General features: G+C 35.5%; 1 protein-coding gene across 5 annotated transcripts; it reads left to right on the top strand.

The window, feature by feature from the left end:
* The first annotated feature begins 21,823 nt into the window (after positions 1 to 21,823).
* LOC100731149 (zinc finger protein OZF-like) lies at positions 21,824 to 59,206 on the top strand. Of its 5 annotated transcripts, XM_063233842.1 has the most exons (6): positions 21,828 to 21,980; positions 26,223 to 26,285; positions 26,374 to 29,829; positions 39,526 to 39,655; positions 39,851 to 39,911; positions 46,776 to 49,848. In XM_063233842.1, the coding sequence occupies exons 3-6, from the start codon at positions 29,815 to 29,817 to the stop codon at positions 48,304 to 48,306; spliced, it is 1,737 nt and encodes a 578-aa protein (XP_063089912.1). In that variant the 5' UTR covers positions 21,828 to 21,980; positions 26,223 to 26,285; positions 26,374 to 29,814; the 3' UTR covers positions 48,307 to 49,848. The 5 variants fall into 5 exon arrangements, with proteins under 5 accessions (XP_012998746.1, XP_063089912.1, XP_063089914.1 ...); XM_063233843.1 differs by lacking the exons at positions 21,828 to 21,980; positions 26,223 to 26,285; positions 26,374 to 29,829 and adding exons at positions 29,838 to 35,117; positions 58,239 to 59,206 and having other exon boundaries at positions 46,776 to 48,049; XM_013143292.3 differs by lacking the exons at positions 26,223 to 26,285; positions 26,374 to 29,829 and having other exon boundaries at positions 21,824 to 21,980.
* Positions 59,207 to 72,089: the final 12,883 nt, after the last annotated feature.

The raw sequence follows: 72,089 nt of genomic DNA, 5'->3' as shown, positions 1-72,089 counted from the left end.
TAACTGCATGTATATTTAAGTGCATAAGATAGATAACCATATTACTGTGTTTTTGTTGACTCATTGAACAGAACTGTTTGCAGTCTCACTGTTTAAATGTCCACTTTGTATGCTTTAATTTTGTAACTTGAACAACTATTTCTAAGATGACAATATGTAATCTATTAAATAGTGATTTCATACTGTTTATTTTTTTAAATTCTGAATTAATTTGTACCCTTTTTCTGTTTTTTTCTTAAATAAAATTAAAAAAATAAAATAAAATATCCACAATTAGTAGAAAATAACATTTCCATTTCATGTTGTAAGATGTTTGATATTTTGACAATAATTAAACTTACTGCCTCTGCTTCACTGTAATGTTATTAATCTTTTCTTCTCGATGTTCAACTGAGGGTTGGAGACAAAAAATTAGAGAGATACATGGGCTAATAAGAGCCATCCAAGATCAATGAGAACCCAGGACATAAGAAAACCTCTCCTGCATCATCTTATACTCAGTGATTCCCTCATCTTCTGATCAAGATAATAAATCCATAAAGAAATGGGACCATCAGTGTATAGTGTGCCTAAGCATAGAGAATTATCACCCAAGCTTTCACAGAAAGCAACTTGGTTAAGCAATGGCTGTGATTCACCCGGCCAGATAACACTAACAGAAGAGCTAAGAGATGTTATGCATGGTTCTAGGGTACCCCTGAGGAGACACAGCTGAACCTTACAGAGAACAAAAAATGATTACATTTACTACAGGTTTCACCTTAACTTGATCTTGAGCATCCTTCAGAAAAGTAAAAATATAAGAGGTATAAACGATGCCATAGTAATGTGTTACCTGTGTTAGAATGTGTTAGAAGAAGCTAAATTCCAAAAATTGCTGGCTACAATGGTAATTGTCTGCTGATTTGATTATTGAACTAAAGGGCTTCAATTGGGGAATGCAGGGACTTAAAATCCTTGGAGTGCATTAAAATGAAAAAGATTCAATAATGAAAAGGCATCCCTCAGAGTTCTCCAGATGCAGCTTCAATTGACCACTCTTCCTGTGCTACAACAAAACTAAAAAGAAGTTTATATAGAGAGAGGTTGAAGCTGGAAATTGATGACAATTTCAAGGAAAGGCAGAGCTGGTGCCTTCCCAGGATCAAAGAGCACCCAGGGAAAGCCACATGAAGAAGCAACTTCAGCCCAGAAAACCACCAAAGCCCTAAAAAACCCAAGAAATTGGTTGGAAAGCACAAGAGGTCCATGTGACATTTCATTGGTAAATGTGTGAATAAATGATCCTAGAATGAGGTGGGGGCTGTTCCTTTCTTCCCATCAGGAGAGTAAGGCTTCACTTGACCCAGATTTTGGCTCTACTTTATTTTCTCATCTTCTTGCACTCCTTCACCCCAAGAACCTCAAGAGCCACAATGTTCATGGAAACTTTCCCTATAAGCATCAGGCTAGTAAGTTTCTCCTACATTCAAAAAAGCCACATAGCTAACAAACTGCTTCAATATCAACAGCCATTTGTTGTGTTCATGTCATTATTTAATGATACACAAATTGTACACAAAATCTGATATGTAGAGTTTATCAGAGTGAATTACGAATTGTTTTAGAGTTTAGTACACATGTTTTTCCACTGTAAAACTGACACACGAGGCAGGCCCAGTGATGCATATTTATAATCTCAGTGCGCTAAGAGGCTTATAAAGGAGGATCACAAGTCCAGGTCCAGAATGGGTATTTTAGTGAGACCTTATGTCTCACTTTGTGATACAGACCTTATTGAGAAGCTTCTTTGCAGATCTGAAAGTTCTCAAAGTGAAGACAGTGAGACAATGGAGAAAAAAGTACAAGAGTTGGAATACAGAATATTGAGGCTATGTGGGGCCCTCTCTCCTGATAGGAAAGAAAGAAGAAGAATGAAGTAAAGGGAGGGCAGTGCTCCAATGGCTGCAGTGTGTTCTTTATACGACTGGAAGGTTGAACATCACATGAAAGCCCTCAGTCTAAGAGCTTATCATGTGATTTGTCTCTGGCACCCAATGTTTTTGAGACTGAAGCAGCTTATTCAAGTGACTTGCCTCAGGTGCTCTGTATTCTTGAATCTGGAGTGTACACATGTGTGATTGATCTGCAGCTTCAGCCACTCCCCGCAGCCATCTCTCAGAATAAAAAAGTAAAAAAGGCATTGGGATGTTCCTCAGTGCAAATGCTAAGTTCAATCTCAAAAACAAACCCTAGACAAGATGTATGCGAAAACCGTGCTATTTTAACAATCGATTTCCTCTTATTTGTGAGGAAAGTGACCTGCTAGCAGATCTTAATTTTATGTTTCACCTCTTCAAGGGTAGAATAGTGTCAAGAATGACTCAGGGAGGGTAAAATGGAGAAATTCACTGCAGAACTTTTCTACCTTTTCTTTTTCTACTTCTTCATTCTATTCCTCCTCTTCCTTCTCTCTCTCTCTCTCTCTCTCTCGCTCTCGCTCTCGCTCTCTTTCTGTCTCAAAGGAGATGAAAACAGTAGTTTAGCAGTTATTCCACAGGATGTGAGATATTATTTTGTGCTACTAGAAAAAAGGTGAACCCTGAGGCTGATAAAGGACACAAACAAGGAGGCAGTGCAAGGTCTTTGCAGGCTGAGTGTTAGAAGAGCAGAGCTTCAACAGAAATATCCTGGCCAGGTGCTAGTGCAACCAACACAGCCTCCATTTCCCCTTTCACTTCCTCCACCATGCTCAGGAGCGGAAAAGCTTCTCAAGCATAGGCCTGAATAGTCTAAGCCAATCAGCAAAGCTCCTGATCCTCAGACATGATGATTTGAATGTGGCCAGTAACACTAGGAGATATTTAGTGACACTTCCTGAAAAAGTAGTTCCTGTTTTTCTAAAAAGCTGCAAAAGTCTCTTCCTTCTTTCAATAGAGAGGAATGAGAATGGATCTATCTCCACATGTAGGTGGAATCCATGCTACAACAAGGAGAATGGTCCCTACAATGGAGACAACACTTGGATGGAGAGTATTGGGAGGAAATGATCCTGGGCCTTTGATAATATTATTGAGCTACTGTATCATCCAGTCATATGGGCTGCCCGTTACCTGGATTACAGGATAAAAGCCACAATAGAGGATCTCACATTATTATATATCTCTAATCCAAGCATGCAGGTGGCTCATGAGGGAAGAGTATGATTCACAGTCAACCTGGGGTGCATAGTGAGCTTTTAAAAAAATTTTATTTAAAGAAAGACTGAACAAAACAGAAACTAGGTAAAAATGACACATACATTCAGAGAAAAAATAAACAGTAAGAAATCACTAGTTGATGTTTACATATTGTCATTTTACAATTTGTTGTTCAAGATACAAAAATGGAACATGTAATACTATTGCTGGACTTCACGTTATGACACTCTAGGATCAGCACTGGGTATTTTAGTGTCTCTTTTCCTTCAAAGTATCTATTCATTTCATCATGTGTCATAAGATCAGTTCTCATAAACTGTTTACAGATTCTATACATGCGTGAGTCTTAACATGTATTTCTATCCAGTCTATATTAGAAGGAGAAACAAAGCAGAGCAAGACAAAACAAAACGTATTCCTATAAACACATGAAACAAAAAAAAAACATGTAAGATTATTGTACAAAGAGTTCTAGCATGGTTCCTGTGTTGTCTCTTGTTATCTCCAGTAGAATTGGCTATATCATCAGACATAGTATAATTGAATATATCAGTACATAAGAGTATTAATAAAAATAAAATTTTCTATATAGTATAAAACTTCAAAAGCAGCAGTTATCAAACCAGAATGTGTATCATAGAGTCTTGTCATCTTCAGTGTAGTTGCCTATACTCTCAGAGTTGATACTATCAATCATATCAGTTTTGAATAAAATCTTCTCTGCCTCATTTCTGTTATGCTCTTTTTTTGCCATCAGTTGTCTGCTTATATTCTTCATTCTGTTTTCTGCTCCATTCACTGAGGCCTCTCTGCCACTGTTCCTGGAATCTTAGTACTTTTCTCTCTCTCTAGAATGGCCTGGAGTATCTCCATAGAGTTGGATTGATGGTTGCGAATTTCCCAAGTTCCTCTTTGTCTTGGAAGCATTTTGTTTCTCCATTAATTTCTAGAGACAGTTCATCAGTGTATATCAATCTGGGATGAAGGTTATTTTCTTTCAGGGCTTGGAATATTTCACTCCAGGCTCTTCTTGACATGATGGTTTGTGTCGAGAATTCTGCCATAATTCTGATGGGCCTTCTTTTATATAGGTGATCTGTTTCTTGTCTCTAACAGCTTTTTTTTTATTTGAAGAGAGAAGAAAGAAAAAAAGAAAGGACATAAAAAATGCAGTGAAAGGGTACAAATAATACAGTATTTCTAGAAAAAATATATACAGTACGAAATCACCAGTTAACAGGCTACACATTATCTTTCCAGAAACAGTTGTCCATATCACTAAATTAAAGTATATAAAGTGAACATTCATACAGTGGAATTGGAGACAGTTTCGTTCAATGATCCAACAAAAGCTAAGTTATATGGTTTTCTGTCCTACACTCTCGAACATACCTGAGGGTATATCTCTTAGTCCACCTTACTTTCCTCTCTTTTTACAGTAACAATTAGACTTTTAGGGTTTTATTACTCTCACAGTTATTACTTATTTGAAGAGAATAAAAACAAATGTGACTACGCAAAACAGAGTCAGTTAGAACAGAAGTGTGGGCCTAGCACGTGATGCAAAAATAGAATAGCAGGTGATCAAAAGTGGTTACCATTGTGTCTCTTGCTATTTTCAAATTGTGTTGTCTATATCATCAGGTATAATAGAATTGATCAAAACAATATGGAACAAAACCAATAAAATCTACACTGAGGACCTTACAGGACTTCAAAAAAAAAAAAAAAAAGGATGATAGTCAATCCATATTGGGCATCATAGTGTGTCTTATTGCCTTCAAAGTGATTGTCTATACCCTCAAACTTGATACTATCAAACAAAATAGAATATATAATACTCAGACAGAACAAGATGGGGAGAGCAATACTGGGGTTCAAGTCACGTTAATAGGACAACAAAAAAGTTACTATAATGTGTCCCATTATTCTTTAATTTAGTTTTCCCTTAATTAAAAAAATGAGAAAATAGATTAATTTAAAAATAGGGGGAAGATTGAGATAAGAGAAGATACTGTAATAGAACAATGCAGGGCAGAACTGAGCAATTCAAGCATCATTGTGTTTCACCACAAGATAATCTAACGTAATAGTAGTCACCACAGTGCCTCTTTCCCTAAATTATTTGAGTGTAACTTCACATGCTATAATATCAAGCATATCTAGAAATTGTGAAGCCTTTCAAGAGAATGCAATAATTACAGGCTATTTAGAACCTGCTAATAGAAAACAAACAATGGTTTCTATATTATCTCTTTGCCTATAAAGAGTTTTGTTTATACTATAGCTTATAGTAAAATATAGTAAGATACAACATGTTAAAACCAGTGGAAACAGATGTACCACAGCTTGATGGGACTTTAAAACAAGATGATATTAAATCAGCACTAGCTTTTATGTTGTGTTGCTTTCTTCAAAATAGCTATTGATAGATACTATGATAGATACTAAAATCGAACAACCCAGGTTAAAACCATTGTGGTTAATGAGTGAAAACTTTATATGGCTTCAAACCAATATGATTGGGAATCATGATTACCAGATACTTCTATGTATTCTTATCATTTTTTACAATAGGGAAACTATTCAGTATTTATACATGTGAGTTTGATTTATTTCACTTATGAGTATGGTCTCAAGCTGCGTCCATGTATTTATAAATGTCTCAATGCGGTCATTTTTTATAGCTGAGTAGTACTCCATTGTATAAAAATACCACAACTTTTTTGTCCATTCTTCAGTCAATGGACACTTAGGTTATTTCCAAGATCTGGCTATTACAAATTGTGCTGCTATAAACATGTGTGCACATATATCACTGTGGTATGATGCTTTCAGTTCTTCTGGGAATATGCCTAGAGGTGGAATAGCTGGGTCATATGGGGCTTCCAGTCCTAGTTTTCTGAGAAATCTCCAGACTGACCTCCACAATGGTTGCACTAGTCTACACTCCCACCAACAATGCAGGAGAGTTCCTTTTTCCCCACAGCCTCTCCAGCATTTGTTGTTGGTTTTCTTGATCTTGGCCATTCTTTCAGGAGTGAGATGAAATCTCAGTGTGGTTTTGATTTGCATTTCTCTAATGACAAATGATGATGAACATTTTTTCATATATTTACTTGCCATTTGTATTTCTTCATCTGAGAATTGTTTATTCATCTCAGATGCCCATTTTTGGATTGGGTCTTTGAATTTTGGGGGTCTGATTTTTTTTAATTCTTTGTATGTTTTAGATAGAAGTCCTTTGTCTGAGGGGAAGTTCATTAAGATTTTTTCCCAGTTTGTGGGTTTTCTTCTCACCATGCTGGAGACTCCTTTTGACGTGCAGAAACTTTTTAATAAGAGGTGATTCCAGTTATTGATTCTGGGAAGTATTTCCCGAGTGGTTTGAGTCCTGGTCATGAATTCTCTATCTACTCCTATATATTCAAGGTTTTTACCCAATTTGTCTTCCAATAGATTTAGTGTTTCTGTTTTAATATTTAGATCTTTGATCCATTTAGATTTTATTTCAGTACATGGTGATAGGCATGCGTCTAGTTTTAGTTTTCGACATATGGAGAGCCAGTTTTTCCAGTACCATTTATTAAAGAGACTGTTGTTCTCCCAGTGAACATGGGCCCCTTTATCAAAGACAATTGAGTGTGTTTGCAGTTGTGGCTGTATCTTCTAATCTATTCCACTGTGCTAATCAACTCCAAGTGACCTTCAGCTCTGTTTTGGTTCCAGTACCATGTTGATTTTACTACGGTTGCTTTGTAGTATAATTTCAAGTCAGGGTTTGTTATAGCTCCTGCCTTGCCTTTGCTGCTTAGAACTGTCCTTGCTATTCTAGGTCTCTTCTCACTCCAGATGAATTTTAGGAGTGATTTCTCGAGTTCTATGAGGTATGTTGATGGTATTTTCATCGGGATTGCATTGAATCTGTATAACAGTTTTGGGAGAATGGCCATTTTCACAATATTTATTCTTCCTATCCATGAGCAAGGGATGTTTTTCCATTTTCTGAGATCATCTTCAGTTTCATTTTTCAGTGTAATATAATTTTCCCTGTACAGATCTTTCACTTCTTTCATGACAGTAATTCTTAGATATTTCATTTTTTGGTTTGCTAGTGTGAAGTGCGTGGTTTCTCTTATTTCTCTTTCTGTGACTTTGTTGTTAGTGTACAGGAATGCTATTGATTTTTGAGTGTTGATTTTATAGCCAGCTACATTACTAAATTTATTTATTATATCTAGCAGTCTTTCAATGGAGTTTTGGGGATCTTCTATATAGAGTATCATGTCATCTGCAAATAATGATAGCTTAAATTCTTCTTTTCCTATCTTTACGCCTTTTATTTTTCTCTCTTGTCTAATTGCTCTAGCTAGTATTTCCAGTACTATATTAAATAGGAGCAGTGATAAGGGACATCCTTGTCTTGTTCCTGATTTTAAAGTAAAGGCCTTCAATTTTTGGCCATTTAGAATGATATTGGCTGTTGGTTTGTCATAGATGGCCTTTATTATATTGAGGTAAAGACCATCTATTCCAATTTTCTGCAGGGTTCTTATCATGAATGAATATTGGACCTTATCAAAAGCTTTTTCTGCATCTATAGAAATGATCATTCTAACAGCTTTTAATATTCTGTTCTTATATTGAATTTCTGGGATCTTGTTTATTATATGCCTGGGTGTAGCTCTGTTTTGGTGTAGGTGGCTAGAGTTCTGTATGCCTCATATATCAGAATATCATTTCCTTTTCCTATATTTGGGACATTTTCCTTAACTATTTCTTTGAATAACCTTTGTAGTTCCTTTGCTTGTACCCCAGCTTCTTCATTCCCATTCTTTATTCTCAAGTTATAGATCCTTTTGTCATCTTATAGCCTTTATATTGTTACTGCTTGTTTCCTTTTATTTTTAAAAAGTTTTCCCTCTCTTACTCCCACATTGTCAAATTGTCCTCCAATTTGGATAATCTATCCTTAGTTTGTTTCAAGCTGATTTACCATCTTTCCATAGAGTTTTTAACTTCCTGGTAATCTCTTTGAATCTGCTTCATGTATTCTATATTTTTTTATATTCTTCTTCAAATGGTTCTCTTTTTGAGTTCCTCCCTGCTTCCATCTGTTTGCTTGAGTGTTGCTTAGTATCTCTTTTATTAATCTTCTTATATCTTGCTAAGTATTTCACTTTTGAACTCGTCTATGAGGTTCTGAATATATCTCTTTATATCCACTGGTGCTATGTGTAATATTGCTTGTTTGCTGTTCTCATTGTCCTTTGTATTTTCCTCTCCTGGGTTAATGTTCTTAGTTTTGGGACCTGGGGACTTTTTGTTGTTGCTTCCTCTTCCCATCTTTGTTGTTTCTTCCAGGATGCCCCAGTTTCTTTCTTTGTTGGTTACAGTTCTTCTGAAATGCATGGACTAGATGACCCTTCCCACTGCCATGTGCTAGTGAGTTACAGACAGTACAACGTATGCTGCCCCCTGCCTTTGGATCAGTCAAGCTGCTGTGGCCTGCACTATATTACTTTCACTGCCTCCCCTCCAGATTAGTCAAACTTCTGAGGTTCACTGGGATAGTGTGTTTAGTGATCACTGTAAGGACTTGATTTTGGATAACCTATTGGGTGTCAGCCAGGTCACATGACCCATGCCTGGCTCACTGCCCCAATCCTATTTGGGAAGGGAACAATTGACTGAAATCAGTGCTGTCCCTTGTTCTTGCCAGTCCTTCTCAGTCCCAGAATGTCATCTGCCAGAGCCCCCTTTCTATGGAATGGCTCCACTACCGTCACTCACCACAGGTCAGTGTAGGCATCCTGCCAACTCAGCTCTCCATTTGACTCACTGATCCCCAAACTCAGTGTAACTGCACCTCCAGTGAGTTGAAGCGGCAGGACCTTGGACAACTCAGCAAGCCATGGTGGGATCTTGTAAAGTTGCAGCGGGACCTCAGAAGGTCACCAAGTCACCTGCTTAATTTCTTCTTGGGATGAGAGAATTTATTTCCCTTTGTTTGGGGCTTCCCACTCTGTATTATGTTGAATTCTAAGTTGACTATCTCAGGGAGCCTCTGTAGCCAGATGTTATCTATCTGCCATCTTTGCTCCTTCTCAGCAATACTATTTTGGACACCAAATTCTCCTGCACTGCCTCAGAACTCTTGCAAGAACATGTGTTTCTCAGTGTAGACCACCCCCCCCCCCGGGAGCAGCCTCTGTTCAAAGAGACAGCACCACACAAAGTCGAGAGGGCCTCTTCACAACATTCTATACTTGACTATTAATCTTTTTTTTTTTTTTGTACCAAGGATTTAACTTATGACCTGGCCCTTGCCAGGCAGGCATTTATGCCACTGAGCTAAATCCCTGGCTCTTGGCTATTAATATTAATCTTGGATTTCCAAATTTAAAATTTAATGTTACTTGAACCCATATGTGGAAATTTATCCATTTGTTATTACTTACATTGAAAACTGAACTCTGTCCATCTCTTTTCTTTTCAGTGTTTGGAGTATATGTCCAATCATTAGTCTACACTTGGTTATCAAATAGAATAAGATAAATATTAGAAAGTGCTAATCAACTCCAATATCTACCCACTCACATAGTGTTCTGCCTTTCAAACATTAATAAAGGAAGATAATATTAAAGATATCAACTGTTTCATTTCTCTTGAGTAAGAAAAAATTTATGACAGAAGATGAACAAGCATTTCTCATGAATTTAGTGCTTTTAAGGAAAGAATCTACCAACTGCAATTGGCAAGCCTGCAGTAGCCTCATCAATATATCTGTGTCACCCAAAGTTGCATGTCACCAATCCTTGGTCTACAAGTGAAAGCATCTGGTTACATTTTTAAACAGCTTGATGAATAAATCAAATAAACTAGCTTCCCAGGAGGCCCAGGTGTTGGTTGTGGTGGTGGTACAGTTAGAAACAGGAAAGTTGAGAGATCCATTCCCTTTCCTTCATTCAATTATAAACTCAACCCAACTCCCTATTTTTAAATTTAGGAAGTCATGATCCATGATACAGCAAATCATCAACACTAGTAAGAGATGCAATGGGAGAATTCTGTAGTTAAAGGTGTCTGGCCAACACAGGAGGCACCTGGGCCTGATGCCTTAAGTACTGGCAGGCCAAAGCATTGAAGGTTCCTATTTCACTTCCTTTTTCTTTTTCCTGTTTCCATTCTGCCTATTCCTGCTGCTATCATCAGGTGATCTCATAAAATACACAGCAACTTAATACTTTCTATGAGGCATATGCAGGGTAATTTTTTTCTTTTTGTGCACAAGAACCTGGAAAAACTTAGGCCTATTCAAGTGAAACAGTAGTCCTAGGAGTGGGTTAGAGGCAGAAGCAGAGATTTCCCGTCATTCATTAGTCATGTCAGAATCCTGGCTTACCAGGCATTGCTGAGGAAAGAGAATTACATGGAAAACTATTCATGTTTTTCCTTCAAGGCTGACATTTCTTTCCATGGAAATAGGAGCTTTTCCAATGTACCGAGTGAAGGCTGTTATTTAATTTTCTGGAGAGCATAAACTTCCCGCCACCTTTTATTTCAAAGTTGGAGTTCAGGTGCTAAGCTTTTATCATCTCAGCTACATTTAAATCTGTGTGTGTTTCTATGTCTCTGTCTGTGTCTCTCCATGTTTGTGAGCATAGTTGCTCGTTTTTGTAAATGGAGCTGTTCAACAGATAACTTATTATATGTTACATAGGCCTGCTAATTCTATTGTATTTTTGCATAAGAAAGTAACTTCTAACTTTGTAAATGCCAAAATATACAGAACTGAAATACAACTAAGAGATCATATTTTAATTCTTAAAATATAATATTTTTAATTTAAAGGTGTAAAATACTACAAAATAAGACAGAACAAAATCAATCAAGAAATACAGTGAAATTGGTACAGAACTTCAAAGCAGGATACTGGGATAACAGTAATAGGTACCCTAATATATTTTGTTATCCTTACAATAGTTATCCATTCAATCAAGTATAGCCTAGTCAAACCAAAAACAGAACACTACAAAACCTATCAAACCAGAATATTGAATAGAGTAAAATAATTAATCAGAATAAAGCAAAACAGTGAAAATAATATTTACCTTCAAAGAGAAGGTAGAAGGAAATCCTCCATATTTGCTATATTGCATACGGTCATCCTCCGAAGAGATGCTCAGACCTCAGGCCCCAGGTCAGCACAATGAACTGAACAATACAAGCATTTAGTTGCTTTATGTGCCTTAGTCACTATCAACTCTTGCTTTCATCGACACCATCCAGGAGAAAAACAATGATACAAAATTTCAAAATGAGATAGTAGGAGAGTAACAATGGTTAATATATTGCAAATTGTTATTTTCAAATTAGTTACTCAGATTGCAAGATACAGACTCAAACACTGAAACAAACAATATAAACACAAAACTTTCTTTTCGATTAACTAATAGAAATGAAGAGTATAACTACCTTAACTCTCATATATGTATATATATGTGTGTATATATATGTGTGTGATATATATATTTGCCTTTTCCTTTATGCCCATTTCCCCTTATATATTGTACATTTTAGATCTTATTTACTCTTCCAGGTTCTTATACTACAGAGGCAATACAGTGTATGCACATGCAAATCTGATTTACTTCTCCAACGAGTACGGTTTCAAGTTGCATCCATTCACCTATAAAAGTATCAAATTTATCCTTCTTAATAGCCGAGTACTACTCCATTGTATAAAAATACATATTTTTCATCTATTCTGCAGTTGATGGGCCTTTGAGTTGCTTCCAACATTTAGCTATTTCAAGTTGTGCTGCTATAAAAATGGGTGCACATATATTACTGTGGTACGATGATTGTAATTCTTCTAGGAAAATACCCGGAAGAGGAATAGCTGGGTCAAATGGAATCACTTATCATAGTCTTTTAGGATTCTCCACACTGATTTCCACAGTGGTTGCATCAGTCTGCACTCCACCAACAATGTATAAATGTTCCTATTTCCCACAACCCCTTCAGCATTTGTAATTGGTTGATTTCTGGATGATAACCATTCTTTCTGGAGATGAGATGGAATCTCATCGACTCTTTTCTTTTACTAAGGCCTCCACTTCCTGGCAACAAGGAAGCAGAATACAGGGGAAGAACACCAGCAAGAGAGTGAATTCTGAACTTCATAATACACCCTGACTCAAAACAAAAATGTTTCTTTCCTTTTCAAAATGTGTAACTCTCCAAAGGTTGAGTGCCCTCAGAATAAATCACACTTTCCAATTTAAATTACACATTTCAATTTTTATTGCAGGACATATGGCTATATTGAATATGAATTTAAGTGATATTTATGCTGTCTATATTCCGTGATCTTACAAAACTTAGGAACAATACAGAAAAACATAGATATTTATATTATTGGGCAGCAGTCTAGGAAGCATAGCCCAAGAACTTCTAAGACTCTTGAAATCTCTCAAGTGAAAATTCTGTAATTCTTTGTAGGCTAAAAGAAAGGTTCACGGTTCAGCTACATTCTGGCTAGCACACGGTCTGAGATGAAAAAAATAAAATTTAAAAGGCAAGTCATGCTTAAAATGTGAGAATTTTAAAGTTTCATTTTATAAGTGAGAAAAAATACAATAAAAGCAAAGATACAGAATTTCAAAAATAAGATAAGAAATTGACAGTTAATATAATGCATATTCTTATCATTAAAGTAGTTATTCAGATTACAAGACATTCACATGCATAATGATCAAACAATATAAGCACAAACCACTCTTCAGTGAACTATGAGAAACAGGTAATATAGTCATCTTCTCTATTTTTCGTATGCATAATTTTTTTCCTCTCAAAGATGAACTCTTTTAAAGTAATTTTGTTTGGGATTATCCAGTTGGCTTGAATACTAAGTGGTCTGACTGGATCTGTGGAGAGGGAAAAATGTTAGCATAGAGTTAATCATTAAAGACAAAGACCTAACTATGGGTAACACAGAATATTCTATGCTCAGTTCTTTATTATTATTACACAGCAACATAAGGAGTTTGGGACTTCCAGATGAAGTATTCAATACTTTGTTAGTTAGTTAACAAGATAATTAGTTTTTGAGACAGGGTCTTGCTAAGTATCTCAGGCTGGGCTCAAACTTGAAGTGATCCTCTTGCCTCAGCCTCCCAAGTAAAGGGATTATAGGCATGCACTGCCAGCCATAGCTAAGGCTCTCTCGTCTTGCTTTACATGGTGTCGTGCACCTTTTTCTATTGACCTATTCTTGGATGGTTTTCACATTCAATGGTAACAGTAAGTTAAGTATTGTTCTGAATCCTGTGATTCACTCCAGAAAATAAGAGAAAACAAAGAATAGAATGGGAAATTGTGAGATTGTGAATTTGTAGTCATGTAGGGAAAAATAGGTTTCTCTAAAATCCAAATTTGACTGGAGTAAGAAATAAAAATGGTCTAACACAATATGCTGGTTATGCCTATAAGTCCAGACATCAACATGAAATAGAGTAGCAATTCAGTGAAATTGTAGGAGATAATGCTGATGTTACATGAAGTGAATAATTTGTTGTAGATATAGAACAATACTACCTATATGCTGTAAGAAAATGTGTAAAACTTCCTCTTTACTTGTGTGCAATATTTTACAGTGTCTGTACAATATCCAACATCAGTCAAAAATCTGGCAACTCACCACAGTTCAGGACAACCACATCAACATTCAGCACCTTTTCTATGTCTACCACAAACCACTGTTTTTCTTTACATTCTATTTTTCTCAGCAGACAGAACAAACTCTACAGTGACAGGCATTTGGTCATGAACTCATGCTTAAATCAAACATATTGCTACAGATAATGAGGATTTCATTTTTCTAATACCCATTTAAACTGACAGAGGCATGTGGTATTGCATGTCTATCACTCTTGTAGGTGTAGACTCAAAAGGGCCCACTGATTTCTTACAAAGATATGGCAATATTCCTGGCAAAACTACAGAATATTTCTGGAAATTTTAGCAGAGTGTAATATCATATAATTTCGAGTTCCCATTGCCATAATAGTAACTCTTCAAAAGCAGAATTTTTCCACATACTCTTGACTTTGCACCTTTATTCATGTATGACCCAGAAATTACTCAGTGCAAGTGGATGTGACATTTTGTGCATACCATATTTTGTTAGTGCATCAGGATTCTGATTTCCTGTGCAGGCAGAAATCATGAACAGATGGTTACATCAAGTGTAATAAATTAAGGGATATAAATCTCCCAGTTGGACTCATAGCAACTGCATAGATTCTGTGCCTTTCATTTTCTCTCCAGTTGTGTAATATTGAGACAGTATTTTTTCTATCTCTTAGTTCTTTGGCAAAACCTTTAAATGGAACTGAATGTTCAGGAAGACTAATGAATCTAACATTCAGTCAATGACTTGCATGTAGAAGCACTCAGTTTCTTACTATTACAGGACATGGAATACAGGTTTGGAAATTTAATGTGGATTGGGGCTGGGGATTTAGCTCAGTGGCATAAGCGCCTGCCTTGCAAGCAGGCAGTCGTGAGTTCGATCCCTGGTACCAATAAAAAAGAAAAAGACAAAAATAAATAAATAAATAAATTTAATGTGGATAAAAAGGGACAATTCTAGCCTTAAAAACCATCGCAATAAAGCAGATTTTGAATATGTATGAAAAAGAGGTGGCATGGTTCGCATCCAAACTTATAACATATTTTGAGTTTACTAGAGCAATAAAACAATGAGGACAGAACTGTACTAAAGAGTGAGGTGGTAGGAAAAGGTAGAAAATGAAGTCAGGGGTATTTTTTATTTGAGAATATGACACTTATTGGAAGAGAGTTCAATGGAATGTGATTGTTAGTGTCAGATATTGGAAGCAAGGGAAGAGCATTTTCTAGAAGTAGAGCTAGCAATACTTTTAGGAAAGATAGTGCATGAAGTTGTCATTTTTAGGTTGAATCATACAATTGTACCATAGTAATACTAGTTACATCCTCTGCCGACATCTTAAACTCTCTCTTCAACATTCTTCTTCCATTCCACATGATACTTCTTGGCTCTGGGTAAACAAAAAAATACTCTCTGGGTAAACAAAAAAATCGCAAGAGCCTCATACTATCAAACTCTTTCAGAAACTTGGAAATAATGACTATTTGTGTAATTACCTTTATTATGCAGACCTCAATATTAAGATGTTAAGTTTGTATTTTCTTCTTGGAAATTTTTGTCTCATTTTCTTCATAAGGACCCGCAGACAAGGTGCAAGGGAAACAGTCATCTCTCCATAATGTTTTCTCTTGATGAGTTTGATTTTAAGATCTTATCTATTTTACTTAGTCTACTGAACAGCCATCTCTTCATTTCATTGATTGATTGATTGATTTTTAGTTTCAGTTTTAGATTTAGCAGATTTCTACTCTCATCTTTATAATTTCTCACTTTAACTTTGGTTTGATGATGGTTTGCTATTATATCTCTAGTATCTTAAGATTTCTCATAAGGTCATTTATTTGGGCCTGCTCTGTTTTAAACATATGTGCATTGATTGTGATGAATTTTCCTCTTAGGACTGCTTTCATAGCATTCCAAAGGCTTCATTCAGTTGTACTCTCATTGTCACTAACTTCCAGAATTTAAAATTTCTTCTGTGATCCACTGGCTGTTTAGGAGCATGTTGCTAGTTTTTTAAAAGGTTTTACCTTTTCTGAACATTTGTTGTTGATCTCTAATTGCACAGTAGTCTAATAGTATGCATGGGATGATTTCAATGATCTTATATTTACTGAGCAGACCTTGTGGACTAGTATGTGTTCTATTTTGCTAAAAGCACCATGTGATGCAGAAAAGAACATACAATCCATTTTAGAGAGGTGGCATATTTTGTGTATACTTATTAAATCCTTATGTTTAAGAGTGTGCTTCTGCTATGAAATTTCTTTATTGGTTTTTTGCTTAGTTGATCTGTCTCTTCATAAAAATACAGTGTTAAAATCCCCTACTATGGCTGTGTTAGTGTTTACTTGATATGAAATTTAAGTTTTTTGTTTTATGAAGTAAGTGGTCCAGTACTCAAATCATATGTGTTTATTAACGCTGTCTCTACTTATAGAATGTTCCTCTAACTGGTAGGTAGAGATGTTGTTTCTTTCAATCACTTTTAATTTTCAGTTCACCATGTGTGATATTAGAATTGCTCTTTGATTCCCAATGAGCTTCTTTGACAGAAAATTTGAGTATTCATACCTCAGTAATAACTCTGAATCCTCACCTGTGATGATGAAGTTAATGCCGCCTTAGGAAGGCTTTCTGCCCAGTTACAGACATTCTTGCAGTCTAATCCAGTCTGATTTGTTGGATTAAGAATTCTTGTTGTTCCTTTCCCTGAGTAATATCTTGTGTTCAGCAGACAAATTAACTGGCACTCAATTGTGAATCAGGATTATTCCTGTACAATAAATTCAACTATATCACTAAGAATCTAATATGTTATAGTGGAATCTGTCGGGGTTGGGTGAGGAATATCATATATTAAGACCCTGTTTTAGATCTCCTTTTAGCTTGCAGAGGAAATGCACTATGCTAGTGTGAGCATTATACTAAGTCTTGACTTACTATTAATGTGCAATGGCTGTGTCTCTACTGGTTAAAAACATCATTCAACAGTAACTTTATAGAATCAATTATTTATAGCCTAGAGGATTAGGGAATTATATAGTGCCAAAAGGGAAATTAACAAAATTTTAAAAGTCTTTTATGTCCTGTGTTGTCTAATATGGAAAGGAAGAAATCAGAGGGGAAGCAAAGGGTCATATTGTTATTAAGGGTATGCTGTTATATATTTAAAAAGTGATAGCAAGGAGAATTATGTACAAAATTTGTGATAATAAGAGAGGGTGAGAGATGTTTCATAATATATAGTAGACAAAAAGTTAAGGAAAACAATTGAAAGGTAGAAAAGTAAATTGAAAATGAATAAAACAGGGAAAAACATGTCAGGTGATGTGATAAAGGTAAAATTAGTACTGAATATGCCAGGCATGGTAGTACACAAATTTATTATCTCAGCACTCAGTAGTGTGAAGGAGGAGGATCTCGGTTAGTTTAAGGCCAGCCTAGTCTATAAAATAAGTTCAAGACCAGTCTGAACTATAGAGCAAGATCCTGTCTCAAAAATAATAATAATAATAATAATAATAATAATAATAATAATGTGTGTAATCCCAGCACTCAGGAAGCTGTGGCAGGAAGATTGCCTAAACTTCATAGTGATTCCAAGGTCAGCAGGAACTACAAATTAACAATATCAAAAAATACTACTGAAATCCTGTTGCTTATACTAGAATACAGGTGGTTATAAAAACAGGAAAATAGAAGAAAAAGGAAATGAAAATGTACCAAAGTAAGCCAAACTAATCAACATTCTAATCAAAACAAAAGCCCAGCAATTTTTCTTAACTCTAAATTCCAACATACATGTATCAGTTCTCCAAAATGTCCTGCAATATGTGCAAATAATAAGAAATGGTGAAAGCACTTGCCTCTCCAAAAATGCCACTAATGACTAGTTAATGGCCCAGTAGATCTTGAAATGTGTCCAAAATGATCTCAGATAGTGAAGATCTTTACCACATGCAACGACACTGTAGAATAACGTAAGAGAAGGCCCAAATTGTAGAGGTAGTAGATGCCTGAATTATACTTTTGAGCAGGAACCCAGGTAAAGTTCATCAAATTCCTAAACAACTTCCTTTCTTTTACTAACAAAAGAGTTCACAGGTACTAAATGTTATGAACATAAAAAGAAGGAATACTCCTGGGGGGAAAAAGTAGCCCCTTCCAGCTGCTGGAATCTCCCTGGTCCTACCTATTTCTGACTATGAGCTCCTGTGAAACTTTGCCACTGCTTATGCTTGTTTTGTTCTATTCTTTGGCTGGGAGAAAAAGAACATAGAAATATTTCTAACAGGAGACTCCAGGATACCAGACTCTGGCAACATTCAGAGAAGGCAGTCACATGACATTGACTATAGCATGCTGTTATTATATATCTCTTCAGCATTAAGCAATGCTGTTAATCTCTACCTAAGCAAAATGTATGAAATAAATTTTAGCACAATTTTGTATGGGTGAGAGAAAGTAATAAGTACGTATTTTACATAGTCATTAATATCCTTTGTTTTGCTGGAAGCAAACATTTGGGACGTTAAAACATAGCCTTTTCAAATAAGGATATATTCGTTTCTTTTTCATGAAAAGAGAAAAAGAGCAGTACTGATGTTGTCTGAGCAGAGATTCCTGGATGTACAATTTGCATATAGACAAATAGTATCTGAATTGACCAAGAGGAAACCCTTATAAATTTATATCACCTTGATTCTGGGAAAACATCTGGCTATCTTTACCACAGGGTAAAACACTGGCTTCATACTTTTAGTATTCAGCTCCTATCTCTATCCACAATGTTCTGATGTCAAGGGGCTAATGGCATCACCCAGTGCTGTCTCCACCAACCTTAGGAAAGCCTCTACCTTTGCATGAGCTAGGTTCCCTCTGCTCAGAGAGGGTTTTCAAAGAACCTTTGTTATGTGATCACAAAGGATTGCAATCTCTGAATTCCCCATGAATCCTCTCCCGATTCCCAACACGCTTTCAGATTGGCTTTCTGGGGAAAGCCATGGCAATGTCCTGTGGAGAAGTGCACACCAGAGGAAAAACACAAAGCATTCTAAGGAAGGCCCTTTACTCTGGCCTCAGGATGTGCATACCTGAGGACATCAAACAAAGGAATCCCTTTGACATTCTGACACTAACCATATTATAATGCAGCTCCTACAGAGTGGGCAAAACAGAGTTGAGTCACAAAGACAGAGTTCAAAAACTTTGGAAAGAATTGCCCATTCTGATTTGAGTGCAGAAGCAGAGAAATGAAAAATTGTTTTAGGTTGTGAAGTAGCTTGAAATATTCGACTATTCTGTGTATCTTGCTATTCAACCTACTCAGGTACCCAATGTAGCTGTTATGTCAATAGCTTTTAGTATGTGCGTGGGTCTGGAGATCTTTTTCTCTAAAGACAAGAGAGGGAGTGGGTTTTGCTGTCATCTTGTGTTATATTACATTGAATGTTATATAAAATATACAATGAAGAAGATATTATTCATTACAATTAAGTAACTATGGCACATTGATAGGACTGATTAGCTTTTTTGCTTTTGATTATCAGCTCAGTCTCAAGCCACTTGTTTTCCTTTCCATGAGGAAAAGATGAGTCTCATCCTTTTATCTCACTTGTTAATTATAAAAAATTATTTTTGCAGATTGCATCTTTTAATCATTATTTAGTTTTCCTGAAATTCAGATTATTCTTCATCTGAAAACTATGAATACTTTCCCAGTCACCAATAATCATAATATGATGCAAAGCAGAGAAGTCTCATCAAAGCCCTTTCAACAGTCTTTGAATTTCTTATAATTCCTAAACTATGATCTAGTTATGTAATATTCTATGTGTGTTTTCATAGTTCTTGTGGTGTGACAGGTTGTGCAGAATAGTGACAATAAGCTTGTTCTTCGGGTTCATACAAAATATCACCATGTTCACCACAAACAATTTTAAACAAACAAATGTATTTTTAAATTATCATTGAATTTCTATAAGATTAAATTTTAGAGTAGCTACACTATTTTTAAAGGATTAATACTTACACATGACAAGCAATTGTCTATAGAAATAATTAGATGGGTTTATATGCTATGAGAAAATTAAGAGTTTGTTCTAAAAAGATAAAGATGATGTGAATTGCTAGGTCTTTAGCATCTTGTGATAATGTTCAACTGGAATGGTGAGAGAACAAACAATACACAGAAAAAGTGGACAATTCCATTCAGTTAGCTCTTATCTCGATATTTCTCATATAGAAATGTTTCATGGCATCTATCTTTTTCAATAAACTGTAATCCATATATTTTGTATCCACATATGGTATCCTAGAATTATCTTTCTCTGCTTTAATAAGCTCAGAACGAAAACAAAGACTCTCTCAGGTTAAATTCAAAGAATGATTTCAAGGATATTTATGTCACAATTCATCAGTATTGGTTACAGTAGAGGAATAACCTGTATTGGGGGCACAATATTCAGTATAGCAATTTGAAGTGGTAATGCTAAGCCTAAAGAGGAAGGGTCATGTCCTTCCCCTTGGACCTTCCTGGGTTGCATATCTATTTGGTGTGTTGCGTCTAGCTCTGCAGAACAAATCTAGAAGGAGTGGCAACAGCCACAAGCTGCAGAGCAGTGGAAAGCGGGTGATTTCTGTGTGAATTTCATTGAGGCATTAACCTTCAAAGATTCATACTGAATAGCATCGTACTTTCCCTGGAAAGTGGCTTCAAGATGCAGTTTCTGGAGTCACATAGAAATATGTTAAAATGAAGAAAATCTGTGAAATTCGATCATAGAGAAAACAAAGTTATGTAATCTTCTGGAGAAAAGGTTGATGCATTTGGCAGTTTATTTTGTTCAGAATTCTACTATTAATGTCATTAATTTTGGGTATAAATACAAAATATCTGACATACAGAACTTTAAAATAAAATATTTATTTTACCTTATTGTTTCAAAGGTTGATGTGAGTTGTTATATGACTCCAACAGAGGAAATGCACAGTGAAAGGAAATGAAGAAAGAAAAATAACTGCTATATGAAAACAAAGAAGCACACAACAAGTTTACAGAAAGGAAGGTAGAGGGAAACGATAAGGCCCACAATGTCACAACCAGACACATCAGTAGTGTGTTCTACTAGGATTCTATGCACATCTCATACCAAACAAGATATTAAGACTATCACAGGGTTACAGAAAATATATTTCTTCTAGCAATATTAATATGTTGAATGCTGGAGTGTTTTGTCTTTTGAAGAGAGAATTACAGTGGGACCCTACAATCTTAAGTCCTTAAGTTTCCCTGCCTCAGTACCAGGAACTGTGTTTATCCAGTAATTGTACACCTTATTGACATGTGTTTTCTCAGCTTAAAATGAGTTATACTATGAGAAATTCTTGTGCATGAAAGCAATTTCCTTATTTATAATTTTTTGCCCCTTAAAACAGCAGGGCCTTTCTCTCTTCCTATGTGTCCTGGCCTTTCTTGGATTCATGACTTTCTCTTATAGTGATTTCACCATAGCAGATTAACTCTTCTAACACATGCACGACATCATTCTAACAAGCACACACAAGAAAAGCCCACTGAATCCAGTGGAGTAACCAGGTATAGTGGTGCATCTTTGTAAACCCAGCCCTGTAAAGGCAGGTGTAGAAAGATCACAGTATGTTAAAGACCAGACTGAGCTGCACAGTAAGTTGAAGAACAAACTAAATTATATAGCAAGACTGTGACTTAGAAACATCTCTGAAAAGCCAGGCGTAAATTCTAAGGTTAGCATCTTGGCAGAGAAACTGGGTAAGAACTGTAAGGGTTACAGCCCTCTGTTTGAGCTCCACTCATCCTGGTAAAGATTCCCTTCTGCTGTCAGTCTCCGATTAAAGGGCGGGCAATGGAGCAGGAGCCAATCAGCGTTGAGGGGCGGGCTGTATAAACTGTCCAATCAGGTGGCCCACGAGAGGAGGGACTCTGTTTTTTGGCTTCAAAGATCAGACAGTGAGCTCGGTCCTGCGAGCCTCTCTAGCTGGTTAGCCTTCCTTGCTTTAAGATTTCAGCTGGCTGCAGACTGCGCGGGAATCACCCGGGGAGACCCTCCAGCCACGCAATGGTGACGTTGTGGGACGGGTGCCCCTATGTGGACTAGCCTGGGGCGGTCTGGGTGGAAGCGGTCAGAACAGCAATGGCGACCCAGGCTAGCTCTCTGCTGCAGGGTCGCAATTCCTCGCGGTCTTGGCGCCGCGTATGATCCGTCCCTCTCGTCCAGCCTTGTGCAGGGCAATTTCGTGTACCCAGCACCCCGTCTCTCCACAGCCACCCACCAGCCTAGAGTGCGGATTCATGCAGCTCAGCCCCCAGCCGCGTCTCCTCTTGTGTGAGAATAGGAATTGTGAGGGGTTCAACTCGAGCGCTGTGGTCTGCGGAATCCCTGATATTCATTCCTCCAGCAGCTCTGAGAACCTCAGATTTAGTTTTCTGTGATACGCTGTCCCAAAGTCACAGTGTAGTTTCTTAGGCTTGCACTCTTTTGTGATAGATAATTGCTGCACTGCCAATGTGTCTCCACCTAGACAAACTCAGGATCAGTTATAATTTAATGCCGTGAGAATTGAGAGAAAAGTTTTCCTGGTGTGATGGTGTCCACCTGAACTCCAAGCGCCTGAGGGACTGAGACATGACTATGGCTGCAAGTTCCAAGCCAGTCTGAGCTATACATAATAAATTCAAGGCCAGCATGAACTACAAAAGGAAAAGATAGGTTTAACGTCGCTGGCGATGTGAATTATTGGTGGAGTGCTTGCCAAGCATGAGGTTACATACACGGCAAAGCAAAAAAAAAAAAAAAAAAAAAAAGGTGGCATCTTTACTGACAAAAAGACCACTTAAGTGAGGTCTTCCCATAGACTTTAGAATGCTGAGAGACATGGAGGAAATGTGAGTGTATTAGGAAGAACAGGAGGAGGATTTCCAGTTAGGGAAGACTTTGAATAAAAAGAGGTTGCCTGTTATAGGGACAGTGACAGTTACTGAACTTTGAATTGCTCGTGGGCTTATATAATTTGTTGGGAATAGAAAGGCAGAGGGATGATATCTCGTAATTGCTTTGACTCCTTGGACTATAGATACTGTTTTAAGAATTTAATTGCTAATTGAGTTGGACTTTATATATTAGAGTTTTGTAGGAGAAAGGCTGAAATGTGAGATGAGTGGTTAGTGATAAAAAGTTTTCTGTGCAGAGAGAAGCAAATGGGAGGAGAAGGGGATGGTGATGGTGGTAAACTACACCTACAACAGAGGTGGTCTTCCCCTGAAGTTAGATTGTTAGTGTGACAATGAAAGAGTTGTGTGGTGGCTCAATCTGAGTGTGAGTCAAATATCACAAGCAATAAAGAAGAAGACAGTAAAATTTAGATAAATATGTCTTTTGGTACTAATGATTAGGTAACATAATCAATGTTTTATTTATTATTTTTTGGAAACAGGGTACTAGTATGCAGTTCAGGCTGTCCTTGAGCGTATGATGTAACCCAGATTTCCATCCAGCTAGTGGCAATCCTCATGACTCAGCCTGCTGAGTGCTGAAACTAGAGGTGTGTACCAGCACACCCATCCCTACCTGTCTGTGCAAAATAATGGAAATTAGGAAACTTCACGTTAGTTTCTTGGTTCATATTTTTGCCTTATATCTGCTTGGAGTGTACCTTTGAATGTTTGTGATGAAAGATATCAAGTTTACTTGGTGTATAAAATGTACGATTTATCACCATAAACAGATGATCAGTCAGCTGTTCCTCTTGATTTATAGTGCCAACCGTAAATCTCACTTTAGAATGACTCAGTATTTCTTGATAATTCTTATAAATGTAATGTCTGTATATTGTTTTGTGTTCAGAATTTAATGAATGTAACTCTTCAGTGTGTCCCAAAAAATGAAAATGGGAACTTCTCTTTTGAGACTTGAAATACACAGTGATAACCTTTGCTTTTTGAAGGTTTTGAGAGCTATTTCTTTATACTATTGGTTCTGATTTGAAATCATGTAGCTTTGTTGAATTTATAGTTACTGGACTGTTACTATAAACATAGTTGTGTTAAGATTCTAATTTGGCTACAATCCCAGAACTTTGGAGGCTAAGGCAAGAGGATCACTGTGAGTTTGAGGCCGTCTCTTTTACTTAGCAAGACCCTATCTCAAAACACCAAAAAAAAAAAAAAAAATACAGATATATTTATTTTTTGAAGAATTCATAGCATATCACATTATTAAATCTAAGCCTGTACATTGTTTTCTGCATATTCAGATCATCTCCAATTTATTTTTCCGGTTTAATTTTGAGATAGGGTTTCCCTGTATAGTTCAGGTTACCTTGAACTCATTTTTAGGTAGCCCAAGGTGGCCAAGAATTTGTGCCTCTGTCCACCTGAGTGCTGGGATCATAGGTATGTGCATCATTCCTGGTTATTGAATTTTAATTACATATAGCATTTTTCTATAGGTGTTGCAGATTTTTAAAGAATTTCTTGATAAGCATTTATAGAGATGGGTATATAAATGCTCAGTTATATCACTATTGTTAGGTGTTGAGAGTCTTTACAAAGTAATATGTGAAGAGGATATTCTATAAGGCAAAATATTGGCACAGATTGAGAGATGAAGCAGAGTGCACCATCTCTTAACTCTTTCAAGGTTGGCATTAGAAGTTTACTCAAAACTTGATACAAATTCAATCTTCTAATAAAATATATTTTTAAAAAATAGGTTTTTTGTCTCAAATGTTCATTATATTCATGTCATAGGTACATTCTTGCACTTTTGATTCTTTTACTAACAAAACAGTTTTTTTCTATTTTACTATTTAGTAAGTCCAGAACCTCCTTAAACAAACTTAAACAAAAGATCTTTTTGTTTCTTTATAGGCATTAAGTGTAAACTGACCTGGAGAAAATCTTTTGAGAGCTGTTTTTTTAAATACTGTTGCTTCTGATTTAGAATCATTTAGCTTTATTTTATTTTATAGAAATATAATTTTTCAGTCAACCTCTGACAAGTGCTCTTATCACTGTTGTAAAACTTAAATCTTGATACTTTTATCATCTGTGTATAATGGTTTTGTCCCATCAATCTCAATCCTTATGTCACTTACCTATTTCTCTTCCTTACTTTATAACACAACACATGTATTTTGGTTTTATGTGACAGAACAGTGGAGACAGTGAATATCCTTGACTTAGTTCTGATCCTAAAGTTTTTCATGTAGAGTGTCTCCATTTAGATGTAGTTTTTGTTTTATATTTATATTTTTCTTTATTTAGTTGTTAGCCCATTTTGACTTTTTTTCACTGGAGACTTCTAAGAAATAATAAAATTTAGGATTTAGAAATCATTTTTGCCGAATACATATGATTTTTCTTTGTTGATTTAATTTTTGATGCTGTCATCATAATCTTTGACAAAAATATACAAACATCATTTAATTGTGAGTGTGTGTGTGTGTGTGTGTGTGTGTGTGTGTGTGTAGTACTTCAGATTATGCCTAGGACTAAGGCATCAAATATGCTAGGGACCCATTTATTTAGCTTCCTGCTAAGATGAGAAACTATTTTCTAATAAATACTTTTGTGGTACTGTTCAATGTTTTATCCAGTTTGAAAATCTTTATGCATAGTCATAATAGTCTTTTCTTTTAAATATGTTGCCTGGTTTCAGATAAAGTTTGCATTATTTGATAAAATTTCTGCAGAGTTTTCTTACCCTTTTATCAGACATTGAAGAACATGCCCAGTTGAGCATATTTTTTTTTAAAGTATAATGGACATATATAATTTGAGTTTTGGAGACAGGGTCTCACTTTGTAATGCAAACTGGACTTCATTTCACTATGTATCTGTACTGGCTTCCAACTTAGGGGGATCTTTCTACCTTAGTGTTCAGAGTGCTGAGTTTATAGTCATGTATCACCGTGGCCAGCTTAGTATACTTTTATAAATATCACAAATATATTCATTATAAGGAATTGGTATTTATACATCTCTCTTCTTGTTCTATATGTTACAGTTTCATGGAAGCACTTGTAATTCCATTTGGAGATTAATTTATGAAAGGTACTTTTCAAATGTCACTTTAGTTTCTTAGAAATTTGTTGGATTCTGAAATACCTTATTCATGTATTGTATTTGAAATTTTATAGATAGATAGATAGATACATTTTTTTTTAATTGGTCTTGCCATGTACTTCAGACTGAACTTGAGCTCACTATGTAGCTCAGGTTGTCCTTGAACTCACAGCAATCCTTCTGCCTCCTGATTGCAAATATATATATATATATATATATATAATTTTTTTTTTCACAGAGTCTTCCAGTGTAGTTCAGACTGGCTTCAAACTCATGATGATCTTCTGTCTTAGCATCCTGGGTGGGCATTTTACATATTTCTAAGAATTTATGTATCTACTATCTAAATTTTATTAAATGACAGTTAAATTGTACTTTTTTTTTTACAGTATTCTTGACCAGCCAAGGGCAATGATACAGATACGTAATTCCAGCATTCTAGAGGTTGATGCAACAGGATAAAAACTGGATGGCCAGCATTAGCCACATTGTGACTCTGTCTCAGAAATTACATTATCAATGGTCTTTGCAAATATTTCTCATTTTCATTGTGAAGTTTTGTGTTTTACCTGCCTTATTATACCTGTCATGTTATCTTTTTCAAAGTATTGATTTCAGTTTTATTAACTAATGGTTGTACTTTTCTCATGAACTATTTTGCTAAACATATTTCTTATAACCTCTATATTTTAGCAAAATGGTTTTTATTTCAATTTTGACAACATTCTTAAATGGTCACCTAATTCTAAATATTTCCAAATTCATTTTGTGATTTTTGCAGTATTGAAAGCAAGATATTATTGAAGAAAGAATTTTGCATCAGAAACACATGAGTGACCGAAAAGTAGTTCAGTTGTAGAGCACGGGGTTAGTGATGCTGAGGTCCTGGATTACCTCCCCTGACCCTACATGGAAAAAAAAAGAAAGCAAATATTGTGCTATTCATTCCCTAGAATTTCTCATTTTTCTTTATTCCCATTAAGACAGTATTTATATTTTATAAATGGAGGATGATTTTATGTTCTAACAGAATTTTTGTAAAATTTGCCTATTTGGAAACATAACTATTTTGGAGATGATCTAAATATATTTAATATCTAGTACATGAATATTAATAAATGAATTAGAATGAATTATCTATACTTTGCATTTTCAAAATTTGTTAAAATTTGGAATTCTAATAATTTACCTGTGTATTAATGATTTAACTGTTTCTATTGTAGTGAAGTTGTGCTATTTACTACATCAGCCTAACAGTACAAAATCGTGCTAAATTATTTATTTTAAACTTGAAATTGTGATCCCTTTGCTTTACATGCCCAGTATACTGCATTTGCATGTATGTAGCACCATCTTTTTGCTCCATTCATTAATTATTTATTAGCTTTTGGGTTTTTTGTTTTTGTTTTTGTTTTGAGACTAGGTTCACTATGAAGTTCAGAGTGGCCTTTCACTCACCATGCACCCCAGACTGTCCTTGAACTCACAACAATCCTGCCTTAACCTCCCAAGTGCTAGAATTACAGGCATGTGTCACCATGACCATCTCTCATTTTTTAAAGAATAGGAAATGAAGTATTTGGAGTGAAAACCAAGAATACAAATGTCAAACACTGTACAATGGTTACCTTAGCTATGACCTTAGATTGTTTTACAGTTTTGTGGATGACGGCTGTTTGTGTTTGTGTGGGGAGGATGGCCATGGTCCTGTTTGTCACCTAGTGTGGAGTTTGTGAACAGAAGCAAAATTTTGCTGAACACTTTTGTTTGCAAATGGAATTGTTTTCAAACAGAAGAATTTGAGAACTGAGGTATTACTGTATTTTTAAGTAATCAATTGAAGCACATACTATCAAAATTAATATTTTATATAACAGTCTGATTGAAATGTTTTCTAGAACATGCACACTCTGAGAAGCTTGATCATCCAAGCCTTACTGTAATTGCACCAATTCAATTCATGCGCTTTCCTGTAGTCAATGCTTAAGCAACACAAAGCAAAACGAATTTCATTAAATCTGGTTACGGACTTAATATATTGATCTCATTTTGCTCTGTCACTAAAGTACTAAAACAAAAATTATCAACTACATGAGGAAAAAGACAAGATTAGTGCACAAAAACAAGTTGCTCATTAATAGAACTATTGAACAATCACTGGCCTACCAGACTAACAGGCTCATTTTCATCTGCTCGCTACTGAACAAATTAAAGGAATCTATTTAGTTCAGAATAAGAATGGATTTGCTCCAAGGTATCTGTGAGGAGATGGAGCAGTCTATTTTTCTCAAGTCACAATCTCTCTTTTTGAAGGTAGGCAAAGGTATTTTAGTGTAAAGAATGATGTGTGGGGAACATAGAAGTAACACAAATTTCTATATTTGCTTTATCACTTCCAATCATCTTTAGCTCATAGTTCCCTTTCTTCTGGAAAGGAAACTGGACTTCTGTACTTCCTGGTGTTATCATCTACATGTTTTATTTATTTTCTGGGTTGAGGAGAGGTGGGGAAAGTTGTACATGCCCCAGGTTTCAGGAGGGCACTTATCTCTAAGGAAAAAAATAATCACTAAGTTTTAAAGTTCTATTTTTTAGTGCTTGTTATAATGCCATAATACCATTTCATCTGTGCTGAAACCTAAATTTTCATCATTTTGTCTTCATTTTGTTTTGAATCTCAGCAGATACAACTAATTTTAGATTTATACTCATTTGCCCAATGATATCCTCATCTACACTTTGGACAGATTCTAGAAGGTTTTGTTGAAGAGACAGATAATGACTATGTTGCCCTTATAGGTACATCACAGCAATTTTGGGCAAAATGTTCCCATCTTCTACAGCTGAAACAAGTAACCTTTTTTCCCCCTTTCCTCTAGGCTGTGCATGAATAACCTGAGTGAGGGTTCTTGCCAAGGTAGCTCCTTGTACATATGAGGGGCCAATGTCTGTGTAATTTTGAATCATCTCATAGACAGTGTAGTCTGCTGTTTGTGAGTCCCTAAAACATGTTTTTAACATTTCTTTGAATTTTCAAAGACCAATTATTGAACATTTAACTTAAAGAATAACTCTGTTCTGTGAAGAGTGGAAGTCTTAGCCTGTGATAGCAAAATTTTTCTAAAATGAGAAAGCAGAAGTAACCACTTATGGCATGGTTGATGTTATCAGTTTTACATTGGGCAACTGTGAAGTCACAATGAAACAGTCTTCAGTGAGAAAAGGTCTTTTTGTCCCCCATAGCTCCTTCCTTATCTGTTCAGAGTGAGAAGGTTCAAGTTCTATTGGGTGGATTGTTGCTTTGCTCAGGATTTTCTGCTCAGGATTTAATTTTGATGTGATCTGAGCCAAATATTGTGGTATATATTATCATTGAGTATATATTATCATTGAAGTATATATATATTATCATTGAGACATTCCCTAATCCAAGCTCACCAAAAAAAAAGTCGATATGGGAATCAGTAAAACAAGCATTTTGATTTATGTCTGTTCTTAAGCACCTGTTGGCCCCATTTTACACCTCATGATGGGATCAGTATTGATGATACCAGTACACCGCTGAGATCAATATTGATCTTATCAATGTACTTTTTTCTCTTTTTTGTTCACAACTAAAAGTGTCCTCTCACCTGCTACAGTTTTTTCATACCCTGAATTGCTCTTCAGGCACCACAGTGCCACATTCAATTCATCTCTTATAATTCCTGGTGTGAAGGGGTGGAGGATGAAGAAATGAAGACGGGTCAGAATGCACAGAGCTGACTCAGCAGTAGATTGAAGGCCATATTGGAAGGACCCTGGGAGACCCTCAGTCCTGGAAATGGTGAATGTACAGGAGCCAGGTGATTGTGCCAAGACTGGATTAGAATCTGCAGTAGGGCATTTTCATGTGTATGTGATTTGGATGCTAGTAGAGAGAGCCATGGAATTGCTCATATAATCACTCTTTTCCATGAATGGTTTGTAGACATTGTTTTAGAAAATGAAATCTTGGATAAGTCAGGACTTTGTATTAAAGCAGTACTGCCGGAGGGGTAGAGACACAAATTCTGGCCTACAAGCACAGTAATAGGTAAGCTTAAAAGGATTGTCTGTGCTAGAAGAGCACAGGGCAGTGAATACTATTTGGGAAAAGAGACAATGATAGAAATTGGTAAAATTCAACTCCTGAAACAGAAAATTTTTCCTTGAAATCAGAATGTTATGACTTTGACATTAAATGCTGTGATGTAGGCTGACTTGGGTAGAATATGGGTAAAATATCAGGCCTGAAGGAAAGATAGGAATTTTGAAAATGTTAAAATAATAAGTCTTCTTTTTATGCTGGTCAGTTCACCAGATTGTGAGGGAAAATTGGAAATTAGAAAATTATATCTTTGTGGTTTAAAAAATTAGATAATTTTATATAAATGTTATAGGTGAACAGTCAGGATAAAACAGAACAATTACTGTGATCACATAAATCTTATATTAGTTTTTGGGCTGGATCTTATTGTTTGTAGATGCTGAGGTTGGACTCTGTAGACCTTTTGCCTCAGGCCCCCAGAGAGAAGTGATTATAGATTTGGATCACCAAGCTCAGCTAAAGTGGGTTTTATTTTAATTAAAAAAATTAAAAGAAAGAAGGAGATTAAGATAAAAGAGGACATAAAACATAATAACACAGGTCAGAACAGAACAATTTAAGCAACATAGTGTTTTACCACAAGATAACCCGACATAAGCATTAGCTTCCATAGTGTCTCTTTCCTTGAAATATTTGAGTATAACTTTGTATATTATAGCATCAAACACAACATGACAATGTAAATCCATTCAAGAGAATGAAAGTATTACACGGTATAATAGAACCAAGTAACAGAAAATGAACAATATTTCTATATTATCTCCTTGTCTATAAAAATTTTGTTTATACTATTACATATAATAAAATCCAATAGACAACATGATAAACCGATGGAGAGAGAAGAACAAAAGCTTCATGGGACTTCAAAATAAGATGATATTATATCAGCACTAGCTATTATATTGTCTTGTTTTCTTCAAAGTAACTGCTCATACCATCATAAACAATAAAATCAAACAACCCAGAATAGAACCATTTCAATTTATGAATGAAAACATTATAAGGCTTCAAAGCAATATAATGGGGAATCATGTTTACCACATATTTTTATGTATTCTTACCATTTCTTACACTAGGGAAACTATTTGGTATTTATACATGTGAGTTTGATTTATTTCACATATGAGTATGGTCTCAAGCTGTGCCCATTTATTTATAAAAAAGTGGGGGTTTTCTAATCTCTTCAGTTTAACAAATCACAGTGCTTGATTAAAATAAATATCTATAAATTTCATATCTAGAAAGTTGCAGTTTTTGTCCATTGATAATATGTGCATTAAGTGTGGAATACATTTTACATTCTGCCCTAGACATCTGTGTATAAATTTTGATTATTTCTTATAAAATATCATATTGGTTCTATGTTAAAATGGAAATTACTTTTTATTCATTTTTTGTAAAAGTAAAGGTAAAAAACAGAAATTATAGGACCAGGAATGTAGCTTAGGGGCACAACCTCCTGCCTGACATTTGCAAGGTCCTAAGTTTGATTCTTGGTAAAAATAAATGGTAAAAATAAAAAAAAAAAAAATCAACCGTATTTTTTTCAAGATTTAAAACAAAAATAATAGCCACTTTCCCACATTTTGGAATATAAACTCTAAAACTTATCAGACCATCCCAAACAGTAGAAATGCCCATCTATTTTTATTATAAGTTCTGTGAGGCAGTACCTTCATTTTAGTTTGTAGAGTGAATCAGTGTGCTTCCCTTTGATTACTGCAGGATGATGATGCATGATAAAATCGAACATCACATACTTTGGACTGTAATCTACACTTGACCTATTGGGCTCTGAAAATGCCAGAATTATGTTAATCCTAGGTGGTGTCAGTATTAAAATTTGTGACAACTCTTTGCTGAGAGAATTTCTTGGTGTTCAGAAATCAGTGCACACTTGAGTTTGGAAAGTAAGACAAACCTTCAAGAAACTAGGCTACAGTTGTTCTCTGTTCAAAATTCAGCCCTTGGACCAAAGAACAATTGAGGTGCCATGGAAAGATGGCTCAGTAGTGTCAGGTCTGGTGAGGTTAGGCCTTATTTAAGGTTTGTAAACTTCACTTCAATAAAGAATCACAGATAAAAGTTCAGAAGTAGAAACCAATAAGTTTTGGAAGGAGAGAAACAAGATAGAAAAGTACCTTGTTGGAGTAAGGTAGGCATGCTAGAGCCAGTGCTTGAAGATCTTTGTTCTTAGCCTGTTTTGTTATCTGGCAAGAAAGGGACTCTCTCCTTGAAAGTTTTTGTAACTTGTTTGATCATTTTAGGCTCTGAGATACCTGATTCAGCTAGTTTATCTTTCCATTTTCCCTGTGCATATTTTTTGGTAAGTTTTCTTTGGTCTTCTTTGCTTTCTCAAAGTTATATCTTCTCATAGCAGAGACTGACATTCAAGACTGAGTTATCAAAAAGGGATACATATATTTTTATTTTATTTTTATTCAAATAGAAATAAAATAAAATAGTTTCAAATCTAGCTAATAGGAGAATAACAGTAATTAATATATTGTATACTTTTATCTTCATTGTAGTTACTCAAAGTACAAGAAAATAGGCATGAAATATTGTTCAAACAATATTACAACAATTCTTTCTTTTCAATGAATTAAAGAGAAACTAGTTGTACGACTGTCTTAACTATCGTGTGTGTGTTCCTTTTTTCTAACTTCCTTTACTCTTTCTTTCCATCTGTTTCTCTTTTCTTTTGAGCAGTTTCTTCCCATTTTACAGCATCTGTTGTACATTTTGGATCTCATTTACTTGTTCAGTTTGTCACACTAGTGAGACAATATGATGTTTACACATGTGATTTATTGCACTTATCAGTATGGTCTCAGGTTTTATCCATTTACCTATAAACGTCTCAAGTTTATCATTGTTTATGGCTCAGTAGTAATCTATTATATGAAAAAATCTTTTTTATCCATTCTTCAGTAGTTGGGCATTTGGGTTGTTTCTAAGAGATCTTTCCTTTTGTGATCATTAGCTACAGTCCTGTCTTCAAGACCTGGAAATCTATCTTTAGTTTCTGTCAATCATTTTGCCAGCTCTTAATGGAGTTTTAAATTTCCTGAATATCTCTTTGAATCTGTTTAATGCATTGTCGTTCTTTCCCATATTGTTCATTCAGGTTTCCATCATTTTCTAATGTTCCTCTTTTTTTTAACCTATGTCTTTTTCAGCAAAATGGAGCCACTACTCTGTCCATCTTTGCAGTAAATACTTTGGAGGATATAAAGATACAGAATGTGTGTAGTAAAGGAGCTTACTGATCTGGAATGTAAGACAGAAGCTAAAAATATAAAATAATTACAGAACCAGGAATAGAAGTAATAACTAATTTTTCAATTGTTTTATGTTATCCTAAAGTGTATATATAAACCATAAGAAAATATGAGCACCCATATAATGAGAGTTTTTTGTTTTGTTTTGTTTTTTTGTCTTTTTCACTTTTATCGGTACCAGGGATTGAACTCACGACTTCCTGCTTGCAAGGCAGGCAATTATGCCACTAAGCTAAATCCCCAGCCCCTATAATGAGAGTTTTACATAGCAAAAAGTTTCAAAGGTAAAATCACTTCTAAAGAGTTTTTTATATCCCAGCATTTATTTAACTACAAATTAATCAGTTTTATTATTACTTGAGGAACTGTAAGAACAAACAGTAGTTAGAAGTGAACCTAGTTAAAAGAATTTACTGATAAATTTTTTGACCCTTTGACTGTGGTATCCTGCTTTTATCATATGTAACTGACAGGTTTCATAAGACTATGCTCCAGGTCACTCCTCTCTGCATCAGACTAGGCAAAATATATTTTTGTTTGTTTTTTCTGAATATTCAAAAACCATAAGCTGGGTTATTTTTTCCCAGCACCATACATTACAGAAATAATACATACGTTGAAGACATTTGTCTTTTCATGAAAACTGTGTTTATATGTACAACAGGCTTAGAGAATGTGCCTAACATATAATAAGCTGCAGGAATTTCTTTTAACAACTGAGTCATGTTCCTGTGATTAAGTTATTAAATGAAAGGATAATTAAAGGAGGAAATGTGTATAGTATATGCCTTAAAATATTCTGAGAAAAGAAATAGTCTTAAGAAATTCCAACTTGGTGAATTTGCTTTTATTTTGCATAAATCTTAATGTACAGTACTGTGATATACAGTGGACCCTTGACATTGAGCACAATTCATTCATGAGGTCTGGTTAAACTCACGTTGGTTGTAAGTCAGAACTATTATTCCCATAAGAAATAATGGAAATAGGTGTAAATGCATTCTGAACCTCCCAAAGCACCCCTTAACTAACGTTTTCATAACAAAAAGTATTGTATGATGTGTTTAATTTACCAGAAAAACCACTAATTTTCCTAGTCTGTTCACCAAAAACTTATAAAATGTACCTCATTTACCATAAACAACAATTTCATGCTGTATTTTCACCATTCAAGTTGACATTTTTGGCTTTCAGGAAGGCAGTATGAAATGGAAGCTGGAATTGTTTGGAAGGGTAGTCTCCTTCCAAAAGAACCTCAGCAATCTAGCTATCTGGTGTCCTTTCTCTCCGTGGGACAGGCCCTAGCCCACTAGGACCTGCTTCTGGCTCACTAGGTCTCAGCCTTTTCAGAACTAACAATTAGTCTAAAGTTGTCCATTTTTGTCTTATCTTTAGTGCTTTTCTATATTATCACATGATATTGTAATTAAGTAAGTGAATGCAATGATCGGCTTTTTCTCTAGGTGGGTCTTCTCTCCAAATGTTTTTAACTGTCCAATTTTTCAGGATTGTCTTTATTTCAGAATTTTGCTATGTTGATTGTTGATTCTTCTCCTTTTTAGAAAGCTAATTAGCTGCAATTTCCTGTTGCTTAGCCTGAAGTTGCTGAAGATCCTCTATAGACAATTCCTCTGAGAATTCCTCCACCAATTCCTCAACAACACCACTGTTTACTTGCAAGCCTATGGACTCTCCTATCCTGACAGTGTCATCAACTACAGTATGAATTGAAGGCTCAGGCTCTTCTATGCAGTTTTCAAAGTCTCTCTCCTGTATAATTTTAGACTAGACTCTCTCCCAGGTAGATCTCAGTGTCCTTTTAGAGAAAGGATGTTGTTGTAATGTTCCTACCAGAATAAGAGTTAAATCTGTATTCTGACTATCTGGAAGCATTCCAGGAACGGTTTCTTTGGTGTATAGCTTCTTAAAGTTAACCTGCTGGTCCATAGGTTGCAGTAGAAGAGAGTATTTGAGAGGAATTCTATTGAGAGTCATGGGAATTCTTCACTCAAATCTCCCGAATCTCATATATGAACAGGAGCATTGTACATGATGAAAGCCATGAGCATTAGATTTTTTTGTACTTTAGATTTTTCTTAACAGAGGGACAGATGACCTTCCTGATCCACAGAAGAGAAAATACTCTTATTACCCAGGCTCCTGTGTTAGGCCTCCAAATAACCCGCAGCCTATTCTTTATGACTTTGTTTTCTGAACATTTACTCTAAGGTAATAGAGTGGTAAACATTATCTTGAGGTCACCCCTCACATTAGAACATAGCAATAAGGCTAGCCACCTTGTGGCCTGGCATTTTATTTTCTTCCCATGTAATGTATATTTTCTTGGGCATTTTCTTCCAGAAAAGGCCAACTTATCACAGTTGAAAACTTGAGTGCAAAAACCATTTCTCTGGGTCATCATTTTGAAGTATTGTATGTAATTTTCAGCAGCCCTTCCATCAACACTGGGTGCCTTACCATGCCTAGTTATTCTGTGATCTCTTATTCTCACTTTATAATTGTGAAACCATCCCCTACTGGCATGAAATCTTTCATCATTATCACTCTTTAACAGATTTTCCTTTGCAAGGTCTGAATTTATAGCCCTAGCTTTTTCTTTTTTTTTTATCGGTACTGGGGATCGAACTCACGACCGCCTGCTTGCAAGGCAGGTGCTTATGCCACTAAGCTAAATTCCCAGCCCCTAGCTCTAGCTTTTTCAAAAATCATAAACTCAGATAGATAATAACCTGTCATTTTTCCAAAGTAGTAATTGGCTTTCCACCAAGTCTAACATTGTTGATTATGACTTAATAATCTGAGTAACAACTTTAGCAATACTGTCTTCCTTATACTAATATGTTCTCCATAAGATTGTCAAGAAGGTGGATTTTGACATGCCATATATACTAGCAAGATTGAGCACACAAATGCAACTTTTCTCCACAGTTTGCTTCTTTTTTATTGTGATTTCTTTCCTTGTCTTCCTTTTCTTTTCTCTCTCTCTCTCTCTCTCTCTCTCTCTCTCTCTCTCTCTCCCTCTCCCTCTCCCTCTCCCTCTCCCTCTCCCTCTCCTCTTTTTTTTTTTCTTTTTCCAGTACCAGGGATCAAACTCACCACTGCGCACTGCAAGGCAGGCACTTATGCCGCTCAGCTAAATCCCCAGCCCTGTCTTTCTTTTCTTCCTTAGCTTCTTTTCCAGTTTTTTGAGGCCATTTTGATAATAGCAGTCATAGCAATTATGTAAAGTGCCAACCAAAATAGTCCACAAACATGCATCTGAGCTCAGACTGATGCTTATAAATGCTTACATACACTTTTCTGACATTGTGAGTATTTACAGCTACAGCCTACATTTAGGTCATAACTCAAGACTTTGGTTATAAGTGAAACCTAAAATTCCAGTCATAACCCAACTTGTTCATTATGTGAGTTCAGTTACAACTCCAGGGTCCTTTATATAACAGAACGTAAAATCTCTGTGCTATACACTACAACCAGCAAAAAATCAGTACTGTAATAAAGAGTACCCAAAAAATGCAGAGGCTCTGTCAACAATATGCACAAAACTGTACAAAAAAGATTGGTCCCAATTCGAAGTGGCTGATCTTAAATCAGAAAGAGTGTGCCTCTGGTGTAAGTCTAGACAGTAATTAAAACAAGTAGTTCATTAAACAAGGAATATCTGTATTGATTTTGGTGTTTCTCTCTGGGATATTCTTGAATATTTCCTGAACCGCTTGTTTAGCATTCATGTCTCCTAAGTTGGTCTTTTTCATTAAATGCCTTTAATTCTACATTTATTTTGAAGGATAGAGTTGCTGGATAACTTAAACTAGGTTGGAAGTTACTCACTTTTAGGGCTTGAAATACTTCACTCCAAATTCTTTTGACCATTAAGTTTTGTGTTGAAAACTCTGTAATTTTAATTGATTTAACTTTCTATGTGATTTTTTGTTTTTACTCTGCTTTAAAATGTTTGTTGTTTTTGGCTAGGAGAAAATTTAATAAAGATATACCTAGGTGAGTTTTTTCATTATAGTGTTAGTATATTATCTAATCCTCATTTCTACTTTTAACATTTTTTTGATGTTTGCAAAATTTTCCACTATGATTTTTATAAACATATTATTAGTGCCATGTTATTTTCTAGTTTTTTTTGAACTCAGATTGCATTAATTGATGTTTAGTGTTGTTTAGTGTTATCTTTTCTTCTCTTTCTTTTGTTGTCTATTTGAAAACTACTGAATAGTTTACCATATCGTGGATTTCAATCAGAGTATCTTTACATTGCTCATTTCTGGAGTTAGGAATTTTTATTTCAGGTAATTCTACCTGATATCACCTTGAGAATTCTGTATTTTTCTTGAATGTATCATTCATATTTGGAGCTGCTGTGGTCAGCTTGTCTAATCTATTTACTTCCTGTGAATCAACCTTGAGCATACTGAGTGATAATGATGTGTACTTTTGATTTATTTATTCTTTAAACCATCTGGTTTTATGCATCTATAAAATTTGTGTAGAGTCCTGCTGTCTGATATTTTTTTCCTTTCTGTATGTGCCCATTTGCTCTGCTTTTGGGGATGTTGAGGATCTTCAGTTGCCTTGCTTCCCCGTGCACTAATGTATATATATCCATTTTTTACTGTGATCTCCAGGAACTCCATGTATTGATCTAGAGGGAAAACAAGTTGTTATTCACTTGTATGTTACCTTGAGTACAGTAGTAAATCAGCTGACATCATTGACATCGAATGACAAGTGAATATTGACAAATATAGGAACCATTCATAGACATTCATAAGCAAAAGATTATGATTTTAGTGAAAGAAGACCATTCATATCTTAGCCTATTATACTTCATGTAACTAGTTTCTGCTGGATGTAGGCAGCAGTATCAGAGCTCAAAATACTAGTATTGTGTCTTCTTTTTCAGGGCAACCCATTCTAATGATTTTATCTTGAAACCTAGCTTCCTCAATAAAATACTGGCTTTGGGATTCTACTGGTCTGATCTCAGTCCTCCCAAGGGATGCTAAGAGATTCCTCTTTACTACTTCCCTTTTCCAAATCTATCTCCTAAGTTTTCTCTGGCTCATCTCTTTTGTAGTGTAACACTTCAGTCCTTAAGCAAAACTCTCCTGTTATCTTCAATCATGTGTGTGCTGTCACCTCTGTTGTCATGTGCTAAGGAGATCCCACAGGCAGCTGTTGATGTGCAGTTGTGGGTAGGATGCTTGATCAGTAGGTCTTGATATTCTCCCTCAGCAGAGCACAAAGGCCCCAACCTGGACTTAAAGGTGACATATTGGATGGTCAATCGTGAGGCTGTCCCTGACCTCAGCATGTGAGTCACAATGTGTGGCTGACAGTGGACACTTGGTCAGTCCTGGAACCCTCCCTAGGCTGAGTGAACAGCCCTTACCTGTGATGTGAGGCATGATATTCACTTGGTTTATTTATACCCCCATATTTCTTTTTCTACTATACCTCAGAAGTTTTTATATTTCTATAACAAGCATTCTATGTAATTGAGCTATAAGATAATCTCTACCTTAATCTAATTTCAATGATATTGTCCAGTAAAAAAAAAAAGTTCTTCAGTAACATTTTAACTTACCATTCATGAATTTTATTTTGTATTTAATTAAAGTTTTGTCTATGAAACCACTTTCAGCTTTCACAGTGCTGTCTAAATATAGTCAGAGGGGGAAGTGATCTTTTTCCTAAATGATAAGTTTAAAAATACAGATATTTTTCTATGATCTGTCAGAATAAGTCATTAGATTTTCATATACATAAGTGGGTTTTTTTTTTGTTTCCTTCAAGTATTACTTAGCAGTCTCCTATGAGCGTTTCTTTAGAGAGAGTGCAGAAATAAAATTACATTAAACCAGAAGGAGAACTAGATTCTCATTTTTCTATGTATTTAGTAATGAGTTCGCACTGGCATCAAAATTGTTATGTGACAAGCACTTATAGATTGAGAATTAGTATTTGATGACTAAAGCCTGAAGTAAACATTTGTAGGAGTCAGCCTTATTTCAACTTTTTATGAGTAGAGAAAAATAGTTTGTTTTGTGAGCCTCACTCTTCTTCCTGCAAATATATTTCTGATGACATAGAAGGCAGTGACTACCTTTGAAGATGTGGCTGTGACTTTCACCAGGGAGGAGTGGACTTTACTGGATCTATCCCAAAAGATGCTCTATAGAGATGTGATGTGGGAAAACTTTTGGAATGTGGCTGCTGTAGGTAAGGAAGATAACATTTTCACATTTATTTAATGAGACAGTATTGATTGTTCCTCATCAGTGTAGTTTCTTAATTGGACTGTGGAAACATTTTGATGAATTTTCCAGATATGGTCACATTATATGATGAATCAAATGGAATATAATATTTTTCATTAATGTATAAAGTCATCATATTTCTTTTTCAATACTTTAGAAAGGAACTGGGATGACTACCAAGTTGAAGAGGAGTACAACAATTATAGAAAAAATCTAAGGTAATTTGCATTTACTAGAGAAATATTTTGAAAGTTCAGAAATATTAGAACCAAAGAAACTACAAAAACTGAAGCAATGTTCAAATTTCTTTAATCTCGCGAAATTTCTCCAAAGATAAATACATGTTGAGTATCTAGAATCTAACAGTTGAATATTTGAAATATGTTAACATCTGAAATGTGGAGTATTGATGTTGAGCTACAAGTGAGATTATAAAATATATATAAGAATAAACATTTTCCATCCTCAAGATTGTAAAACTTATATGAAAATGTGTATAGACATTAATCATGGATGTATATAAAATAATTGTGTTTAGGTTGAAAGCCAAGTGCAGGATATGAATCAGACAAGTTATGCAAATGATACTATATCTATTTAAATTTACACATTCTTTATTTGAAAAATTGGTAAGCTTGAGGAAGTATTTAATTAAAGTTTAATTTTAATTATAAAATCCAGATGAATGCCTCATATTTTGATAATTGCTGTTTTTAAGCCATCTTCGAGAGCATTCATTCTTTTCGTTTTTGAAGTATTATAAGTCATCTTCTCATAAGCTTGGTAGAAGTGTCATTGTGATATAACATCTTTGAAAATGTGTATAGAGATTCCTCAAAAAGTAAATATAGAAATTCCATTTTATTCATGTATCCTTTTACTGGATAAAAGGATACATATCCTTGTATTTCCCAAAAGTTAAAATAATCATGTTATACTGACATGTATATCCACTTACAAAAGCAAAGATCCGGAAACAGCCTAGATTCCATTCACAGATGAGTAGAGAGAAAAAATAGGATAGCCTGGGAAGGATGGTGGATACATGAATTCCTAGCATATTGGAAAGCTGAGATATGAAGGACAAAAACAAATCAGTAAAGCTACAGAGGAAATCAGATCAGCAATAATCTCTCAAGCAAAAAAAGAAAGACAATCATAATGAAGTAATTTCTCAACATAGCTAGAGAAAACAAAATAAGAAAATATAAGAGGATAGGAAAATGATAGAAACTCTCAATGAATAAAATAGGAAAGAAATAGAATGCATAAAATAGATTCAAAGAGATATCCATGAAATTAAAACTTCCGTTGAAAGCTGGCAAAACCACTTGATAGAAACTGAAGACAGACTTTCAGAGCTTGAAGACAGGATCACATTTAGCAATCATGCAAGGGAAGATTTCTAAAAAAATAACAGGACTATGAAATAATAATTCAAGAGCTCCAAGATGATACAAAGAAAAACAATATAATACTCATTGGTGTCAATGAAAAAGAAGTTAACAGAAATGACAGAAAGTATTGACAGAAATTAATACCAGAAAATTTCTCAAGCATGGGAACAAAATCTGACATGTGAAGAATACAGAACTCCAAAGCCAAAACCACAATAAAACCACAACCAGATACATAATAATCACCATCCTAGGAGTTCGGCACATAAACAGAATATTAAAAGTGGTTAGAAAAAAGAAACATATTATATATAAAGGAAAACTCATTAGAATCATGGCCAACTTCTGAACATAAACCCTCCAAAAATATTTCAAATCTTGAAAGAACCCAGATTTATGTTCCCTGTGAAACTATCAAAATTAATGAAGAAACAATATACTTTCATGACAAAGAGTAACTGAAGAAATTCATCACCACAAAAACAAACCTACAGAGAGTACTTAAAGATATTCTAGATAGTGAAAAAATTGATCACAATTCCTAGAACAACAACAGTAAAAAACCACCAAGCAGGACAAGCAGTTAAACAAATGGGAAAAGCAGGGAACAAACAACAGGAAAATAATATGACAAAAATAAACCAATATATATCAGTTTTAACAATTAATGTAAATGGCCTCATTTCAGTCCAAAGGAATTCACTGCAGAGTGGATCAACAAGTGAATTCCAACAATATACTGTATGCAAGAAACCTATTTAACTAAAAAATAAACAGACTGAAAGTCACAAGATGAAAAACTATACTCCTTGCAACAGAAACCCTGAAAAAAGCAACAGTAGCTATTCTATATGCAGACAAGGTGAACTTCAAGCCAGAAATAATCCAAAGAAAGAAAGATCACTACATACTTGTTAGGGGAAAATTCAAGAGAAAGAGATAATAATCATAATGTATATACACCACATATGGAAGCATCCAACTATATGTGACAAATATTAACAAAAATGAAAAATCAAATAAGCAATAACAGTGGTAACAAGGGACTTGAAGATGTCATTGTCATACAGAGATAATGGAGATATTCAGAAAAGTCAGGAAAGAACAGAACTGAATCAAACTTAAACAAATAGACTTAGAAAACATTTTTTTTTGTCTTTTTCTTTTTTATCGGTACCAGGGATCGAACTCACGACTGTCTTCTTACAAGGCAGGCACCTATGCCGCGGAGCTAAATCCCCAGCCCCTACAAAACATTTATAGAATGTTCCATTCAGCAGCATCAGAGTACACATTGTTGTCAGCTATCCATGGAATATCCTGTAAAATAGACCATATACTGTTGTACTCTACTCAAAAAACAGGGCCCCATGATGAAAAACAGGGCAAGACCCCAAGATGATAAACGGGCAAGACGTCTTTTTTAAAAGAAGCGCTTGTATTTTAGCTGGCCCAGCGACACAGTGCAGATGGAATTTGCAAAGCTGTGCAACTGAGTTAGAGTTTTGACTGATTTTTATAGTTCATTTATGATTAGCTCATTGATCATTAAGTACACAGTGATGAGAAACAGAAATAAGGTGGGCCTTTGTTCCCCTTTGCTTGAGGTAAGAGGCATTTCACAGTGGGTGGTTAGCCAATTCATAGCACTTGATCTGCCAATTCCAGGAACATTTGTCTCTCATGAAGGGAACAATGGCTGACACAGCATCATTTGTCTCTTACAAGGGGAACAAAAGTTGACATAGCACACAGCTCACTAAGGTGGGGGGGTGACACATTACAGAACAGCAGAACGACGTGGTCAGTTAATTTATAACTATGTGGTTGGTGCTTGGTTACTAGGGTAATGAGCTCAGTACAGAATGACAATATTACTAATAACTATCTCTTTAACTATTTTTGTTAATTATCTTTTAATCAATTATTTTAATTTTTAGCATCTTAGTATAACATATACTAGCCCACAGAACATGCTTTAGGAAATGGAAAGGAATTGAAAGTATCCCACATATTTTATCTGACCATAACAAAGTACAAAAAAATGGGAAAATAAAGGCAAAGGAAACTGCAAAACCTATAAGCACATGGAAAATAAATAACATCCTCCTGAACAACCAGTGGGTCACAGATGAAATTAAGGAAGAAATTAAACAATATCAAACAAAAATACAAATACAACATACCAGAGCCTGTGGAACACAATGAAAGAAGTCCTAAGGGGTAAATCTATACCAGTGAACTTTCACATCAAGAAAGCAAAATGAGCAAATAACCTAATACTGTACCTCAAGCTAAAAAAAAAAGAAAAAAAAGCTCATAGAGGAGAGGAAATTATAACAATCACAACAGAAATTAATGCAATTGAGACTAAGAAAACAATACAAACTTTTAATGAATTGAGCTGGTTCTTTGAAACAATAATAAACCCCTATCCAACCTTATGAACAAAAGGAGGAAAGAAAATGCTCAAATTCATACAATGAGAACTGAAATGGGTAAAATCACTACAGAGCCTGTGGAAATTCAGAAGATTATCAGTGCCTTCCTTGAACATCTTTACTTGAACAGGCTTGAAAACACAGCAGAAATGGACAGATTCCTAGAAATGTATGAACTACCAAAGCTGAATCAAGAGGTTATAAAAATATCAAATAACCCAGTATCAGTTAGTGAAACTGGGAATTTATTTAAAAACTGTTATGCTTTGTGTCTGGATGTGCCCTCAAAGCATCACATAATCATGGTCGCAGGTTTCTTGAATATATGATTGATTCAGGGTCCACTGATGGGATTATGGGTGTGACTGCTACACTCACCCTAGAGTGGGTAGCCTACATACAATATAAGAGACAGTCTTATCTCCATACTTCTTTTGTTGTGTTGATGATCTTTGTGCTGTTTTCTGACACCATGAGCTGTTGTTGCTCTGTGATATGTGCCACTCTACTTTGGAGACAGCCAAGTAAAGACTTAAACTTCCACAAACTGAGCTAAATAAACCTATTCTTCTTTAATGTTGGACATTGGGTATTTTTGTCTCAGCAATGAGACAAAATAACCAAAACACAAATTTACCAACAAAGAGAAACCCAGGTCCTCGTGGATTCATAGCTGTGTTTTGTAAGAAATCTATAGAAGATTTAACACCAATACTCCTCAAACTCTTTAATAAACTTGAAAAAGAAGCAGTTCTCCCTAACTCATTCCTGGAGGGAGGTATTCCTTTACACAAACAAGAGTCACTGAAGAAATTATGGAAATAATCACTTTCAAGCTAACATCCTAAAACTTATATATTTGGGGATGAATTTAACAAAGGATGTAAAAGATCTATATATTAAAAATTATAGTACTATGATATGGATATTGAAGAGGATTTCAGAAAGTGGAAAGATATCCCTTGCTCTTAGGGAGGAAGAACCAACATTGAGAAAATGGCCATACTCTAAAAACTGATACATAGTTTTAATGGAACCTGAATCAAAATACCATTAGCATATCTCACAGATCTACAGAAAACATTCCTAAAATTCATTTGAAAATAGAGACCTAGAATACCAATGGCAGTCCTTGGCACCAAAGGCAAAGTAAGAGGCAGCATAATCTCTGATTTGAAATTATTCTACAAAGGTGCTGTGATAAAGTCAGCATGGTACTGGCAGAAAAACAGATCTGAAGATCAGTGGAACAGATTAGAAGATGCAGACACAACTAAAGTTAAAGTTGGCTACCTTTCTTTGACAAAAGCACCAACATGTTCACAGAAAAATAGCCTTTTTAATAAGTGGTGCTGGAAAAATTGTCTTTCACAATGCACTAAAATAAATTCAAAATGGATTAAAGATCTAAATTTTAAAATAGAAATCAACTGGAAGATAAGATAGAAGTCTTGAAGACATAGGAGTAGGCAGAGAATTCATAAACAGAGCACAAACTGCATGGGAAGTGTTTCAAAGAACAGTGGGATCTCATCAAGTGATGTACAACAGAGTAAAAATATAATTCTCAGCATAGTAAAAAAAAATTAGCTAACTGTTCCTCAGACAAAGAACTTCTATCTAGAATGTACAAATAATTTGAAAAATTCAGGCCCTCCCACATTCAAAAACCTAATCCAAAAGGGACATCTAAGATGAATATGTACAAATAGAAAATAAATATATTAAAAATATGTTCCACATCATTTGTCAATCAAGAAATGCAAATTAAAACAACACTGAGATTTCATCTCATACCAGAAAGAGTAGGTATCAAGAAATCAACCAATAACAAATACCAGTGGGGCTGCTTGGTGGACAAATAAATTGTTCTTCACTGTTGGTGGGAGTGTAGACTGGAAAAACCACTGTGGAAATCAAGGTGCAGATTCCTAAAATATCTAGGCTTAAAGGTCCCATTTATTCCCAGTTATTCCACTTCTGGGTATTTTCTCAAAAGACTTGAAAACATACCAGAGTGATGTATGCGTACCTATGTTTATAGCAGCATAATTTATAATAGCTAAATCTTAGAAACAACCCAAATGCCCATCAACCACTGAATGGAAGCAAAGTAATATTTTTATGCAATGGAATATTATTCACCTATAAATAAGTATAAACCCAAGGTTTAAAAGGTAAATTGATGCAACTTGAGGTCATACTCATAAGTGAAATAAATGAGACTTACATATGTAAACATTGTATTTTCTCCCTAGTATAGAAAAAAGGGTAAATTGAATCCAAAATGTAAAATAGATATTATGAAAATAGAAGAAACTGCTCAAGAGGTAAGAACAACTGAGATGAGGGAAAGTAGGAAGGACAAAAGAAAGTTATCTCCAAGATAATTAATTATACTACTAATCTATATTACTTCATCAAAAAGAGTGGTTTGTACCTTCATTGTTTGATCATTTTTGCATGTGTATGTCTTACAATTGGAGCAACTATTTTGAAAATACCAATACACAATATATGAACCATTGTTAATCTCCAATTATTTTGTTTTGAAATTGTTTCTTTTTTTATTTGTTTCATTTTTTTAAACTTCATACTCCAACTCAGCAATTTAATATTAATCAAATTCTATATCATGGTAAAAGATACATAACTCTGAGAATGTAGCTCAACACAAAACCTCCTGGTTAATTCTGTAACACTGAAAATAATGTGGTGTGTATGTATGATGGACTATAAGGTAATGTGAAACTTTGTCACTTGCCAAAAAAAAAAAAAGGATAGATATGGAACCCATATTGCATTAAATGACAAGGACACAGAACATCTAATATTACATGTTACATTTTGTATGAGAAATGCAAAATGTTAATAAGTAAAATAAAAGAGAAAAGGTAAAAAGTAAGGCAAATATTTTGAAGAGGATGAAGAGACTCAGTGGAAGGGGCAGAAGTAGAATCACAGAGGAAAAGTGTATCAAAAGTAGTCGTGTCATATAAGTATATACCAGTCACCCAAAATTATAGTATTATATATTGCAAACCTTACAATATTTCAATTATAAATACCAAATTAATGCTGTTTTGTCAAAAGCTATTTACAAGCAGTCATTTAGAGTATACAGTAAATTCATGATATTATTTTCTTACGAGAATCAAAATAGAGACCTCTTCCTGGTAAACCCTTAATATAAAGATACGTTTCATTGTGATTGGTTGTGATTTGTTATTTTTTTCTTTGACAGAAATGAAGACTTAAAGAAATGCCATCAACATAAATTATTTGATCAATATAGGGAAATGGTTTTTATGACTTCCAGTCGTAAAGTGCACATGAAACTTCTTTGTACAAAACCAGATGGAAGTGTTGCTCATGGAAAGCTTTGGATTGGTCATTCATCACCACTTACATCCATCATTGTTAACACAGGACTTAAATCATATAGGTATCATGGATTTGAACTGAACTGTCACAGAAATGGGAAAACCTACACTGACTTCCAGTCCTTTCAGGATGATGCAAAGTCAAACCTTGGAAAGAATTTATGTGAATATAGAGAACATGAAAAATCTTACTCTGATCAGACTGAAGAAAGAAGCCTTCAAGAAAAGCCCTTTTTCTATAAGATGGATATGAAAGCTTTCCATACACTCAACCATGTTCAAATCCATGAAGGAAATCACAGCATGGTGAATACCTACGTATCTATACAATGTGGAAAAGATTTTACTTCTCTCAATGATATTCAAAAACATGAAAGAACACACAGTGGAGAAAAATCCAGTTTATATACAGACTGTGGGAAATCCTTCAAATCATTTGATAGTCATGAAAGTACCCACATTGGCAGAAAAGCCCATGTATATAAGCAATGTGGAAAAGCTTTCAGCCAACACAGTCATTGTCAGATTCATGAACGAACTCAAAGTGGTGAGAAGCCCTATGTATGTAAGCAATGTGGGAAAGCTTTCAGCACACGTAGTGATTGTCAAAAGCATGAAAGGACTCACACTGGGGAAAAACCCTATGTATGCAAGCAATGTGGGAAGGCTTTTACTTCTCGCTGTTCTTGTGAAAGACATAAACGAACCCACACTGGGGAAAAATCCTATGTATGCAAGCAGTGTGGGAAAGCTTTCAGCACGAATAGTCATTGTCGAACACATGAAAGAATTCACACTGGTGAGAAACCCTATGTATGTACGCAGTGTGGGAAAGCTTTCAGTCAACACAGTCATTGTCAAATTCATGAACGAACTCACACTGGGGAGAAACCCTATGTATGTAAGCAATGTGGGAAAGCTTTCAGCACACGTGGTGACTGTCAAAAACATGAAAGAACACACACTGGGGAGAAACCTTATGTGTGCAAGCAATGTGGGAAGGCTTTTACTTCTTACTGTTCTTGTGAAAGACATAAACGGATTCACACTGGGGAGAAACCATATGTATGTGAGCAATGTGGGAAGGCTTTCAGCACAAACAGTCACTGCCGAACTCATGAAAGAATTCACACTGGTGAGAAACCCTATATATGTAAGCAATGTGGGAAAGCTTTCAGCACACAGGGTGATTGTCAAAAACATGAAAGAACTCACACTGGGGAGAAACCCTATGTATGTAAGCAATGTGGGAAAGCTTTCATTCAGCACACTCACTGTCGAATACATGAAAGAACACATACTGGAGAGAAACCCTATGTATGTAAACTTTGTGGTAAAGCTTTCAGCACACATAGTGGTTGTCAAGTACATGAAAAGAATCACATAGGTTAGAAACTCTTATGTGAATAAGCAATATGGAAAAGCCTTCACTTAAGCAATCAATGTAGATACTAAAACTCAAGAAATTAATTTTGAATATATAAAGTAATCTGCACTGACATGAAAGGACAGTGAAGAGAAGCTATTTCTTTGTATGCAATATAAAAAATCTTAAAAAGTACACATGTACCATCACACACCTTAAGAAATTCTTAGAAGATAAAATCTGAACATAAACAATTTGGGATATGATTTATTTTTCTTGTTTCATTTTAGCTCTATAATACAGTCTTCAAATGAGAGAAAAATTTTATATAGATAGATGATAAATAGATGGATAAATAGAAAATGAATGTGGGAAACTCTTTAATTTTTCCACTTAGCTAGAAAACCATAGAACTCCCCATGAAGTGAAAGTCTTTCTAATTAGTGTGTGAAACATTTTATGAGTCTTGTCAGAAAGCATGCACAAACAAAATGAAAGATAGTACAAATATAGAAAAGGAGGAAACCAAGAATCAGACAGGACTGTTAGTAATGAGCTACACTGTTTTACGTCACAAACTCAGGGACATTCTTACTCCCTTATTTCTGTATTAATAGACAAGTGAGGTCAGAAAGTGCATTATAATGTTAAATTTAGAACAGCAAAACACCCTGTACCCAAATCATCACTACCCTGCCTTAAACATTTTACAAGCAAACCATGGCCTTAGAATGATAATACCAAATTTATTCATACACTGAAATTTTATTGAGGCTTAAAAGAAATTCCACATTTGTGACAATGTACATTAGCCAAGAGATCATTGTATGAAATATGCAATGCATAAACAAAGCTTCATTATGCTAGTTTTTAGCATTTAAAATTGATAACTATAGAGAAGCATAGAAGATAATGATGGTTGCAAATAATGGAGTTGGAGAAACTGAGAGATGTTAATGAGAAAGTACAATGCTTCTCATAGAAAACAAAAAAAAAATGGTGGCATACATCTCCATGACTACAGTAGGTAATGCAGTGTCACATAGAATTACAATTTGCTAAAGTTTTTAGGGTGAATTATTTCAGTATAAACATTTGCACATTTTAATTGTTCTAAGGAACTTTTGGGGTGCAGGTTTGAGTGACTGGTTTTAATGATGAGGACATTGATCTAGAGAAGTTTTTGTGTCTCAAATTTCATAACAGGATTTATTGAAGGGAAGCTAAAATGTATGTATATATTATAGTATGGTACTAAGTCTAACAGAGTATTACTAATTTGAAAGCTCTGCCTTCAGCCAGTTGGAAATCCACAGAACAAGGGTGTCTGCAATTAACCTTAACTTTCCACAGTTGTAGAGATTAAAATCTCAGTGGTGGTCAATGCCCATTTAGTAGATTATTGGCAGCAGATTACTTGACAAAAAGATCCAATCTTTTGGTGTGTGTTAATTTTATTTACTTAAACTCTCATATCCCATAAATGTATCCAGTATTCAAAATAATAACATGGTTGAGTAAAAAGAACTAATGCAACCTGGAAATAATAAAAAGGGTTTTTCTCATGAGTGACTCTGCAGAGACTTTAGTTATTGTGCATCTTAGCAGAAAGTGAATACAATGCAATATATGCTTTGATTATTAAGGTATCTTTATAAAGTCATCAAAAGATACAAGTACTCTATTGAAAAATAGAGGAGTAGTAACTTGGAGAGGAAACTGGTGGAGTCAATTCAATGCACCCGTTTGTTAGTCTATTTTTGTGCAGTTTAGCTCACTCCTATACTTATTTTGTTTTCCTCAGGTCTTTGTACCCTTATTGAGTCATTCTGTTTTCATCTGGAATAGAAGTGAACTGTTGTTACTCATGGCATATCTGAGAGAATATCTCAAAACTCCTTGCATATACAATTGACAGTAAAATGACAGGTTTAAAAGACAGCTTTTTCTTTTCCTTTAGTGATGAGGGCTGCTAACTTCTTCCTTCTGAACACATAATCATTTACCTCTTCTCAGCGCCAAGCAAGTGACAAAGTGTGTAAATGCTGGCTTCAGAGTTCCAGAGATAAGTTTTCTTCCCACTAGAAAATGTGAATGATCTGAGTAATGTACAGATGGATAAAAATAAAGCAAGTGTTAGGATATATAATGATGAATAATTTCATATCTCCACTACATTATCACTTTGTGTTTCTCACTATAACATAGACACACTGCCATATAATGAGATTGTGGTTTGGGCAAATTGACTGCTCTATCTCTTTACAGCTAGCTTTAGATGAATCCCTCCCTCCTCCAATATGACCTCCTTTGATTTGACAGTGAACACACAAACTTGAACATTTTAAACTAAGTGACTGGTAATATATTTGCTTTACCTAATCAGGAGACAGTCCAGGCTCCAGATTCCAGAAAGACAGGATTATACTTGACAATAGGCTTTATATAACTCACATTTGGAGCCCTTTTGTTTAAATGTCTGATAATCTTTAAATTTGGTAAGAAGGGTTTTACAGTAATTTTTCTGTCAGTCATTTCTGTCAGGACTGGCCTGAGATGCTTGGGCTGCCCACTATATATAGTAAACTCCCCAGTATTAACAATGGCTTGGCAAACAAGGAGTAAGAAGAGTAAAGCTATTTTAGGACCAGACTTGACATCTTCCTGGCATCTGTTCTATGTACATACACCTGGGCTGATTGCCTCCAGATAATTGCTGCTGTCACTTTGATGTTATTGTGCCTGTAGGTAGGCTGAACAAAATTTCATCTTTCGTACTGCCTCTGTCTCTAGGTGCTGCCTCTGCCATTAACCTAACATATGGTGCTGTGACTTGGATGGTAACAGGAAGTTCTTTTTGAGAAGGAATTTCTTATTGTGAGCCTTTTCCACTGAGGCTACTCAGTAACAGTGATTTTAGACCTTTCCCAGTGTTCCAGGTATCTCCCCAGTCCTGCCGTGCTGATTGCTTCAGATTGTTTAAACTCACTCCATTTTCCTAGCTTCTAATACTTTGTACCTTATGACCCTCCCATACACTTTTGTTCACTGCTGCAGCCACAACCACGGCGTTTAACCACACCTGTCAGCTATTCTCTAGTTTTGCTCTCCTTTTCTCACCACTTGGAACATAGACTCACTCCTCTCTGCCTGTGAACCTAGCATTAATTATGGGTGGATGCTTCCCAAGGAAACTGGCACCCTTGGTGATTAGTCAGTTGAAGTGATTACCCACTTGCCCCTTCACCCATGTTCCTAACAGCCTTGACTTTAACTGAACATGTTCAGTATAGGCCCTCTTGCCACTATTGTTTTGCTGCACCAGGTGTGGTAATTACCTTTCTCTGCTCTAGATGGGAAATTCTTCCATTTTTTCTCCCTTATCCCGCCTCCAAAATGAATTGAAACCTGAGCATCTAATATGTCAGTGACACTAGGTGACCAAAGAATGGGACTTTTGATCCCTCTATTTGCATAGTTAGACAACTACTGCCAAAAGCTAAACAAAAAATCCCTACCTTCAAGAGTTATTTACCTTCTCTAATATTCCTACTTTGCATACCTCATACAATCTCTTAAATTCTTCTGTATCCCATTTCAGGTCTTTTATCTGTTACAGCCCCCTTTTCACCCTCAATTTCACTCCGAAACAAGGAGGACATCAAGTTTTACCAAGATTCCTTTAAAAAGATATTATTTGAGCTCAAAAAAATTTTTTTTGTTTTTGTCTTTTTAGATTTTTAAAACATTTATCTGTAAATGAAACTGGTTTACAGATGTCCTCAAAATTAAAGATGTTTAATTGGCCAGTTATTGGCCAGTCAAAATGATGTTAAAATTACTTTTATAAGTATGATATATCTTGTCTGTGTACAATAATTCTAGTGTTTCATTTTTATTAGGTGTTAAGATCTGGTACTCATAGATCATTAAGACTTTGTTAAGATAAATAGGAACTCTACACTTGAGAAAACTGTTAGGACTCTCCTTGGTGAATAAAGAAAGAGCCATCTGGAAATATTTCTCCAATCCTTTTCCACTACGAATACCCCAATAATCTCCATAATCTTGTAAGAGACACCTCAAGAAACATTGGTAAATATATTGTAATTTGTTTACATTGGTTATTGTCAAGTTGTTTTCTAAGAATAAGACAATACATTTTCTGATTTAAAGATGCTCTTGGTACAAAACTAAATTAAGAAACAAAAATCTTCATATAGTTATGGCATTCATTATTGCCAATCTCATGGTTTATTAAATATATTCATGCCTTTCAAATGTATAGGTCTAAGATATAAAAAGGATTGTTGATGGTGATAACCATTTTCTTTTAGACTCAGATATTTGGCTTTCTCTTGTGCTTCAGCTATTTATAAGAAATGTGTGTCAAACCAACATAAGATGACCTGTGAAAAATAATTTTTGAAGGATTCTCTGATGTTTTGGCTATCCAAATGTTACCACACTTACAGATGCTTGGACAGTGCACAAAAGTAAAAAGTGCTGAAATGACAGGAAAGCTAAAAGCACTGTCCACAAAACACAGCCCACACTTCACAGATAAATCAGATTTTCAGAATTTAAAGATTATAAATATTCACCCACATGACTCTTATTGATTCTCTTGGTAAAGAAGAAGACAAAAATTAATTATATGATGAATGATATAATAAGCTTTGAGTAAGGTAAAAATAAAAACTATTATGAAAAATATTGAGTATATCTGATGCATGTGTAGATAAAAGTAGAGCATAAGAAAATGATAAAAATTTGAATGAACAATATAGAAAAGAATTAGAATGCATGCAACAGATTTATAGAGGTATTCAGGAAATTAAAAATTCCATCAAAAGCTGACAAAATAGTTCGAATGAAGCTGAAAATAGACCCTCAAATCTAGAAGCCAGTATGAAAGCTAATGTTCATGAAAGGAAAGATCTTTCCAAAAAAATAACAGTGAAGTGGTTGGTGAGAAAGAAATCCAAGATGGGCTCCTCTCCCCCACCACTGTGACTCGTGAGAAAGGGAACTGAGAGGGGCTTCTCTACCTGTCATTGAATAGGAGCTGCTCTGAATGGTGAGAAAGAGCCCAGATGAGCTGCTCTCTGCACTATTGAACAGGAGCTGCTGTAACTGGTGAGGAAGAGATCTGAGTCAAGTGCCCCCTCCCTCCATTGCTGGAACTCAGTGACTAGAGGCCAGCAGAAAAATCAGAGACTCAGTAGAACCCCAACTAGGTTGCACCCAATGGACAGGCAGGGATAGGGGTGCAGAATAAGGTGAAGCAACAGCAACAATATGAGGCAGCAGGTAAAGTGTGGAAACTGATTGAGGACCATAATGGGCCTGTAGAAGAAGCTGCAAGCCCCACTGAGACATGCATGCAGGCCACCATTAAGAGCCTCTAGCAGGTAGCCTCTGCAGACCAGGAGGAGAAACAGCTAGCCCTACCCTAGGTATATGCCAGCTGCCATCGAGACCCTCCTGAGTGTAGCCAATGTAGGCCAGGAAAACAAGCCAGCCACAACTTAGATAAGCCATACTTGTGGAGAGACCAACTTCATACCTCACTGCCTTCCCAATAACCTAGGTTAGGAGAAACTCTGGTACCTGACCCATTATCCTACACTGTGGATGGGTTCCCAATTTGAGAAGCACCTGGGACCTCACAATTGGCTTATCCAGAGGAAACTAGCAAAATGTCAATATGAAAGATTAAAAGGCAATCTCTGGCTTCCAACCCACACAGAACAAGGTCACAAGTCATAGATAAATTGGAAGTTGCACATCTGAAATTTCTTGTCTTTACCTCTATCAGGTAAAAGCCATTTATGACAGACCAACAGTCAAAATACTAAACAGACAAATGCTGAAAGCTTCTATTCTAAAATTAGGAACAAGAATGCCCACTATCCCCTCCTATTCAATATAGTTCTGGAAACATTACTAGGGGAATTAGACAATACAGAGAGATATAAAAGGAATAAGAATAGGAAAGAGAAGTTAAATTATCATTATTTGCAAATGATGTGATTCTCTAAATAAATGACCTGCAAAATTCCACCAACAGACTTGTAGACTTGGGAAGCAAATTCAGGAGGTTGGCTGAGTACAAAATTCATACTCAAAAGCCAATAGCGTTCCTGTACACAAACAACAAATTCATTTGAGACAGAAATTAGGGAAAGTACGCACTTCACAATAACATACAAAAAATGAAATACTTAGGAATCAACCTAATGAAGTAAAATATTTATATATAGAAAATTACAGTACTTTAAAGGAAATCAAAGAGGAATTCAGAAAATGGAGATACCTCTTGCTCATTGATATGAAGAACCAACATAGTGAAAGTGACCACACCCCCAAAACTGATCCACAAATTTAATGAAATCCTGATCAAAATACCCTTAGCATACCTCACAGATCTACAGAACAAATTCCTAAAATTCATGTGGAACCAGAAGAGACTTAGAAAAGCAACGGCAATCTGGGGCAACAAAGGCAAGGAAGGAGGCATCACAATTTCTGACTTGACATTGTACTATAAAAGTGCTATAGTAAAATCCACATGGCACTGGCAAATAAATAAATCTGAGGATCAATGGAACAGAATAGAAGTTACAGACACGACTACAAAGATACTCAGCCACCTTATTTTTGAAAAAGGGGCAAAAATGTTCACAGGAAGATAGTGTCTTTAACAAGTGATGCTAGAAAAATTGGATTTCCACATTCCAAAGACTTAAAGTAGACTCATGCCTGCGCACTAAACTAAAGTAAAAATGGATCAAAGGTATGAATGTTAAAACAGAAACACTGAATCTATTGGAAGACAAGGTAGGTTGAAATCTTCAGGACACAGGTGCAGGCAGAGAGTTCATGAATAAAACTCAAACTGACATAAATTATTTCAAAGAATCAACAACTGGGATCTCATCTTATTAAAAAGTTCTAAAGGAATCACCAACAGAGTGAAAAGAAAACTCGTGGGTTGGGAAAAAAAATTTGCCAGTTGTCCCTTTGACAAAGAACCTCTATCTAGAATGTAGAAAAATGGAAAAACATGAGGACCTCCAAATTCAAAGACCCAATTCAAAACTGATCATTGGAGATGAATACAGATATATAGTAATCAAGAGTACAAAGACTTCAGCTCAAGAACAGCAGGAAGATAATAAGAAAAATATAGGCAAATATATCAATTGGCCGTTAGTTTAATTATTTTGTTTCATTTCACAGAGGTATGTGGTCTTTGTTCCTTCATTTTTTTGCATCAATTATCCACTGCAGTGACAACCCTTGCCTGGAGTCATGGGGTATTTGGTCATCAGTCTCTCCAGCAGATTCTTCACTGAGAGGGCACTGGTAGGGAAACAGTCAGGGGATATCACTGTGAGGTCTAGAATTTAGCAGGACTGCCCATCAGAGAATATTTTTGTATCAACATTCAAATTTTTAAAGCTATATATTTTCAAGTTCCACATCTCAAATTTCCACAGATTGAAAATATCCGAAAAGCAATTTTTTGATAGTGAATATATACAAACTTTTTGTTATTTTTAAACAATATAATTTAACAACTTTTGCATAGCATTTACATTGTCTTAGGTATGATAAATAATCTAGAAATGACTTAATTTTTACAGGAAAATCTTTATAGGCTCTGTATAAACACTACACAATTTTCTATAAGGGCATTTAGCATCTGCAGATTTTAGTGTCTGCAAGAGTCTTGGCAACAATTATCCTTGGACATCGAGGGACCACTATTGGGTGGTCCCTTGATATGTGTATGATACTTGTTGAGTATCATACACTTACCACAGAGTGGAGCTCAGATGTAAACCAAAGCAGTCTTAGTTTAGATTTTTGTGCCCGTATGCTGTATGTCCTTCTTTTAGACTGATTGGAATAAAAGTGATATCTTTCTAATTTAGCAACAGACATAGTTTCTCCCTTTTTGGCAATTAGGAGGTTATCAAAATTTTTATTTTAAAAGAACTTTTAATCTGAGGTAAATTACTTATTTAAAGACAAATTTACTTATGAGCACATAAGATTTTTAATTGTAAGAGTACTGAGGATTCTATTATTGAAAGATAATTTGAGCTAAGAAATTGAAAGATTTTTGTTGAACTCATTATAGTTGTTACTGTAGCTTTTTTAACATCATTAAACCACAGTAGTGACAAACTGTAAGCTTAGCTGGAGGCTATCACAGGGGCTAATATATAAGATTTGGTACCTCTTTGATATTTAGCCTAGATTACTATTAAGTTTTATGTATCTTTTTGGTGATACTTTCTTGCTGGGTGTTTATGTAAAGCAACACCTGTGCTAATTAAAATTAACCTCATATAGTATTAAGGTCAGGTAAGGCTGCTCAGAGGTTAGTTTTGGGACTCTTACAGAGCCTCGACTCTTTTGCAAGTGTCATTGATTAGTCAGTCTTGCATGACTGTATAGCTTCCCTTGGAAGCGACAGTGGTGCTTTTTTTCATTTGGAGATGGTCCTTTCAGTAAAACATACATTAAGTTTTGGTTAGGGTAGTGAAAATATTAAGTACATATGAATCAATAATTAAAATTTAGAAGTTTTTGGAAGATTCAAACCTAAGCAAAGTGTTGCATTTAAATTTTACAAAAATGAAAATAATGCAATCATAGACGTCATGAAATGAAACGATCACATAGTATTGATGAAATAAGAAATGTTCAATGGTATTCAATTTTGACATCCTACAAAACATATATAAAAATGACAGAGATATTTTCCATTTTAATAAAATGACATTTATCTTTATGAATCCCTACTTTTTAAAAGGTGTTATAACCCCTGAACCATATACAAAAGTTGCATGCATGAAAGAAAAAGAATATTTAAGAGAGAGTCCAAGAGTTCAGCAAAGGAAATGACTAGAATCTGTAGAATGATGGCAAGATTTAACCTCAGAGTCAGTTCAGTACATGAAAACTTGAAATAAAGTGTGATAAGGTAAGCCAGGGGCCCATAGCTGTCCAGTAATATTGAAAAACAATGTCAAGGTTTGAGAGGAAGTATCTGGCATTGTCAACATTTAAATGATACCTAAAAAATATGTGTTTGTGTTTCAGGTGAAGTAGTGAGATGGTAAGTTAATTTCAAGATAATATGTGAATTTTGGGGTACATGCAGATGGAACTGTCATGATGTTACATTGTGTTAGCACATACATGGTTATTAGGTTATTTTCCCAGAAAGTATCATCGTACACATCTTCACATTATTGTGGATATTTTTCATGGGTTCTGCTGAGTCAACACCTACAGGTGAAATTAGTAGTTTATAAAGAGTTCTCTACCAGCACGCAAAAGTCCAGAGGTCTATAGCAGTGTGTTTATTTTAAGCATGAGTTCATGGCCAGATACCTGTTTGAATTGTTAGTTTTGCCTATATGTAGAAGAGATTATGAACGGAAGAACTACTTTTGAAATACAAAGAGATACAGGAGTCAGATTTATATATGTGCACATGATGGAAATCTACGAAGAGTCACACAGGAAAACAGGAATGCAAAAACGATACATTTGGAACTTTATTTAGAACAGATACCTAACGTACTTTCTGTTGTTATTGCTGTTGTTGTTATTGCTACAGAGGAAAATACTTGACATATAGAACTTAAGAAGTTTAGCTTTATTTTGTCTCATTGTTTCAGAGATTGTGGTCTATATTTTACTAGTTTCAAAGCAGAAATATGTTAAACACAAGTAAAGACAAAGGGTAACTAATTTCTGAGAACCAGACGCTAGAAAGAGTAGAGAAGGAACCTCAAAGGGAGATACTAGGAACTAGATTTGGTCACACTAGCATGACTCAACCAGACACAGTAAGAAGTGTGCTTTATAAATGTCCTATAGCCAACCAATTGTAAATAAAAATATCACATGGCTTCACATATTTTCCTTCTAGAAGTATTGATGTGGAAGGGTGAGGAATTTCAACCCGCAAGGAAAAATCTACTAGCCTGCAAAGCTTTCTATTTGAAGTTATTACGAATTCATGCCTCAAAACTGGATAGTGGACTTCCGGGAGAACATGGCGGACAGATAACAGCAACTACCGGAGGCTCTCTGAAAGACTCGGCTCAGAAGCCAGGAATGGTGGGGACTAAGGAGACATAAGTCGGTGGAGATATGCTCTGCTGACTCAGGAACGAACTGGGCTGAGAGAAGCCAACTTGGAATGCAGTCCTGGTGCTAAAACAGGAACAGAAAAGACTCGGTGTGGAGGCTGGAACCGCACCATTGTAAGCCGCGATTTGGGTTTCCGGCCGCGCGGCGGCTGGCTGCCTCTACAGCGGCTCGGCAAGGAGAGAGACGCGCGGAAGCTCTGAGAATGGCAATCTGCGAACGGCAGGGAGGTGTGCACTGACTTGTGGTGAGGTGAGTGAGAGAAACTGACACTCTACCACAGTTTGACTCCAGCAGAGGACTTTCTGGGCCCGAGCAGTCCTGCGGGAGCAGGGCGCGGTGGCGACTCCAGTCACACATCCCCCTCTCGGGCGGGATTGGTGAAAAGTGCCTGGCCTGCGTGACACTGCCGGTGGACCTGGTAGACTGTCCCAACCCAGATCCCAGAGCCTGACGGTGGCCGGGAGGGGAGACGCGTAGGCTGCCTGGTCCGTAACTCCCTGGTGCGCAGCGGTGAGCGGGAACAACTAACTGGCGCAATTCGATCAGGCTGTGGCTGACTGGGAGAGAAGCTGGGCCTCTTATATAAGCTTGCATATATAAGGAACAGAGAAGAAGAGGCAGCATGGGAAGAGGCAGCAACAAGAAAGGCTCCTTGGCCCCCAATTCTGAGAAACAGGCAATAGCAGACACCACACCAATACACATAAGGCACCATATAGAGAGCCTCATAGACGAATTCAGGAATGAAGTTATCAATGACCTGAAGCTAGAAGTATGCAGAATAGTTAGAGAAATGTTAAGTACCACCCAAGAAAAAACAGGTGGTGGAATGGAAGAACAGAAAAAAAGGGGAGAATTGTTTGATGGAGAAAACAGAGAAAGCATAGAATACGTGAAGCAGGTTCAAAGGGACTACCAAGATACTAAGAAGTCTATAGAAGACTGGCATAACAGCTTGAAAGAAACTAAGGACAGACTATCTGAACTGGAGGGCAGACTTGTAATATGGGAGAATGAAATGAAAAACTTCTTAAAAATAACAAAGAAACAAACAGCAATAATACAAAGACAAGAAGATGATAAGAGGATCCATAACTTAAGGATTAAGAACATAAAAGAAGAAGTAGGGACACAAACAAGTGAACTACAAAAGCTACTCACAGAAATAATCCAGGAGAATTTTCCTAATTTAGCAAAAGGTAAAGATACTCAGATGTATGAGGCATACAGGACGCCAGCTACCTACAACCCAAACAGAGCAACACCCAGGCATATAATAATAAAAATTCCAGAAATTCAATACAAGAACAGAATATTAAAAGCTGTAAGAGACAAGAAACAGACCACTTACAAGGGAACACCCATCAGAATTACAGCAGATTTCTCTGCACAAACCATCAAATCACGAAGAGCATGGGGGGAAATAATTCAAGCATTGAAAGATAATAATCTCCAGCCAAGATTGAGATATCCTGCACAACTGTCCCTGGAAATTGATGAAAAAACAAGGTGCTTCCAGGATAAAGAGGAACTGGGGGAATTTGCAACCACCAATTCAACTCTACAGAGAGTATTGCAGGATATTCTAAAAAAAGAAAAATACAAAGAATCCAGAAATAATGGCAGAGAGGCCACAACAAATGGAGCAGAGAACAAAATGAAGAAGACAAACTGACCTCTACGGACAGAAAAAGAGCTTAACAGAAATGAGGCAGAGAAGATTGGATGATAGGAACAGCTATTTTGGAGAAAATGACATCTTAATAGGTAATACAGATTTAGTATCATCTTGTTTTGAAGTCTCATCTAGCTTTTGTCCTTCTGTCTCCAATGGTCTAAATAGGCTGTATCTTATTGGATTTTATTATGTATGATAGTATAAGAAAAAACCTTTTAAAGACAACGAGATTATACAGAAACCATTGTTCATTTTGTTAGTCAATTCTAAATACTCTGTAACGCTGTCATTCTCTTGAATGGTCTTACATTGTTTTGATATACTTAATGCTACAGTATACGAAGTTGTACTCAAGGATTTCAAAGAAAGAAACAATATGGTAACTACTTTTAGGTTAGGATTATCTGGTGGTGAAACACTATTCTGCTTAAATGGTTATGTTTTGATCTGCGCTGTTTCGTTGTTATGCCCTCTTTTATCTCCATCTCCACTCCATTATTTACTTTTTTATCTTTATCCTTTTAATTAAAGGGAAAAAATAGCAGGATATATTATAGTAACCCACTTTGACTTTTCATTACCTTGATTTAAAGCCCTGTATTACTCTCACCATCTGGTTTTTAACTGATGTTCCCCTATTCTGTTTTGCTGGATAGTATCAGGTTCGAAAGTTTAGGCATCAGCTGTGAAGATAATGAGATTCATTATGACGCCCATTCTTGTTGACTTTTATCTACTTTTGAAGACCTACAATGTCTCCAATGTTTTGGTTTTGTCGGTTTTATTCTTTACTATTTTGTTCAATTGTATTATAACTAATGATATAGGCAATTCTATTAGAGATAGTGGGAGGCATTATGGTAACCATTGTTGATCACCTTGTATTATGTTTTTACATTATCTATTATGTCCACCCTTTTGACTTGACCAATTCTGTTCTGTTATGTCACATTTGGTTTTACTCTCTTCCAAAAAAATAATAAGAACCGTGGGAGCAATGAAACCCAAAATGTGTAATAGTCATGGTACAAAAGAGAGGAAAAGAAAGTGCTCCAAACTATATAACTGCATGTATATTTAAGTGTATAAGATAGAAAATGATATCACAGAGTTTTATTGGATCAATGAACAGAACTGTTTGCAGTATAATTGATGGAATGTCCACTTTACAAGCTTTAATTTTGTGACTTGAACAATTATTTCTAAGATGACAATATGTAATCCATTAACTAGTGATTTCCTACTGTTCATTTTTTTTCTGTAAATCTGTATAACTTGTACCCTTTCCCTGCTTTTTTTCTTTTCTCCTTAAATAAAATTAAAAAAAAAAAAACCGGATAGTGACCAAATGGAACAAATGTGGGACATCATTTCAGCATTTATTATGGCCTTCACACTGGTTATGTTAGTCTTCAGATTTCAGGGTTTTTAAAGTGACCTTGGATAAAGTCTGAAGCTTGTTTAATGGAGTTGGAATATTTGGCTTTCTGTCATCTTTACTCTTTTGAAGAATATTGCTATAATTAAATTCTTTTTAAAATTTACACAATAATTGGGGCTGGGGATTTAGCCCAGTGGCATAAGTGCCTGCCTTGCAAGCACGCAGTCTTGAGTTCGATCCCTGGTACAAAAAAAAAAAAATTAAAAATAGTACAGAATGATTATATTTCTTTTGGGAAATGTATATTCATTTTCTTATCTGAAAATGAAGATTGAGATAGATAGTGTTAAAATCTTGACACTGCAACTTGTTACCTCATTACTAAATATTGACATCTTCCCATTTTCACTAAGAATACTTTGAGTCCAAGAAAATAGGAGCTGATCTGAAAAGTCAGTTGTAAGCCCTTAATGGCAAGTATCCTTCAGGTGAGGATAATTATTATATAGTTATTATAATTATTATAGAGAAAAGCCTGGTCTAGAAGTCTCTTGGGTCATTTAACTCCACTTTAACAGGCAGCGGTTTGTTTCTCCTGTTGGTGCAGAGGGGAAGCAATGGAGCGGGCGTCAATCAGCAAAAAAGAGGCGGGCTGTAGGAACTGTCCAATCAGTTACCCAAAGTAGGAGGTCCTTCTAGTGTTATGGCGCTGAAGTCGTTTCCACAGCAAATTCTGAGAGCCCTTACCAAAGACATACTTTTGCGACTTTTAAAGTCTGCAGGCTGCTTGGGAAGGACTCTGGGAGATCCTGAACCACACAATGCTGATGTTGCGGGTCAGAAGCTGGGGACGGGATGGAATCTGGGTGAGGTCTGAAAGAAAGTGATCAGAACCAAGTATGGAGAACTACAGTCTCCCTGCTTTGCTGCAGACTCTTGGGCACTGATATTTGTTGCTTTTTGTCCCCTTTTCCCTTTGCCGAATCACCGTTTCCTGCATCTTGTCCCCAATATTGTGGTAGCTCGGACCTCGGAATAAAATCCAACGAAGCAAGAAATTAAAATTTAGGAAGCAAAGGCTTTATTTTCAGGCCTGGCAATGCAGCCTCCTTAGGATAGACCCAGAGACTGCGTGCCTCACAGCTAAGGGATTAAGTTTTTAAAGCCAAAAACCGCAGGAATGTTGCAGTCGTTGACACAGTTAGATAACATCTGGTATTTCCTGTATTTTCTCGGTATTTCCTGTAATTTCCCTGAGGTTAAGCATTTCTTAAACAACACCACATTTTATTATAGATAGCCAGATAAGAGGGTAGGCGAGTTACAGGAAACTGAACGCTAAGGCTTTTACAGCTTTTTCAGGAAATAGAAACTTAACCTAGAAAGATGGGAAGGGGGGGGGGTGCTGTATGGCGCATATAGAACAAGAAGGAGATGCAATGGTTAGAGCAAGGCTATAACAAATATAACACTGTCAGTCCACAATGGTGTCCTGGGTGATCCCAGGCACAGCTTCATTTCCAACAGTCTTGGAGGAACTAGGGATCATGATTAAGGTGTGAGTTGAAACTAGGTGCAGAAGTATGGGATGCCAGTTCTCTGTTCTCCTTTTAGTAAAATATCTGGAGGGTTTGATATTTATAGATGCCTGCAACACAGAGTCTTCCTCACATATCTTATCTCAGACTTCTGCTTATTATATTTACTGTGACTATCTCATTTTTCCAATATTTTCTCACATTGCCAAACTCATAATGTGTTGAGAAGGGCCATGAGAATTCAATGAAAAGTTTAATCTTGCAGGTGATACGACTAAGTGGTGGAGTGCTTTTTCCAAGCACGCAGTTCATTCATACATTCCTTACTCAGCAACATTGAAAAACGTCACCTTCATTATTTATTTCACATCGCAACACACAATGATAAAAGACAGAGATTGTGGTCTCAGAAAATTGTGGAATTAGGTCACAAAAGAAGATGAAATGTATTATGAGAGTTTTATATTGGAAATAAAAATAGCTCCCAGATTCCTTCCAAGTATCCTGAGTGGGTGGTCATGTGGCTACTCAATCCAGAGCTAATTATATATAACCAGAGTAATTGCAGTAATTGCACTGTTGTTTAATAGCCACCTATCACAAATGATTCTGTATTTAAAGTGACCATTTGGAACTCAGACTTCCATATAAAGTTTAAAGGATTTTGGGGGAAAAGTGGTTAGTGGGGTTTTAGAGAAAAACTGTTTAGTTTTCACTTTTAGTGCCTAGAACCTTGGTTGCTTAATAAATAGTAGCCATATTTTCTGAGAAATTTTATTCCAGGTGCACTGTGTGTAGTTCAACTACTATTCTTATTTTAATTACCATTAATATGGCTTATTAAACCTCTTTCTGAGGCCCTTTTCACAAGATAGGTGGCTTCTTCAAAGATTGGTAAGTCAACTATTTATTACAATTAGATTATTTAAATGAGGTCTTCCAGAGAGTTTAGAATGCTAAGAAAAATGGAAGGATGTTAATGTCTTAACATTAACTTAAGAGGGGGGATGTGGTTCTTGCGGAGGAAAATTTAATAAAAGAGTTGCTGGTTAAACCTATACCAAGAAACATGAAACTGGCATATCTAGATGATATAGGGATAAGAAACTCCCAACCTACTATACAAGTACCTTCAACCTACTGTACAAGTAGCAAGTTCATGTCCTCTAAATTTGAAGAATAAATTTTAGGAACAATGGAGGTTAAGAGCAGAAAATATTTATTGAGAGAAAGAAAGCCTCAGAGAAAGACAAACAGACAGAAGAGGTCCCAAGAGGATTGCCAAAGACCTTGTCTTTTCTAGAGACTTTATTTATGGAGGAAAACCACAAAGAAAAGCAGGTCTAAGGTGGAGAAAACATGGGAACTCACAAAGTGGGCATGAGGTGGCACAGAACTAATTGCTCAGGGACAAATGGGGAAGTGAGTCAGGTAGCAGGCTGGCGTGCTTAAAGAGCACTGACTCTTCCTGTTGGGGTTTGGGGTGGTCACTCCTGGCTTACCCAAGGTGATAGAGATCTATTTAGAATAACAACCCTTACAATGTAGGTATATTTGTTAGATCTTTTGTCTTGAGGTCTGGCCCACAATGGGAGGTGTCTGTTTCGTGCAAAGTTGCAAAATAACTAGTCTTTTGCACTGTCTCTTTTGAAGGCATAGCCCTGTTTGACTGCCTATAATATTACTGTCTAATTCAGTTGCCTTTAAAGATGAAATATCAGCAGTAGTGGGAATGGAAAGGGATGTCATCTCTGAAATAGTTGTTATAGTCCCGCTATTTTAGTTATGTTAGAAATATCATAGGTGGTCAGATTAGACTAGGCCCTTGAAAGAGCTATGTAGATGAAAATACTCTACAACTGTATTTGGAGTTACATTCCTTGAAGGCCAGACCTCAAGCCAAAGATAGAGTGACTATATCCACACACTTCCTGAGGGGATGACAAACAATCATTGATATTCTAGATAGGTATCAACTACCTAGGGTCAGAAAGTAGAACCTTCCTTGTCATATACATGAAAGAGCTCACATTATGGAAAAACCCTATGTATGTGAGCAATTGTGGGAAAGCTTTCAGCATACACAGTGTTTATCAAATACATGAAAGAAAACACACTGGGGAGAATCCATATGTATGTAAGCAATGTGGGAAAACTTTCAGCAGAAACAGTCATTGGAGAACACATGAAAGAATTCACATGGAAGAGAAACCTTATGTATGTAAACAGTGTGGGAAACCTTTTAGGACATGTGATGCTATTCAAATTCATGGAAAAACCCACACAGGAGAGAAACCCTATGTATGTAAGCAATGTGGGAAAGCTTTCATGACATGTAGTTTTCACAAACATAAAACAGTTCTCACTGGGCAGAAACCCTATATGTACTCAATGTGGGAAAGGGTTCAGCAGGTTGATTGCATGAACAATACATGAAAGAATTCAGATGGGAGAAATCCTGTATATGTAAGCAATGTGGGAAGCTTTTAGATGGCACTATGACTGCCAAAGACATGAAAGAAATCACTCTGGGCAGAAAACTTATGTATGTTTGCAATGTGGTAAAGCTTTCACTACACAGGATTATTGTAAAATACATGAAAAAATTCACACTGGGGAGAAACCCTATGTAAGCAGTGTGGGAAAGTTTTTAGCACATATGGGTATCATCAAAAACATCAAAAAAGGCACACTGAGAGAAACCTTATATATGTAAGCAATGTGAAAAAGGATTTACTGCTAAATTCACACTAAATAGACATAAAACTCACTGGAATGAGACCCTATGTATTTAAGTAATATTGAAATGCTCCCAGCACAAACATGTAATATCAAGTATATGAATATACGTAGTTCATGTCAGATACATGAGAGACTCACTGACAAAAAAAAATTGTTCAGATTACACACTTTTTGCTTTAAATTTTGGTGTATGTTCTGTGTATTTGTTTTGTCAAAATGTATTTTTCAATTTGATGCTATTTTCCTATTAAGTATTTTCATAGATGTTGAACATGTGTTTTTCACGAAGTTGAATCATTTTGACACATCTTATACATTTGCAGATTTTGTTTTTCATATCATGACAGGATGCTTGCTTATATGTATATACATTACTGTAGATTATGTCATGTGCCTAATGTTGGATTTGTTTCATCTTCAATATTATCACTTCTATAAAATTTACCATCAAGAATTTTATGTTTCATATTTATATTGCAATGACATTTAACTTACTGGTAATTTTTCCAACACATATCCCAAAAATAAACCACTGCTGTAAGTTTCTGAGTGCCAGCATCCCACAAGACTGTCACTTGTCTCCAAAAGGATATCATGAATTATAGTAATCTTTCCAGAAAGAATAAAGGATGATAGAATTTATCAAAAGCAACACTTTCTTTTAAAAGATTGTTTTTCAGCTCTGTGTGTTTCGGGGAGTATAGTCACTATTAAATTTACAAAGCAAATGCCTCCTGATACTATGATACCATTCTATCTTTGGTAATCTTTATTGTTTTTATCTACTTAGCTATAATATTGGAAGTAAGGAAAACCTAAATCATGAGAGGTGCCAATCAGTCTATTAAAAGCTTAAATTTATAATTTATATTGTGTCAGGGGTTTTTCTGTGGGAGTGATGTACTTATCAATGCTATTCTTCATTGTTCATAAGGTTCACTGTCTGATGTTGAGGTTTGTTACAAATGACTTGAAATATACTTTGCCAACATGTGTGTGTGAATCCCAGTTGGTCTCCTGCAATCTGTATTTTAAAAATCATTTCTATTTTTTTTTTTGTCTTTTTCATTTTTATCAGTACTGCGGATCAAACTCACGACCACCTGTTTGCACGGCAGGTGCTTATGCCACTGAGCTAAATCCGCAGCCCCATTTCTTATTTTTTTAAAATTTTATTTAAAAGGAGAAAGAGAAAAACACAAAACAAAACAAAGCTGTGTAAGGGTACAAGTAATACAGAACTACAAAACAAAACACAAACAAACAAACAAAAATAACCAGTAAGAAATCACCAGTTAATAGATCGCACATTATCATCTTAGAGATAGTTGCTCAAATCACAATATCAAAGCATGCAAAGGGGACATTCAAACAGTGAGACCGCAAACAGTTGTGTTCAATGATCCAACCAAAAACATTAATATGGTCAGCTATTTAACACCCCTAAACACACTTGCTGTTGTATCCTTTAGAGCTCGTTTTTCCCCTCTCTATTTTACAACAAAATTTACACATTGTGGGTTTTATTACTCCTTAGTTCTTAATACTTTTTTTTGAGAGACTAAAGTCAAATATGGCAAAACAAATCTGTCAGTCAAAACCAAGGATAGACATAGTACATGATGTAAAACAGAGTACAAGGTTATCAACAACGGTTATCAACAATGTCTCTTGTTTCCTTGAAAAGAATTGTCTATCTCATTAGGTATTATAAAGTTGAACAAAACAGTAGAGAACAAGACCAATAAAACTTAAGCATTGTAAACATTACAGGACTTCCAAAGGAGACAATAGTCAAACCGGAATGGGCATCTTAGTGAATCTTATTGCCTTCAAAGTAGTTGCCTATACCCTCAAACTTGATACTATCATACAGAATGGAACAGAGTCTAATCAGTCAAAAGAAGATCGTGGAAGTATTACAGGACTTCAAAACAAGTTAATAGGAAATCAAAAAACTTATTATTATATGTCCTGCTAATTTTTGTAATTTTCCCCTTAATTAAAACAAACATAAGAAATGACTAAATAATTTTTTAATGAATAAGGGAGAGATCGAGACAAAACAGGACATAACAATATAGCAATCAGGTCAAAGCATGACTGTTTCAGCAACCTAGTGCTTCACCACCAAATAACCCAACTTAATAGTAGTTACGATAGTGTCTGTCTTTTTCCTTGAAATATTTGAATAAAACTTCATATACTATAGCTTCAACTATTTCTATATCAAGAAGCCCAGAATAAAGCCTTTCCAATTAATAAGTGAAAACTTTATAAGGCTTCAAGGCCACATAATGGGGAATCATGATTACCACATACTTTTATATATTTGAATCATTACTTAGATTAGGGAAACTATTCGGTATTCATACATGCAAGATTGATTTATTTCACTTATGAGTGTGGTCTCAAGCTGCGCCCATTTATTGATAAATATCTCAATGTGATCCTTCTTTACAGCTGAATAATACTCCATTGTATAGAAATACCACAACTTTTTTATCCATTCCTCAGTTGATGGACACGGGTTGTTTCCAAGATCTGGCAATTACAAATTGTGCTGCTATAAACATAGGTGCACATATATCACTGTGGCATGATGCTTTCAGTTCTTCTGGGAATATGCCTAGAAGTGGAATAGCTGGAACAAATGTGACTTCCAATCTCAGCTTTTTGAGAAATCTCCAGACTGACCTCCACAAAGGCTGCACCTGTCTACACACCCACCAACAGTGTAGGAGAGTTCCTTTTTCCCCACAGCCTCACCAGCATTTGTTGTCAGTGGTTTTCTTGATCCTGGCCATTCTTTCCGGAGTGAGATGATATCTCAGTGTGGTTTTAATTTTCATTTCTCTAATGACCAATGATGATGAACATTTTTTCATGTATTTATTTGCCATTTGCACTTCTTCATCTGAGAAGTGCATATTCATCTGAGATGCCCATTTTTGGATTGGATCTTTGAATGTTGGGGGTCTGAGTTTTTTTAATTCTTTATGTTTTAGACAAGAGTCCCTTGTCTGAGAGAGAGTTCACTAAAATCTTTTCCCAGTTTGTGGATTTTCTTTTTACCATGCTGGAGATTTTTTTTGACATGCAGAAACTTTTTAATAAGAAGTGGTCCCAGCTATTGATTCTGGGAAGTAATTCCTGTGTGCTTTGAGTCCTGTTGATGAATTTTCTACCTACTCTTATGTCTTCAAGGTTTCTACGCAACTTGTCTTCCAGTAGATTTGGTGTTTCTGTTTTAATATTCAGATCTTTGACCCATTTAGATTTTAATTTAGTACATGGTGATAGACATAGTACATGGGTCTAGCTTTAATTTTCAGCAAATGGAGAGCCAGTTTTTCCAGCACCATTTATTAAAGATACTGTCCTTCTTCCAGTGAACCTGCTTAGCTCCTTTATCAAAGATAAGGTGGTTGAGTGTGTTTGTAGTTGTGGTTGTATCTTCTAATCTATTCCAGTGATCTTCGGCTCTGTTTTGATTCCAGTACCATGTTGATTTTACTACTGTTGCTTTGTAGTATAACTTCAAGTCAGGGATTGTGATGCCTCCTGCTTTACCTTTGCTGCTTAGAATTGCCTTTGCGATTCTAGGTCTCTTCTGGTTCCAGATGAAATTTAGGAGTGATTTCTCTAGTTCTATAAGGTATGTTGACAGTATTTTTATTGGGATTGCATTGAATCTATATAACAGTTTTGGGAGTATGGCCATTTTTACAATGTTTATTCTTCCTATCAATGAGCAACGGATGTCTTTACATTTTCTAAAATCATCTTCAATTTCTTTTTTCAGTGTATTATAATTTTCACTGTTTAAGTCTTTCACTTCTTTTGTAAGAGTAATTCCTAAATATTTCATTTTTTGCTTGCTAATGTGAAGAGTGTAGTTTCTCTTATTTCCCTCTCTGTGATTTTGTTGTTCGTGTATAGGAATGGTATTGATTTCTGACTATTGATTTTGTATCCAGCCACATTACTGAATTCATTTATTGTATCTAAGAGTCTTTCAATGGAGTTTAGGGGTCTTCTATATAGAGTATCATGTCATCTGCAAACAATGATAATTTAACTTCTTCTTTTCCTATCTTTACTCCTTTTATTTCTCTCTCTTGTCTAATTGCTCTGGCTAGTACTTTGAATACTATATTAAATAGGAGTGGTGATAAAGAACATCCTTGTCTTGTGCCTGATTTTAAAGTAAAGGCTTTCAATTTTTGGACATTTAGTATGATGCTGGCTGTTGGTTTGTCATAAATGACCTTTATTATATTGAGGTAAAGACCATCTATTCCAATTTTCTGTAAAGTTCTTATCACGAATAAATGTTGGACCATATCGAAGGCTTTTTCTGCATCTATAGAAATGATCATGTGATTCTTATTTTTGGCTTTATTGATATGGTGGATTACATTTATTGATTTACGTATGTTGAAACATCCTTGCATTCCTTGGATGAATGCCACTTGGTTATGGTGTATAATCTTCTTGATGATTTGCTGGATCCTATTTGCCAATATTTTATTGAGGATTTTTGCAACTGTGTTCATTAGGGAGATCAGTCTATAGTTCTCTTTTTTAGCTGGGTCTTTCTCAGGTTTTGGTACTAGAGTAATATTTGCTTCCAGGAATGACTTAGGAAGGATTGCTTCACTTTCAATTTCAATGAATAGTCTGATGAGTGTCAGTATTCAGTCTTCTTTGTATTTCTTGTAGAATTCTGCAGTGAATCCATCTGGGCCTGGGCTCTTCTTTGTAGGTAAGGACTTAATTACATTTTCAATTTCATTAACAGAGATTGGATTATTCAAAAGTTTTACATCCTCTTGATGTAGCTTTGGTACTTCATATGTTTCTAAGAATCTGTCTATTTCTTCTGTGTTATCAAACTTTGAGAGTAGAGGTTTTCGAAATAGATGTTGATGATCTTCTGTATTTCTATTGGGTCTGTAGTGATTTCTCCTTTTTCATTTCTTATTGCATGAATTTGAACTTTTTCTTCCCTTTTTAAAATAAGGTTGACTAGGGGCTTATCGATTTTATTTATTCTTTCAAAACATCAACTTTTTGATTCCTTGATTCTTTGAATTGTGTTCTTAGTCTCTATTGCATTGATTTCTGCTCCGATTTTTATAATTTCCTCTCTTCTTTTGGCTTTTGCTTGACTTGCTCTTCTTTTTCTATCTGTTTGAGGTGTAGCATCAAGTTACTTATTTGTGTTCATTCTGTTTTCCTGATGTGGGAACTCAGTGCAATAAATTTGCCTCGGAGGACAGCTTTCATTGCTTCCCACAAATTCCGGTAAGTTGTATCTGCATTTTCATTTTCCTTTAGGTATTGTTTAATTTCTTCTTTAATTTCTTCTGTGATCCACCTATTACTCAAGAGTGTGTTATTCAGTTTCCATGTGTTTGCGGGATTTTTGCAGTATCTTTTATCATTAATTTCTAATTTCAGAGTGCTATGAAACGATAACGTGCAATGGATGATTTCAATTCTTTTGCATTTGTTTAAATATGTTCTGTGAGTTAATATGTGGTCTATTTTAAAGAATGATCCATGTACTGCTGAGAAGAATGTGTATTCTGATGTTGTTGGGTGGAACATTCTGTGTATGTCTATCAAATCCATTTGTTCGCAGGTGTGATTCAGTTCTGTTATTTCTTTGCTCATTTTCTGTCTGGTTGATCTGTCCCTTGGTTTCAATGGTGTACTAAGGTCTCCTGTTACAATTGTGTTACTGATAATTTGAGTTTTCATTTCTGTTAATAGTTGTTTTATATAACTGGGTGCTTTGGAGATTGGTGCATATATATTCAATATAGTTATCTCTTCTTCTTGGAGGTTTCCCCTAATGAGTATGTAGTGACCTTCTTTGTCCTTTATGATCATTGTTGGTTTAAAGTTCACGTTGTCTGCAAACAGAATGGCTACTCCTGCCTTTTTTTTGGATTCCTGCTGCCTGAAGTATTGTTTTCCATCCTTTGACTTTCAGTTTGTGAGTATCCTTCTGGGTTAGATGGGTTTCGTGTAAACAGCATATGGTTGGGTTTTGTTTCTTGATCCATTCTGCTAGTCTGTTTCTTTTGATTGGTGCATTGAGACCATTTACATTAATGGTTATTACTGTTAAATGCTGGTTTATTATTGACATGTTATCTCTCTGCCTTTGCATCTTTATCTTTCTGTTCTGTTTAATTTTTTACTTTGCTTAGTGGTTTTTTCCTTTGTGTATCTAAACTGTCTTTCAACATGTTTTGCAGGGTTGGTTTGGTGTTC

The sequence above is a fragment of the Cavia porcellus genome, unplaced genomic scaffold, assembly GCF_034190915.1.
Source record: "Cavia porcellus strain 051 isolate PalLab524CR breed Dunkin Hartley unplaced genomic scaffold, mCavPor4.1 scaffold_23, whole genome shotgun sequence".
Classification (NCBI taxonomy): Eukaryota; Metazoa; Chordata; class Mammalia; order Rodentia; family Caviidae; genus Cavia; species Cavia porcellus.
This window is presented reverse-complemented; position numbering and strand designations above follow the sequence as displayed.

Excerpts from the sequence above, each read along its gene's own strand:
- LOC100731149 (XM_063233841.1), top strand. The coding sequence starts at position 35,082 with ATGGACTCTCCTATCCTGACAGTGTCATCAACTACA. Across the intron at positions 35,118-39,525 it reads TGACAGTGTCATCAACTACA|AAGGCAGTGACTACCTTTGA; the intron begins GTATGAATTGAA and ends CTGATGACATAG. Across the intron at positions 39,656-39,850 it reads TTGGAATGTGGCTGCTGTAG|AAAGGAACTGGGATGACTAC; the intron begins GTAAGGAAGATA and ends TCAATACTTTAG.